Raw genomic sequence first — 72,089 nt, forward strand, 5'->3', positions numbered from 1 at the left:
GTTGAGGAGTCCCTGGGTCAGACCCAGTACACTTTGAAGAAAACATGCCTATTGGTTGGCTTTGGAACGACTCTGTATTCTACTGGAACTTCTATGCCTCTTTCTCTCGGCTAGGTTCTGTCGACTAATGTGTGTTAAAGGAATACAGAATATTCCCATTCTAATTTCAGCAGAAGCAGATTACGTTTCCGACTTCATTAACACCATCCTGATGAGTCACCTGCACTCACACGTCGAATTAAGTCGTTCGTGGGAAGATGTTCTGAGCGGCTCGCCTTCAACAGGAAAACGGTTCCAGATTTACCCAGAATCCCTCCAGCGGGGTCAGTGACATCCCCATGCAGACCGCTGGCTGTTTCCATCAGTGTCACGCTAATGAAATCAAGCCAGCGTGATTGCTGTGAGTAAATCTACGTTACGGGGTGTAATGTCCGACCGCTCGCTCTCCTCAGTCGTTGTCCTCCATCAGGCTCCAGGAAAACGGATGAAGCTCCGACGATTCACCTCGAGGGAACTCCTCTGCTGCACACACTCATCATCTTTGAGTGTCGTGTGCACTTCAGTGTTGGTTTATAGGAATGTGTGTTGTGTTTGTGACTGTGGGACTCTCGGGCGAGAGGTCTTAGTGTACCGGAGGGGGTGGTGTTGGGTGAGGGGGGGGGGGGGGGGGGTGAAGATCTAATCTGGACTCTAACTGGAGGAAACTGAAGAGACCTATTTTCTCTGAGCACAGGAAACAAATGTGTTTCATCAGCGACAGTCGCACACTCGATTCAAAACAATTTCACTTTCCTGGAGAGTTCCATTATCACGTCTGAGATGGAGGGGACCACAAGGGTGAGAAGGGGGGAGGACGAGCATTACCTCAGCATTTCCAAAAACAAATTTGACAGATTTGGACAGGACTCAAGGTCCTCCAGTCATGTTTCCATCTGCCTCATCTGACCGGCTGTCTGGTCCACGTGAAACACCAACTATCCAATGCTTCTGACGAGTTCTTTAAAAAAATGTCTATAGTATAAAGTATATTTTTTTAAATTCTCTATTACAATTAACATTCAAATACTAACAGCATTCGTTTTAGTGTTACAATTTAACTTCCGGCCTCAAGATGGCAGCAGTCATAATATCCCTGGCAGCTAAAGGAACATGGAAATTAGGTCAACTAACCCAACTCTAACCCGCCTAAAATCTGGGCAAACGAGAGGTTATAAGAGCGGTGTATTATGACGTAATGATGGGCTTCACTCCTCTGTAATCACGCTCCGCTTTGTTTATACAACAAATCCCTTGGAAGTGGAGACCTCTCGGGATTGATGACCTTAGATGACACACATTGATGTTTGACAAATCACAGCAGAGTGGGCGTGGTTATGGTGAACAAGATTTAATCTCCAGAAAAATTAAACGTTTTCAGTGAGCGGGGTTTTAGCACATTTTCTAATGTAAATATTTTAATGAAAATAGTTTTTGTACAAACAGACACATACTGAGTACAATAGAGGTCCAACACAAAACTCCACAGTCAAATATAGAAAAAAATAATACAGGTATATTGTGGTTTCTACAGTATCGGAATATATTGTGTCATTATCTGACGATACGTATCATTGTATATGTAAGTAAGTAAGTAATATTTGTTGATCACTTTTCTAGAGCAGGGTCACAAAGTGCTTAAACAATCTAAACAATACCCAATGTACACACACCTACTTTTGAATGGTTATTGAAGGTCCACTCTTAAATGTAATTGCTGGACAATGACAATGGAGGACCTACAGAAGGACCGAGACACACTTCCTGGTTTTAGCTGTGACATCATCACAATGTTGGGTGTCAACCGAACCGTCAGGCTCACTCATATAGATCATGAGCTTCTGCTACAAATGGCGTCAGACGTGGATGGAGGCCAGATGGGATCAGAACGTTGATTAATGAAGTCACTGAAGGAAGCTTCCAGAACCAGATGTTCAGTAACTTCTCTCTTAATTAGCGGGCTGGTCCCGGGACACCCTCAAAATACAAAAAGACTTTCATTCGTTAGAATGTGTGGCTTGAACTGGAGGTCGTCGGGACGGCGACACAGTTCCTGTGAGCACACTTCTTAATACTTTCTCTTCTCAGCAGAGTCTAGAACAGTCTCAGGTGTGGAGCAGCGATAAGGAAGTTCAGAGGTCAAGACAGCGTGAGTGTTAAGAACCACCTGGCGTGAAGAGCAACCTCAGGAGGTGAAACACTGCAGCAGAATAAACCACTCTCGTCCAATCTTCGTCTATTCGCCGTGTTTAGATTATTTGTCAAAGAGCGACTGGATTGCGAGGAAAATAACAGATTTCCTGTGATTAGATTTGCACGACACAAAACCACTCTTTAATGCGCGACTAATGTGTTAATTTAAGTGTGTATGTTATCTGCATGTTAACTTTATTTTACATTAGAAAATGTGCTCAAGCCCCACCCACTGAAAAGAGATGAATTCTTGTTTACACCAACCACATCCACTCTTCTGGATGACCATCATCAAGGTTTGTCACCGCATGTCGTCCAAGTCTCCATCGCTAAGGGACAAGGCGTGATTACAGCTGCAGGAGGAATGAAGACCGCCATTAAGTCATAATGGACTCCGCTCTTGTAACCTATTGTTCGCTGAGATTTCAGACGGGGGATAACTTCATCAAGTAATAACTTCACAACATCATCACTTACTGCATCTTGGAGAGAAAGACTTCAACATTTGAAAATGTGAGTAAGTCAGGAGAGTTGGGTTTTCACATTAGTTGAACTTTAAGTGTAAGTAGAAAAAAGCAAAGTAAAAATGGATTTCACTTGTAAATAGGGTTTCCAGACCCAGCCCCAAATAAAGCAGCCCAACAGAACAATAACAATCAAAGACACAAACTGAATTTTACAAAATGATTAAAAATCAAAAACAATTAAAGAGATTATTTTTTGTTTCAAAACAAGTTTAAAAGAAGCTCAAAATTCCATCAATTTGTAGTTAATACATTTGTGTTGAACCCTGAGTTCAAGTATTGCAATACGGCGGCACAGTGAAGTAGAAATATTAAGACATGACATGTTACCATTTTATTTTACTGTTTGTGCTCAATGTATAGTATTTGTATTAAACTTTTTAATTGTGTTGTAGCTTCATTTGTTGTTTTTTTTAAGTCGTGTGGCAATTTGGTTTCAGTCCATGTCTTGGCAGTTCTGTTCATTTTATATTCACAGTGTTCTTAAAACCCAAAGTGCATTTCCTCAAAAGTAACTGAAGCAAACGTAAAATCTAACTTTTTACCCACTTAACACCTTTAAACATGTTTTTATCAAAATATGTTCGTTCTAATCGTAATTGTAATGATTCATCGTATCCACTCTTGTTTCAAACTTGAGAACAAAACACGTTGAAAATCAAATAAGTTCAGAACCACTGTCTAATAAAGGACTGACCTGCGTGTCCATGGTCTTCTCACATGAGATCCTCTCGCTCTCCAGGCGGATGGATGCGTCCTTCTCACCGTCTCTCTGTGAAACCAGCTCGAGATGTTTTTATCCGAACCTTCTGCTCGGTCTCGGATCATTTGCTCTTCTAGTTTTTTTTTTTCCTAACAGGACCGTCTCTTCGTGCGTAAAGGCTGCAGCCAATGACGCGTCGTCGCGCGTCCGCCGCTGACAAACAAGCTGCTCTCAGAACTGGACTCTTTCGGAACCGGCGGATCCAGGAGTGTTTTGGTCCAATTCATCCTCTGACAACATGTTCATGTGCAACACCAGCGCCATCAAAGACTGGAGCTACTTCCTGTCTCAGATTCTGCCGCTGATGAACAGAACCGCGGGTCTGGTCAAAGAAGCCGAGACCGCCGGTACCGGGGGCGGGATGGTGGCCGCGCTGCAGCCGGACGTCAACGCCACGGAGCCGCCGCTGAATCCGGGCCGCGGCTCCGGCATGGAGGACGTGCTCCGGTACTCTGAGAGCGACCTGCTCCACACCGACAACCGAACTTCCGAGCGGGACCCAACCCCGCTGCCCAAGGCGGTTCTGTACCTGGTGATGGCGGCGCTGGTGGTCGTGGCGGTGGCGTACGCGATCGTGGGTCACCTGGTCAAGGACGTGGTCAACGACTTTGTCGGTAGGTCACCTGCTGTAGTGGATCTCAAATGATTTGCTCGAGTAACTTGAACTTTATCTTAGATTTATAATGTGAGGGAATTTAATGAGGAGGGAAAGATGGAGAGATGAGAACGTAAAGATAGAAGCAAGAGAGATGATAACAGAGTGGAAACAAAATCATGGTTGGTGAAGAACAGAGTGCAAGCTTCAAGAGCAGCAAGAGTGGAATGTTTTTAGGAAAGTACAGTCACTGCCATGGTATTTTATTTATTTTGTCCATCTCAAGGTCTTGGGGGTCAAGTCTAATCATTTTGGCTCAAATGAAAGTAATAATAATCGCTAAAGTGACACTTGTAAATTACCATCTGAAAATATGAGATTTCAAATACTTTCTCAAACTTTCCTGGATCTTGTGAAGAAGTTAAGCTGATTTGATATTTGTCTCAGAGATCAATGCCATGCTGTGTTACTGGCTCTTCTTCAGGTGCTGACGTGAGAGCATCTTCTTCCTTCCTTCCTCAGACCTTACTTGTTCTATCACTAGGTTAATGTACTAATTTTGTCTTTTTTTAACGTGTCATTTCACAATATTATATTTTAATTTTTTATATAATTTGCATTGAGGAAAAAAACCTTTCTGCAATTTGAGTATTATTTTCAATAGGTTTAGATTTTTATTCAGAATGAACACACGTTTTTATAATGACATTCTTCCAAGAGGAAAAAAAAAAGGTTATAATGTAAATTTGTTTAAATGCATCAGTTAAAAAACAAGAGGAAATAAGGAGATCATTTGATCAGTCTATTTATGCCAGATTTGAATTAATGGTGTTGTTTTAGGGTACAGCAAAATCATTGCTAAACCTTTTTTTTAAATACCAACTAAAAGAAATTATCACTATATGACAAAGGTGTATGTTTAAATATACAGTATAACATGCCTTGTTTGTTGTAAATATCTAGATAGTCCAAAATATGTATCTTCATTTCCTAAGTGATTTTTTTTTGTGGAAGCCAGTTTTACAATTTAAACTTTTCATATTACATTTGATCTTATTTTCTATTATTTTTAATCTATTCATTTGTGTGTTTTTTTCTTCATATTTTGCTTTTAGCCCCTTATATGAGTGTTACACTTTTTATGTTATAAATGTAACTATGAAACAGTTTATATACAGTATATATATATATATATTCTTTTTTTTTCATTATGTTATAACTTTATCTCTAATTTATTATAAAGTTGGCTCTAAAAGAAACTTAACCTTTTGGTTTCAGTTATATTGACAGTTTAGGTTTTCCTTATTCCGACTTGCTCACTCCTCTTAGCACTGACTTTTTTAACTTGGAGCTTTAAAAATTGCATATATTTATTGTTAAGTAAAAGATGCTACACTTCAGTCAGGTGTATTATGTCCAGCAATGTAGTAATACTTGATATCAAGTCAATGTAAGGTAGTTTATTCTTTTCCATTGATAGTTAAGAGATTGTGTCATAATCTGATTTAGTAGTAGTTTTTAGTTAGTAGTTTTACTTTTTCAACTCATTTCTTGACACAGACACCTTTTGAATTTCCCCCGCTTTGCTTTTTCACACAGCGATCTTTATATCCCATTAAGAACACAAACTTTCAGACGTCTTTGTCGCAGCAGATAAATGTTTCTTGCTTCGGTCATTCCTTCTCGACATGACTTCCTCGTCTGCTCTGTCGTCTCCAGGCGGCCGCTCTGTGGTGGCAGACGGTGACGGAGGTCAAGCCGGTGAGCCAGGTAAAGAAACAAAGCTCACACTTGTCAGACGCCGCTGCACTTAGCCTCGCCACAGAGACACAGCGACCATGTCGCCCGGGCTAGTGTACCTGTCCAGAGTTTTCACATCAGTGACCTTCCCTCGCAGCCGACGCCACATACACAGCAACACGTCCGGCCTCCGGGGGTCTGTGCTGAGGTGTAAAGGTGTCTCTGCTGTGGACCTACTTTAACTTCTGCACCTTTAACACCAGACGCATCTATCAATAAGCAAAGAAGTGCATTAATAATCCTCTTCCTCTGGACCTTTACTGTCTCTTAGCTGCTAAAACTTTGCAAATTGTCTTTTGTAAAATTCAATCCAGGTCAGGCCAAGTTTTTTGCTGTCATATAATTTTTTATTTTCTATTTTTCTACATTAAAATCCCTGATCATAATTGGAAAAAATATCTCTATAGTCTTATAGCAGTGACAAAATGTTTTTGATTTCTTTAGATTTTCTTGTTTACAATCCTTTGTTGTATGTGATTGTTTTAGATTTCTTTTTATTTCCGATTATTTATCCAAACAAAAGTGCCAAAGTCCATCAAGTCCTTAACAGGAAATACAAATAAATAGATAATGCTTATTTCAGTCTTATTTCGACCCACTGGTCTGATCTGGCATGTGTAAAAACATGAAGACGTGAAGTCCAGAGAGACTCGATCACAGATATTTGATGAAGTCATCAGTAACATGAGCCTTGGATCCTCCAGAGAACCTTCAACGGCTCCAAGTTCCAAATCAGTAGCTCCGCACGTTCTCCGCGACCGAGGATTCTTGTCTGTTTTCCACTTTCACAACTGTCAGCCTTGGTTTTAACGAGTCACCTGACAGGAGAGTGATTGATGTGTCCCTCTTCCAAAAAACCTGCTCTGCTGAGACATGACGGAGCGCCAGACGTCGTCCCCAGAAACAATTTAATGCTGCTCTGACTCTGATGGAGACCAAACTTTTGAGTTTGGACGTGTCACGTTCAAGGGCTGCAGGCCTCTTCGGGAGGTTCTACGAGTGTCGAGAGTGCTTCTCTGCTGTAGCTCGTTCATTCGTTTCCCTTCACAAGGTCAGAGGAGCTCAAATATGTTCAAGCTCTCCCGAAAGAGAGGCTGGGAAAGCCTTGGGTGGGAACTATGGAGGTTCTCAAGATTAGTCTGAGCCCTGTGATTATGAAAGTATAAAATGGGTGGATGGATAGAGGAATGGATTGGTGGATGAACGAATGGATGGATGGAAAGATAGAGAGGTAGTAGAAGAGACAGCAAGAGAGATAGCAAGAGAGAAAGTAAGAGAGACGGATAGATTGTAAGAGATTGTTAGAGAGATAGATAGATAGTAAGAGAGATAGATAGATAGTAAGAGAGATAGATAGATAGTAAGAGAGATGGATAGATAGTAAGAGAGATGGATAGATAGTAAGAGAGATGGAAAGATAGTAAGAGATTGTTAGATAGATAGATAGATAGATAGATAGATAGATAGATAGATAGATAGATAGATAGATAGATAGATAGATGGATGGATGGATGGATGGATGGATGGATGGATGGATGGATGGATGGATGGATGGATGGATGGATGGATGGATGGATGGATGGATGGATGGATGGATGGATGGATGGATGGATGGATGGATGGATGGATGGATGGATGGATGGATGGATGGATGGATGGATGGATGGATGGATGGATGGATGGATGGATGGATGGATGGATGGATGGATGGATGGATGGATGGATGGATGGATGGATGGATGGATGGATGGATGGATGGATGGATGGATGGATGGATGGATGGATGGATGGATGGATGGATGGATGGATGGATGGATGGATGGATGGATGGATGGATGGATGGATGGATGGATGGATGGATGGATGGATGGATGGATGGATGGATGGATGGATGGATGGATGGATGGATGGATGGATGGATGGATGGATGGATGGATGGATGGATGGATGGATGGATGGATGGATGGATGGATGGATGGATAGATAGATAGTAAGAGATTGTTAGAGAGATAGATAGATAGTTAGAGTGGTAGATATCTAGTAAGAGTGATGGATAGATAGTAAGAAAGGCGGATAGATAGTAAGAGAGTTACTAAGAGAGATGAATAGATTGTAAGAGAGGCGGATAGATAGTAAGAGAGTTACTAAGAGAGATGGATAGATAGTAAGAGAGTTACTAAGAGAGATGGATAGATAGTAAGAGAGGCGGATAGATAAATGGATAGATCAGGTTAGACTTAATGAATATAAAGAAGGATGGATGGACCGATGGATGGATGGATGAACTGACCCACGGACCGACTAATGGAGTATAGACAATGAATGGACTATTAGATGAATGGATGGATAGACGAATGGATAAATAGAAGGATGGACAATTGGATGGAGAGAGAAAGTCAACAGCAGTCATTTGTGTGCTGTGTGAGGAGAGTGTAGCTGGTGTCCAGACACAAGGCAGCAGGACCAGGATCATTTACCAAAACATTTTTTACCTTCTTATTTTTCCACACAGTTTTCCACTCTCCTTTTCTGTTGAATTGTTTTCACTTTCTGCTCGACTGCCACTCTATGTTCATGGTCACGACCAGCGAAGTGACTCTGTCTCTCCTCAGGCTGGGCTCTCGACACCAGAAGGGTCTCCAGCCGGAACAAGATGGAGATCAAGTGTATCTCCAACACCATGAACGACGTCAGCCACACATACTGTCTGAGCTCCGGGCGGACGGAGGAGACCGTCGTCAACGTGGACCCGGCGCAGCTTCATCCACCTCCAGCGACTCACGACGGAACTTAACTCATCAGTTGAGAGGATCCAAGCAGTTCTCTGACGAGTGGAGTTCAACCAATAACCTCGACCTGCGGGTCAACTCACAACCTGCTGCTAGAGGAGCGACTTTGGAGGGTCGCTGGCTCCCTCTAGTGGAGACCAACCACAATGACTTGTTTAGTTTGTCTTGTGTTGGTGTGACGATCATTTAAAAACGTTTCATAAAAATGACACTGCAGAGGCCGAAACAAAGAGCTGTCAATCACACAGAATGAAATAAATGCTAAATCATTGTACTGTCAACTATCATTTAAACTTTTGTCTTTTATAAGAGCTTTAACTGTTAACATTATTGATGTGGTTTGATGGTGGAAATGCGTTTTTTTCCTGACAAGGTGTGGCCCAGAGACTTTGGTTTTCAGATGCAGATCGTGCTAGCAAGACAAGTTTGTGTCTTCTTAGTCAAATTTTACATTATTCTATGATATTCCCTTATTGACAGCAGCCGTACAAGAAATAAAGTTTCGAAAAAGAACTCAGTATGATTTTTTTTTTAAAAAAAGGAACTATAATTCTAATTAATGGCATCTACTTATATAACTTTCTATGATACCAAATAAGAAACAACCGTCATACACCGATGGCAGTAGGCCGCGACGCAAGCCACCAACAAACTTCAATGAGCCTTTAGGCTCATCTTAGAGACATAACAGCACAATCACACTTGGACCTGGGATCAAACCAACAACTCTTCTTTCCAATACTGAATGTAAGCGAGGAGTATCATTGTGCTAATGGCTACACTTGTCATACGTCATTCACATTTCTACTTGATAAAGTAAGGTATTTGAATGTGTATTTGGTTCTTCAATAAGGAAAATACAAACATGTGTGTGTGCTTAAACTTGATTTATCGAGAAATAGCAGGAAACGTGTTAATGACTAACCCAAATTAAGAGCCATTTGTTTAAATAAATGTATGTGCAGTATCTATTAACTTGTTGTTTTCTAAGAAGAAAATGTTTTTGTTTACCCCATAGTACGGTGTACATTTTGTGACATTGTCAGGTCTCAGAGAAAGTTGGTCAGGTCTTAGGAAAAAAGTAAATTTTGGGACATAGTCAGGTCTCACAAAATAATTTTCAGGTCTCAGGAAAAACTCTCATTTGTCAGATGGCCTCAGAAAACATCCATTAAGTAACATGGGAAGGCCAAGGAAAGGAAACGTAGTATTTTACTTTTTTTTTGCCACGTTAAAGATATATGAGTGTAATGCTATATTATTGAATGTACAGTTTAAAAAAGTAAATGGATATTCATGCGCAATATTGCTACTATATTTTGCTAGGTCCTTTATTAGCAATGTTTTTTTTAATATTGAATTGATTTTTTTTTCCTAAGACCTGATATTTTCTTTCCTGAGACCTGATTTTTTTTTTTCTAGGACCTGATATTTTTTTCCTGAGACCTGATATTTTTTTTCCTGAGACCTGTTTTTTTTTTCTTGAGACCTGATATTTTCTTTCCTGAGACCTGATTTTTTTTTTTCTAGGACCTGATATTTTTTTCCTGAGACCTGATATTTTTTTTCCTGAGACCTGTTTTTTTTTCTTGAGACCTGACGATGTCCTAAAATGAACACCGTACCCAGTAAAGGTCCACCACCCACCTTTGGGTCCCAACCCACCAGTTCAGAATAATTTAATGTCTTTATTTTTATTTGAATCAGTCAGATTTTAGTATCAGTTAACATTCATATATATATGTTATATATTTCACGTATAAAATGTTGTTCTAGTTGTCGTTAATAGCTAAAACGCTTCTTGGGCCACAAACACATTAAACCTCTACCCTGACGTTCCCATGGCAACGGCTCGAGCTCAAAGGGGACGCTTAAAGTGACTTGTGATTGGCTGCCGAGTCCTGCCAGTTATTTCTAATCTCAACGATGACTGGTTTTTAGCGCTGTCAATATACTTTCCCTCACTCTGATTGGCTGCCTTCGCCGCTGGAGCCCCTCCCCCCGTGCATAAGCCTGGCAGCTGCACTCAGTCACACAACAAGGGTGAAGTCAGAGGTTTCGCTCCGTGATGAGTCGCTGCTTTTTTTTTTCTTCAACTTTTTAACCGATTTAGAGTTTTCTAAATGTCTTTATTCTTGTAGATAGAACTCGCGACGTGTTGGAATCGTCACACAAAGTTGTTGGGATGTGAGGAGGAGTTACTTTTTCCCAGTGTTTTGAGCTCACCATGGAGGAGCCAGCGCCGAGGCAAGTGCTGCGTTAGCCAACTTGTGGATCCGAGCTAGCAAAGCTGGGGGAGAACACGGTATGGAGGGAGATGTTAACCGTGTGTTCGTGTCCTCAGAGAGGGCGAGATGTCTCCTCCGGACGGTGCCTCGGACGACGAGATGCCGCTAACGCTGCCCACGGAGCAGGACAGCAGCCACGGCGGCAGCATCCGAAAGGTGAGACGGCGAACCTGCACACTCACGCCGGGACACATCTCTATTCCTGGGTCCTGGATCCTCTGCCTGCACAGTCAATAGAAGCTAAAAACTTACCTAAAAATTGCAATAGAAACTTCTTTTTGTAGCCTATTAGTCGATCAGTTGGTGTTTCATATTGTTTTGTTGCCACACACTGTCATTGTTTTAGTAAATGACAGAAAAACCTCATTAAAAAACGACGAACTAGACAAGATCTGGGCAAAGTGTGACCAGCTGGGCTGTTTATGTGGCCCTCATGAGGTCATAGTAAAACTATTAGAGTTAATATAGAGTTATTTATATATATATATATATATATATATATATATATATATATATATATACACACACACAATTCCGACCAGCTAATAGTTATCGACCCCCGTGTTATCCCTGGGTCAAATGTGTTCGAGGTATCCCTTGTGTTGTGTCGGGGTCAACGTGAATGACCTCCCTGACTTCCATAAATTCATATCCAGTGGTGTAGGTTGTTCACCTTGACTCAACACAAGGGATACCAGAAAAAACATTTGTTTTTGGGCCACTGGGTCACCTTGACCCAGGGATAACACAAAGGTTAATATTTTCATACCGTTACTGTCAAAACTGCTAACATTTGTTTTCTTTCATTTTTTTCCCATCGTATTAAGTGTTTCTTTTTTTGACGGCCCCTCACAACAGTCACGGTATATAATGTGGCCCACTCCTGAACTAGGTACACGATTAAATGTATTTAATGCACTCACTACGTAAGAAGTTTAAAATATACCTGTAAAAAAACAGAAATAAGCGTGTTTGAATATATTATTCACAGTCAGCTCTTGAATTATCACATGTTAGTGATGGAGGAATCTCCTTTTCTTGTTGCTATGGTGATGGACAGTGACAGATGAGGGGAGAGCATAGTGCTGTTGTGTAAAAAATCTGATATAAAAGCACTTTTTTTAATCAAATATTTTAAATGTTCACTTAAATCTTTTTGAGGAGCAATAATTGGAGTCATAAATCATTTAGAGACTAACAATAAAAGACTAAAATAAAGTTGTAACTTACTCTCTGAAGTCACAATGGCTTCATTAATAGTCAGAACGGGCCACACTTTGCACCAATATGGTATAGTAGCTCGTAGAGAGAGGTAAATGGAGGAGGTGGAGACAAGAAGAATGAAAGATGGAATACACGTGGGGCTTTCAGTTACAGAGGACAGGGTTATAGGTTTTGGATACATTGAGAGGTGGAGGTGGAGTAATCATTATGGAGATGCAGGTGACAAAGACGACCAGTGAGGTTCATGTATGTGCAAAATGAGGTCATGAAGAGGAAAAGTTTGACTAGAGGATCATCAAGAAAGGTGACTCTCACTCACCACTTTGCTTCATATATATTCCAAGTTGTTCAAATGAGCCTGTTTTTCACTGACAAATTGATCACATTCTGCACTGTAAGAAGGGATAGATTTTTCTTTAAAATCGTTCATATTGAAAAAGTTTTGTTTATTTATTTGGATTTACAGTTAAAGTTGCAAACATTATGGTACTGCGATAAACACTGTCCTCCTCTGAAGCTGCTATTTCAACCATGGTAATGAACTGCAAGTTATGTATTTGGTTTTATTGTTTTTACATTTTAGAGTCTCACGCAAAACAACGAATAAAGCATTATAACCATACCTTCAGTTATGACCTGATTCAAGTCCTTACACACCAGCTATAACACATTGACAGTGAAAAGGTGAATGAACGTAAGTAAGAGTAAGAAGTAAAAATGTGTTATTTAAAAAAAAAAAGTATCAATTATCTAAGTTTGATTATTCATTTAACATTAATGTTCCTATCATATTTTTTTAAATTGACAAATTAAGCTGAGTTATTTTTTCCTCATTTCTCATTTGTTATAATACAGTCTTTAACCAAAAGTACAATATAGAGTAAATACCAGATATTGAAAAACATTACATATTAAAACATTTTCCCGTACAGTAACTTACATCAGAGGCTTAGACACCTGCATATAATTAGTAGTCAGAATAGTACTTATGTCATTAGTCCTATATATAGTTTTTAGGACCCAGTGGAATCCATGAAAATCAAAGTGAATGTGTTCTGTTAACTGTATTCCAGGCAGATGCAGGTCAGTTCAGGACCATATTCCACTAGAGCAGGACTGGTCCAGGAGCTTAATCCTCACAAGCATTGAAAGGATTACTCAACGAGTCCACACGCTAAACAAACACCCTTAACTGGGTGAGAGGGAAAAACAGAAAATATTCTAAAATTAACTCATGGTGAGAAGGTTCTAATACAAATGGGCGGAGGAGTCATTTCACAAGAGCAATGATTCAACTCTTTCCTTTCAAAAAATGATTCCATGCCCACAGCCAGTTTAACAGTCAAATATTCCATTTTGGATTTATGAAGTTGGAAATGAGGGCAGACCCCCTCAATGGGACCTCCGGCTCGGCGGTGGTGAGAGGATCTTAAGAAGCATACAGGGTCCTTCTCTGTGATTAACTTAAGGCCGGTTCTGCAGACCATGAGGGCCGTGAGGGGATAAACCCTAGTGGGGTGAAGTTCTTAGCGAGATGGCTTTAAAGGTGGAGGTTAAATTCAGCCAGTCAGTGCTGGGCAAAATGGCGTTAAAATAAAACCTGTGATTCATTATTTATTATGAAAAAGCAAATAAATATACGATTCATAAAAAATTTCCCTGCAAATGTAATGAGATTTTCTTTTAGTCTTTAAGGAGAGAGGAAAAGAGGACCTCCTCCTGATCTTTTTTGTGAACTTTTGCTGCGTGCATCTGAGAGTTTTCACCACCCCTTTATATTTGTTGTTAGGTTTATAACCTGGTGATCTATGTACTAGGGGCAGTTGGGACATGAAGGACATTTTTTCTCCTCCTCAAGAATTCCTGGACCAAGTTCCCATCCAATGGGAAGCTCTGAGCCCACTATGAGAAACGACCAATGCTAATTATTTATCAATCAATGTTATTTATATATGTTTTTATATATTATATATTATTCACTTATAAGCATGTAATAACAGAACAAGAGCTGCTGTCCTATTTGTGACAGGAAAATATTCCAGTAATATTTCTTACCCTGTATTTCATCTACTTTATAGTTTAGCTGACTGTATTTGGTGATTTAAAGAAGGTTGTGTATCTTCAGTCCATGTTATTTTTTCACCCTTGTGTTTATACCACTTTTTCTGGGCAAGATCATGTGTGTCTGTTCTTATTGCCACTTGTTTTCCATCTTAATAGAATAGTTTTTGGTAATTATGGTTGACTGTGGTTCTGGTCTTGTTATCTAAAAGCATTCATAGTCTGCCAAACTGTCATTAGTTTTTGGAAACAAATGAAGGAATCATTCACAGATAGTCCATCGCTTCATTTAAAGCGAGGCCATCTCCCAGTCCAGCCGATCAGCTTCGCCTCCTGCTGCGTCTCTCCAGATTACATCCATCTTTAGCTCCCAGTCGTCTCGCACTCTCCTGATCTTGGAAACAAGTGTCACGCTCCGACACACCCCACACCAGTGGCTTCCTGCTGTTCCCAAATTTAAATCCTCCAGTAAATCACTTAACCAAATAGGAACACAGAGTGCCAGGCATAATTGGTAACAATCCTGCTTCTTTGTTCGTCATTTTTGCAACACGCTGTCACTTGTTGGCCATTTTTTCATCTATCTGACGACCTGGCATTAATAATGTCATGGCATCATTCTGAATATTTCATTTTCACACCCTCAGGGATGCGACCCTTTTGCTCAAACTCAACGAAGTAAACTTCAGCACCGGCGTGCTCGGATCAACCAGCAGATCAACAAAGAAATGCGTATGAGAGCCGGAGCAGAGAACCTGTTCAGGTAAGATCAGTACAATCTGGAAGGACACAGGACAGTCCGTTGTTATGATGAAATATGTTCTGTACCTTTTAACACGAGTGCATTCCTGTTTTACAAATTAATGAGGTTTGTCTGAGAGTCTTGTTATGAACCCTAAAGTACTGACAGAAGTTTTGGTTTTTCTTTAACAAAGCGTTTTTACAGAACTTGTAACCATCATGAAATCGCATGCTGTGAGATTGAGGTTTTTTACGAGGAGGATTGTTAACCATGTGTCAAGGTCAAGTATTGTGACATTTAATTAAGATATTTAAAACTTTGAAGCATCGATGCGTTAAAGCGTGAAAGAATGTTTAAATCTCAGGTTTTGTTTTGATAAGATATTTATATTTTTCTTTTAAGATGTTTCAAGGGGAATGGTAAACTCGGTTTAGTAAATTGATCTCAAATTTTAGTCAGATTGTGTGATTCTTATTGAAGATAATCCTCACCAGTTAAAGGTGGATAGTAGTTGCTTAGATAATTGACTGGGTTTAACTTCCAAAAATCATAGAAAAAAAATTAGAAGAAACCTGTATTGCACTACATTCTTCCCAATCGGTTGTAGTTCAGAAACATCTAATCTTAATGATGCTCAACTAAATTATATATTTTAAAAAAGTATGGACTCACCCTAAAGTTATACCTTCTATGCCTGTGTTGTCTGAAAGTCTCTGAAGAAGCTGTAGAAAAGCTTTTGAGAGTCACTCTTCGTCAGCTCTCTACCAATGTTCTAGTTGTGCCCTCTGGAAAAAGGTCAAAGATCACGTGCCTTGCTCCTGAAACCACCAGTTTTATCACACTGTTTGTGTGAATCTCACACAGATTTTAAAGGAAGATGTATGGAAAATATTGAGTCTTGGTGATGATCAATATTACCATCCGGATCCCAAAACTGTTGGAAGGGTCCATCATTTTATGTGGTTGAGAGAGAAATTTGCTTTTTACTATTATGTTTATTGAGTGAGCAATTTTCAAAACACTACCATCACCTGCTTTTCCTTGAGCACAAGGATATAAATATTATAAAAAATACCAAAAAAAGACATTGTATTATATGAAAAAAATAAATTTAGGGCAATGGTAACAAGCTGTTTGGTGGAAGTTTGCACTCTCTGAGTGCTTTTCTTGTTCCTGCTTTGAAAAACAACATAAAAGTCCAGACAGAGAGCCTAAACCGATCTGAGTCTGCCAAATTTCAGTGCATCAGAGTTCTGACTTTTATAACTCATACACAAGTCAGAACTTATTTAATCTATGTTAGTGAAGCTAATTTGTGTCCTAGAGCTCTTTCTCAGACTTTGATGTGTTGGCTGTTTTTCTGTCTCCTCTAAAAGCAGTTGCGTGGCCTCAAGTTAAAAGCTGATGACTCAGTTTATGGGAAGTAAAACAAGTGCTCCTGCCCTCCCTGATGGGGCGGACGGGTCACACAGACAAAGAGGACCCCCACACAGCCCACCGGCCTGTAATCAGCTGGCTTTGTGTCCGACTCCCGTCCTGCTCCCATGCAGAGATTTCCTGAAAGCTCAACCCCCCACGCCGTCACCACCGCCGCTTGTTTGTCTGACACAGTTTTATGTGCCCCTCTCGTCGCCTCCTTTTCTACAACAAATCTATTAGACCACTAAGCATGTTTCACTCTCCCCCCCCACCAGTGTTCTGTGGGTCAGGTGGAGGGGGCCCACATGCAAATTATACACGAGATAAGGGCTGTTCCTCGTCCGTGATTGGTTGATGTGTTAGGACGTGTTTCTAAATTTCCTCAATCGCAGCGGCATGTTGTGCGTGCGAGTGGGTGTGTTTTGAATCGGGCAGCTCATTTAAAGCTGACTAATCAGATTGTGCGCAGCTTGATCCTTGTTAGTGTGTGCAAGCATGTGTGTGTCATAGTGTCAGATTAATGCACAGGTGAATGAGGGATTTCTTTGTCGGCACAATTCATTCATTGAGTTAACTCCCTGATTTTTCCAAACCCAACTTGAAGCTGATGCTGCTCTAGAAGGCCTCTTTCTGCAGATGTCAATTTAAAATATGCATCTTGGAGGCATGTCATGGAAAATTTGATACATTTTTTTTTACGATACTTCATCATTATTTAAATACAATGTATCATTATTAAAAAAAATTGAATTGGTAATGATTTTTTTTGGATATATATTTTATATACTGTATATCATGATTAATCATTATCATAATGTATGTTTATAATTCAATAAAGTGTGTGTAAAATAAAAAATAAATAAAAATAAGAAACGACAACAAATATTTATAGCTTTTGTTCATTTTTGTGTTGCAATTAATCTTCCTGCCGCTAGATGGCAGCAGTCATTACGTCCTCCGCCGCTAACGGAACGGTGAAATGACAAGATCCAGTCAATGTCGGAGGACAATAGGTTACAGTCGGCTGCGGCAGCTTTTATAGAAAATATTTTGTTTCAAAACAAATAAAAGACTTTGTTAAAAAGCTTGTGGTCTATAAATTCTGCATTACCAGAGTCAAGTACTCAAGCAATACAGTACCAGTATCAAACAAAAATATTGTATAGTTGCCCATGTGTTTCGTTGGTTCCGGTGTTTGTACCACCGTATTCTTGCCAATGAACAGCCCTAGTGCTGAATTGGTTAAGCGCCACAGTGTTCATTAAATCAAATGCACATCTCATAATGAACAAAAATATGCCCATTGTTCAACTTGTTCAAGTGACGGCGGTAGGAAAAAAAAAATTAAATCTGCTTTAAAACAGGTTTAAAGAAAAACAAATAACTGAAGAAGACGTATGTGTATCTAAGAAAGTAGTTACACATTTTTTTTCTTTAATATATGTTCTGATCTAAAATGTCTTTGCGCTTATAAAACTGCTTCATGATCGCCCAAACACGGAGCAGATTCACCTACACATGAGTCGAGGGTAGCACAGGCTCCTCAGTTTGACATGTTTGTTTGATGATCCATGAGCTAAACATATACACCTGCAGAGATGAGTTCAGTGAGAGGGAGTGGGAAAACAAGTGGGCAAATTTGGAAAACCTTGTAGTAGAGCAGTAATTTAAATTGTGTGGTAAATGAGTGAGTCTCAAAGTGATTATTATTTTCTGGCTAGTGGGAACGTTTTTTTTTTTTTTTTTAATTAACTCAAAGTTGTGCAAGAAATGGTTCAATAGCTCGATTCTAGTCCAACTACACTAGCTTTAACATCTAGACATAGATGTGTGAACTACAATTAAGGTCCAAGAATATTTTTTAAATTTAACTTATTTGGAAAATTGGGGAAAAATACCAACATGTATTTTGTATTTAATCCTGTCACACCAGCGCTTGGTTTATTTTGATAGTGTTCTGGTTTGATTGCAGAGCCACAACCAACAACAAGGTGAAGGAGACGGTGGCCCTTGAGCTAAGCTTCGTCAACTCCAACCTGCAGTTGCTCAAAGAAGAACTAGAGGAGCTCAACAGCAACATGGAGGTCTACCAGACGGACAGGTGAGGATGTTTGCATGCAATAATTATATTAGATTGTTCTATAGACAAAGGTTTTTGATAAATAATACGTTTTTGAATAAAGAAATATGTATGCCATATAAAGTGGTCTCACATTTATTGCGAGGATTATGGTCTGAAAAACCCTACGTATTAAACAAAATCTACGAAGTAATCTCATTTTTATTTTTATATAACATTCATTTGAACTTGAATCCCCAGTAATTGTGACCTGAACAGCTCTCATGCTTTGCCGCCCAGCCACCCAATCACAGTTGTCAGCAACGCCTGACCACTTTTAAAACTGCAAGAAGACGAACCACAAATTGTTAGGGACCACTTCATAAATCTTTTAAAGTGATAGTTGACCCCATATTCCCTCATTTCATGTTCTCTACAATTATCCTTATTTTTTCGGGGTAACAGGCAAATTTGATTTGCTAATTAAAATATAGACCTGGCATGAGGTAGAGTAGAACATGAGTAGTTAATACATTTGAATTTTGGGTGAACTATTTTTTTAATTGGAAAAATAAGTTGAAGTCAGTTAAGAAAAACATCATTATTACATCCAAGATCAAAAACATGAATATAAAAGGTGAATCTCTCAGGGATTCTCAAGAGGGTGATTACAACCTTGTTTCCTGTCTTATTAGCGATGTTGTGAGTGGGCTTATGTGTGAATGTTGTCAGGGCTGGGTCGGGGGCATCAAGGTTAACGCAGGGCTTTAGCTGTTGTGGGACAGGATTGGGAGCTGAGCAGATGGCCGACTGTGTAATCAAGTGACTGTTGATGTGTGTTTACAGTGAAGCTGTCAATGTCCCCATGATCCCACTGGGCCTGAAAGAAACCAAAGAAGTGGACTTCACGTTGCCAATTCAGGTGAAGATGCTCACACGCGGAACACTTTTTCTAAATGCATCTTCTCGTCATGTTGTGTCAGTTTAATCTCTTGGTGTAAACACATGTGGGTGTCTAAGAAAAGAATCTGATCTTAATGTTGAGTCGAATGTAGTCTAGGTTTTTTATAAAAGTTGCTACTCACTATTTTTGCTGAGTCTATTGGCCCGGACACTTTAGTAGATGTTTTTCTGTAAAGCTTCTGGGCCTGTGTGTCTTGCCAGGACTTCATCTGTGAACATTACGGAGAGGACAGTTCCCTGTACGACAAAGAGATCAAAGAGCTGATGGACCTCCGACAGGTTCAATTATTCTCTTAGGCATGATCCCCGGAATGTGTTTGTGACTAAAGCATGTGTCTGATACTCTCTGGGTTAAGGCTATGAGGACGCCCAGTCGGAACCAGACGGGTTTGGAGTTGCTCATGGAGTACTACAACCAGCTCTACTACCTGGACCAGCGCTTCTTTCCCCCACACCGGAACCTGGGCGTTCACTTCCACTGGTAGGACATCCCTGTTCACTTTATGTAGTACTTTATTTTCATCTGTCACTGTCCTAACACCAGCCACCTGGATCAGCTTTGGAACGATCTTCCTCTCCCTCTGCGCTTGATGTAGTCTACTGACTCCTTCAAGAAACATCTCAAGACCTTTTTATTTGTGCAGGCTTTTCCTTCATTTTCTGAGGCTCCTATGTTGTCCTCTGTGTTACCTTGACCTTTTAAGTATATACTTTATTGAGTATTGTTTTGATTGCTTAAGCGCTTTGTGACCCTGGTCTAGAAAAGCGCTCTACAAATATTACTTACTTACTTACTTACTTCCTCTTTCCCTCACTCATGAAAAAGACCAAGAGGTTTATATACAGTACGTCCACCCTGAGACTGAGTTGGTTGTTCTTTTGTCGGACAGGGACTTTTTACAGACAAAGATTGTGTCTGGAACTTTGGCTTATAAACCTTATTACTCTTTTGTTTATTTACATTCCAAAACACCTTAACTTTAGGATCAAACTTCATTCATCTGTATTAACTAGCCATGAAGTAGACACTCACAGATAGTATTTCTGTTGAATCGCATGTACTGTTGAACTGGTCTATGTGCTGGATTTTGTGGAAAAAACAAAGTTGTGATAAATAAGAGCATAGAGAGCTAAACTCTAGACTAAAAAAAAACGATTAAAGACCCGAGCTTGTCTACAGTGTGTAACTAGAAAGAATGGGTATAAGAACAAATTGTCTTTGTATGGAAAGTTTTCTTGGAAAAGGAAAAAAATCAAATGTGTCCTTGTATTGAAATAATGAATCTTTTGCTTTAAATACTTGCATTTATTTTATTTCAGGAAATTAACAAGACATGTTTCAAATTCTTATTGCAGGGTTTTTGTGGAACCTTAAAAGGCATTAGATTCATTAATAAAAATAAATCTTAATTCAATGCCTTGTCTTGAAGATGTGGACATACAGTATGATTAGTGAGGTTGTATGTTGGTTTCAAATCTCAAAATATTTGGTAAAATGTATCTATTAATCAAAAATAAATATTTACAGATTGATGTCACAATAGCAAAAAAAAAGCAGTTGAAGCCGGAGGTCTCACAGAAGATACACAACACAGTTCTTCTTCATTGTGGTTCACTTAGCAAAGTGTAAATTTAATCGTCTAATATACAACATTTCTCTTCAAGGCTGAAACCGGTGCCAGGCAACGAGTATGAGGCACTGATTACTTATTAATAAATTAATAAAATCAGCAAAATGGAGCTTTTTTTAGTGGACTAATAACAATAAATGGGTAAAATTAAATACTTAAATTTAATTTCAGATTGTATTAAAAAAAGTAGGTTAAAGTCTTGATTTTAACACACCTGAACCCTGTATTTGGTAGCTTTTCTGGAAGTTTTTTTGCTGCCATGTTGTGCTTTCATGAAATATGTTGTGATTTCACTGTAAGATGGTGGAGGCAGCGTCACTTTATGTCCTCTAATTCCTACCTGACTTTGTTGTCTATATTTCATTGTGTCATGCATCACTGAGCTGAGCATGTGCTTCCCTCTTCTCTCAGGTACGACTCCCTCACTGGCGTCCCGTCGAGCCAGCGGGCACTTGCATTCGAGAAAGGAAGCGTGTTGTTTAACATCGCAGCGCTGTACACGCAGATCGGAGCCAGGCAGGACCGATCTGCAGCAGCCGGCATCGACCGGGCGATAGATGCTTTCCAGCGAGCAGCAGGTATCGGTTCAGTTCCAACAGAGCTGTTTGGAACATGTGCATCGTCAAGCTATTCTTCTCGTCAGGAGCCTTCAATTACCTGAAAGAGAACTTCTCCAACGCCCCGAGTCTGGACATGAGCAGCCCCTCGCTCTGCATGCTGGTGCGTCTGATGGTGGCTCAGGTGCAGGAGTGTGTGTTTGAGCGAGTCACGCTCACAACGCAGGACACACACTTCACCTCGCAGCTGCGTCTGGCTCAGGAGGCTGCACGGGTGAGCGGCGGCGTCTCCAGGAGTCTTGGTCGTGTGACCCCTTGACCTCACACCCGAGTGTCTCTTGTAGGTGTCGGATGTTTACCTGCTGGTGCAGCAAACCATGTTGCAGCCGCTGATGAAGGACTACGTACCGTTTTCGTGGGCGTCCATGGTCCAGGTCAAGTCGGAGCACTTCCGCGCCCTGTCACACTACTATGCTGCTGTTGCACTCTGTGACCACGCACGTAAGTCACACAAGTGTGCACGTTATTTCCTTTTATTTCTTGAGATAAATAAAAAATAAACCGGCACTTTGAGACCATGATCAGTAAACTCTGTAAGTCATGTAATCTTTTTTAAATGTGTAGCCTTATAAATTGAATATAAAAATGTTGGTATTATAGTCCAACAGACGACACCAAAAGAGTATCGAGCTACTTGATCCACCTTTCAACCAATCATGCGACACTTAGATCTTCACGTCTAATTTAACTGCTCATTATGTAATGTATTCAATTCAAATATTCAATTAAATAATATAATAAAACGAAATTTCAATTAAAAAACTGTATATACATGTATACATACTTTAATATAATTAGTCTTATTTTAAATTTTCTGCTTTTCATGCCACCTTACAATTAAAAAAAAAAAAAAGGGAGCTGAAATTCTAGAAATCTCTCTTACAGTATTTGTATGGTATAAATAGTATTGAATTTTGATATATTTTATTTTCATGGAGGTCGTCTGCCCCCCTTTTAAACATTTATCCCTTGAAAGGTTGAAGTTGCCCTCCACCTCAATCCTTCACTGAGACGTCAGTTTACTTCATGCCAATTTCAAAGCAATTTATTACTCCTCCTGCCGCCTCACCCTATATTTTTAACATAGAAGAAGAATAACAACCATGTATTACAATTAACAATAAAACGGTGTTGGTAGTGTGATCATAAATAACGGTGTGATCAAACTAGAACTGGCTGAAGAGACTGAATGATTTGTGTTTTAGTACCTGATGATGGAAGCGACTGTGATGAAGAAGCGGAGAAAGCGTTCACACAGTTCTACATAAGCTCTCCTGCAGGACCGCCACTGAGCCAGGTGCTGCCGGACCCTGAGAAACGGAGGAAGTTTGGTGGGTTTTGACAAGTTCATGATATGGAACTTTCTGTCTTGAAGCCTGACTTGTTCTGTGGGTTTGTCTGAAGGCAAAGCTCACCTGCGACGTGCGGTCATCCGACACGAGGAAGCCATGAGAGTCCACGGCCTCTGTAAGATCCTCAGGAAGATGGACATCCTGCAGGATGTGTTGTCTCTCACACACAAACGCTCCCTGGAGAAATACTCTGAGCTGGACCGAGAGGATGACTTTGACGAAACAGCAGAAGCTCCTGAGATACAGTGTGAGTAACGAATAACACTCACTAGCTTTTATCACTTCACTGCAGTGCAAATATGAAGTGTATGTGTTCAGGTGTGTGATTGATTTACATGTTCAAGTCAATTTTACATACGTTTTTGACTGAATAATTAGGAAATACATTGAGAATATTTGCACAAAAGTAATTTTACATGAGGGTTTTATGGATGACAAGGTAGCTGCAAACCTTCTTTATGATCTTCTCAGGCTCTCTGAAACAAACTCACATCATATCTAGGCTAGAAGAAGGTTGGCTCACATCATCGGACGAGAGGCTCTTAAACAGAAATGATTGTTGACTTCTAAGTAGGTGTGTGTATTGCGCAATACATGTGCAACTATACAATATATAATAATAATAATAATAATAATAATAATCTCTATTTATATAGCGCAATAGATTGAAAAGTATTGTAATTTGTTGTGATATATCGCTGTGATATATGTTGTAGAAAAGCGTATATATTTGTAGTGTTGTCCGAGTACTTGACTCTGGTGTTGCAGAATTTACATACAACATGAGTCTTGACGAAGTCGTTACTGCTTTAATTTGTTTGAAAATCAAAATGTGTCCAAACATCATCTTTAAAAGCTGCTGGAGTCGACTGTATCGCGGTTAACGGCCAGATTTGCGGTTTCTTATTTTTTCCTAAAGCTGCACAAAAGGTTAAGACTACTGCCATCTAGCGGCCGGAAGTTTAATTGCAACACCATATTGAAGAAACGTTTTTGAATATTTGCATGTTAAATGTAATAAAAAATAAAATAAAGACCATAAATTAAATATGAAATGATACAGTGCTGTTGAATATTGATACTTTGTTGATTTCTTTTCTGACACCCCTACTTCTGAACAATACTCATTTTTGGTATTTACTTTTTTGTACCAAGTATTAACATTTAAAAGTGACTTCAACGACGTATCTGCTATATTTACAGCTAAAACTAATCAGAAACCTGAAATCACTCCCACAAACTTCTCTACTGTCCAAGTGGCAGAGATCTTCCAGCGACTGGTGAGTGAACACACACCAGAGTCTTCCAGTGTAAAACAATGATCCGGAATGATGATCACCTAAAATGTATTTTTCAGGGGCCTCTGTCCGTGTTCTGTGCTCGGGCTCGCTGGGGCCCGGTCCGTCTCATCAGCCTGCAGAGAAAGGAGGGAGGACTGGGCCTGACCCTGAGAGGAGACTCTCCCGTCCTGGTCGCTGGAGTTGTGCCCGGAGGTTGTGCAGCGGTGAGTGAATCGCACACATGTCAAGAAGGAAGATTTTGATCACATGGTTCTCAAGTGAGACACTGTGTTGAATCTAGTCAACCGTCTTCAGACTTCTATATTAATCCGGAAGGTGTGTTCTCAGGAGGCGGGGCTACGGGAGGGCGACTACATCGTAGCGGTGGACGGCCATGACTGTAAATGGGCCAAACACAGCGAGGTCGTCAACATGCTTAAGAGCTCTGGGGAAAGAGGGGTGGAGCTGAGTGTGGTGACGCTGCACTCGCACGAAACACAGGTGTGTGGACGAGGCTGTGTTGTGTTGTGATTTATTGAAACCATATTTTGACAATAATTGAAAATAAAAAAAAAACTGCGTAATTAGATTAAGGTCTGTCATCCTGAGGTGTACTCTTTCCAGGAAATTCTAAATCACATGTACTGAGGCTTAGTGAGTCCTATTAATATTATCTACCATAGATCTGAGCACCTCAACAGTTCACTCAATCACATTGTTCTTATAAAATAAGTAATTTCTGTCAGTTTCAAAGGATTTCATTGTACCTTTAGCTTGGACATACTTTAAAAATGAGTGTGAAAGTGATTTTATTTTAGTTGGAAGGCTAGTAGGACAGTTTCAAAGGCAACAGTGGTTCCTGAACTACCGTATTTTCCGCACTATTAGGCGCACCGGATTATATAGCGTACCTTCAATGAATGGCCTATTTTAGAAGTGTTTTCATAAATAGGGCGCACCGGATTATAAGGCGCATAGAATAAAAGATACAGTCAAAGGTGTCAAGATCAAGCAAGCTTTTGCCCTTCTGCTCCACGGGAGGTTTCCGTCCTCCCTGAGCTCGCCTTAGGTTGAGCGCGCAGCAGAGTGATTTTGAGTGTACAACAACCAAGATACACTCGCTCAAACCGTTGGCAGTAATATAACTCCGCCATGATGTGACAGGCGTTGTAAATCCCACCCCGTGATGACGCAATGACGTTATCCTGCCCGCGGCGTGTCGGCTCAGTCGGCGCAGAGTCATGAGTGTTTGTAAACAAGTCACCCACCAGGTAATGTTCATATATAAGGCACTCCGGATTATAAGGCGCACTGTCATTTTTTGGGAAAATTAAAGGCTTTCAATTGCGCCTTATAGTGCGGAAAATACGGTAGTTCTGTTGAACTTTGTTCAGGAACTGTTTCAAGTCCTACCAAAAGAGATAAAAACTAAATTTAAATTAATAAAAGCTCAGGGAAGGATATTTTTATTATAAAAAAAAAAAAGTAACCTCTAAGAGATACAAATGTCCTAGAGTTGTCATTTGAAGTGTTGTGTGTAATCATCCCTTGACCTTGGGACATATTTTCCAAGGCTATTTATATATAGTTTGTCAATTTATGTTGTAATGTACAACCAAAATAATGTTATATTTTGTATTTGAACATTTTAAAAAGTTTGCAATTATGTTAAAAAAATATTTCATTAACAAAAATTAAAAAAGCATTGGGTTACCTTGTTGCATCTCCGCCCTCAGGCGGATCGCCGGGCCACCATGCTGTTGCATAGTAGCGGCAAAGAAAATAGCTGCCAGCGCCTGGTGGGCGGTGCCAAAGGCCAGAGCTCCGCCTCTTTGCTGAACTGGAACCGGCGGAAGAAGCGGGAAGGAGGAGCAATCGGCAAGAGGCTGGGAGGCACTTTCAGCCTGTCGTTCGGAAGCCTGAGAGACACCGAGGCCATGTACTGAGAGGAGCCATGATGGTGAACTGCAAGATGGAGCTGCTGCTCTCCATCACTCCAGAGTCATCACGGTATTCATCAACTTCCTGACTATACAGACAAGAACTCTTCATCCTCAGGCGGCAACATTTGGTGCCTGAGTGGATGTAAATCTGACCAAACTCCACTTATTATCACATAATAATGACCTTCACTTGAGGGCTTCCATATGGACCCCCATGCAGGGACATCTAGTGGTGACTTGTACTTCCTTGCGTCTAGCAAATGTTTGGAAGCTCAAAAGTGTAATTTGTAAGAAATGTTTGAAAGGTTTCCTTGAAGGAGTGTCGCAGAAAAACACTTGCCAAGCTGCCACAGTTCTGTTTGCCGGACAGAACAACAGTGTTTAGAATGTCTGTTCACCATTAGCTGTTTTCTAGCCTAGATCAAAAGCACTTCAACAAAACATGTCCATGCACTGAATTAACATTGTTGATAATAATAGCGCGATTATTGATGCAATAACAAACTTCCACGCTGTGAAATGAAATGTGTGCTGGAAAGGTGGACCTTCTTTGAGCCAGGAAATACAACTCTAGGGGTTGTAACACGAGTTGGATTCAAGAGTCGATTGCTCCTGAGGAAAGACTGGCCCCTGCGTCGTGGTAGCCGTGTTAGCAAGATGCAATAATTCAAATCTTCCAGGTTGTAGATTGTAGAAATTGGATTTAGATCCTAAACCGAAGAAAAATAATTATCTTTAGGAAAAGATTTTCCACACGGTCAACCTTTGTGACAAGAATATATTTTTTCCTAACGACAAGTTTCTCTAAGGAATTTATTTTTTAATTCACACTCACAGAACACACCTGATTGAGGAGTTCCAGCTATAGCACGATAAGTCGCCTCCCTGTCCAGTGTTGACGAGAGATTGTGTTCGGGACAGTAGTTTGTTTCACTGCTAGAATTGTGAGGAAGAAATGGTAGCATTTTAAACTTTTTTTTAATTGTGTTTGTACTATGTTTGTGCCACGCTTGTTTGTGCCGACGATCGCAGGAGGACGGAGAGGACGAGATTGTTTCAATGCAGATGCATTGTAATAGTTTATATAGAGGGTCCCTGGTTCAATTCTGTCCAAAGAGTAGATGACTTGGTTCGAGTTAAAAAAAAACCTCTTTCAACTTCAAAGAAGAACGATATCTTCATCACATTTCTACGAGTCAGAGACTGGAAATTATATCCCAATGGTCAGGAACTTTATAAACGATAGAAAAATGTCATTTTGATGGTTGAACAGTGGATTTTAAGGAGTACAGAAAAAAAAGTCCTGTACCTCTCAAGTGTGACATCTGGGATTGACCTGTAAAATAAATCGAAAAATGTTTCCCACATAGTTAAAGTTATTATCGATCAAATTTTTTGTATTTACAATGCCAATATTTCTTCTCGTCCTCTCGTGCTCCGAGTAAATATGATTGAAGAAAACTGATGTTTGATCATTTGATCTATTTTGGGGTACTTTGCACATTTTTTTTCATGTAAAAACAATAAAATAATTACAACAAAAACGTGAAGGCCTCGGTTTCTGACTGAGTGAGAAAGTAGTGAACATTTCTCATGTCCTTGATATGGCATTTATTCTGCAGTCATCAAAGTAAACAATCTCATCACGCGTTTAAGTTTGTAATTTTGTCACCCTTTGTAAGCTTTTTATTAAAATGTAATTTTATTGAATACTGGGTCACAAAAGAAGAGTAAAATGTGGCTACTTTTATCCAAACAGGCAATTCATCCTTTACTGTGGATTCTATGGTTTCATAAATGTTTTATATTGCTTCAACAAATATAAATGACTTACTTACATTTTTGGTGTGCGAGTGAATGAGGGCAGGTGTGTTCTATCCATCTATTACCATCCCCCCAAAATCCAACCGTTATCGAAACAACACTAAAATGCATGTCGTTATCCACAAAAGGAGGACGAGGAGTAAAGATGTTTGTCAAACGACAAAAACATACTTTCTGTGACTGATCCACAGCGTTTGAGTTACTTTTTTTAATTGCACGATTCATCGTGGTTGTCCCGGTCAATATACAGCCAAAAAATAATGTCAATTAAAAATCAAACATCATTTTATTAAGAATTTAAATACTAATGTGTACTGGTTGGAGACGAGACCATCTCTTGAAGCCGACTTACAAGTTCAGAGTCTGCACTGGTGCGCGTCCTCTGTGTCCTCTGCCTTCCCAGAGTGACCCACTTGTTCATATTCATGTCATCGCTTTAAACAATGTCCACCCATCCAGGTCTACGCCGTCGAGGCCCCTAGACCGCTCTGCTCCAGCTCGGCGATCACCAACATGTGTTTGAAGTCGGCCGGACTGTGGTTGAACGTCTCCACCAGCCGGAACGTCTCCTGCTGCTGTGTGCCATAGAACAGCTGCACCTGGTTGGCCAAGCACTGCGCCTGGTGGACAGTCTGGGAACAGCGACAGGCAAATAGTTTTAGTCACAGCAGCACTAAGATCAGGAGGGTTTGGGCGACCCCTAGTGGTTAAAGTTTAACTTTTTCAGGAGAACAACTCACAATGAATTTGGGGTCGAGCTCAGCCGTCATGAGAACGATGTTCTTAGAATCCTTCAGCTCAGGGTAGTGATAGAGGATGAGTTGACTCGGAGCGTTCTCTCCTCGAGTCTGGACGTTTAAGGAAATTAAAAATGGTTTGATGAGAAGCTGCCTCAATGCGATACAATTTAGGTTAAAAAAAAACCAGAGCCTCCTGACCTGGATGTTGATGAGGGAGGTGAAGTGCAACTCGTGCCCGGACCACTGACCCATGTAGAACTCATAACCCTCCTTCTGAGGCACGGCATAAAGGAACTGGAAGGAAACAAGCATTAGCACGGCGCTCATGGTGACTGTGATCAGAGTGAGGGACGCACCATGGGGCAGGACTCTGCTCGCTCAGAGATGCTGTCGTACATCTGGGTCTGAGAGAAGATTTGACAAGTCAGAGGAAATAGGTTTTACGGATTGACAGCTGAGGAGAGACCGAACTGACCGGGATGACAGCGCTGATGGTGTCTTTGATGGAGTAATATTTCATCCACAACTGCGGAGGGAGAGAGAGATTATAAATCATTGTTGGTTCTTTGACTACAACATCCTCCTACCCCTCACTTTATAAATCAATTCTTTTACCAATCTTAGGAATGCTTTTGTCCATCATGGGTTCTCGCAATCTCTTAATTCATCAGTTCATCCATCCATCTGCATTGCTTCCTTTGTTTTGTCCATCCATAACAAATCTTTAGATAAACTTTATTGATCCCTCTGGAGATCTTGTTTGCTTTATCCATTCATTCAAAGTTCTTCCTAATGCAACCATTGCTTTTACTTCCAGTTTGCATTTTTCATTCAAGACCTAGCAAATGCATGTTATACACCTGATCAATGTTCTTCCATCCCATAATTAATGTGCTAATATTGAAGTATAGAGGAGGATGTGGGTTCTCACCTCAGCGATCTCTTCTCCGCTCTTGTCCTGGATCAGCTCCATGTTGAGGATGGAGCCAAGCGTCTGAGAAAAAACATCGTGGCTGAATTCAATTGAAATGCTACGTCACAAATTCATGCTTCCATCCGTTATTCTTTTATTTACCTTGTCCTTGGTGAAGGCCGTTTCTACCCCACTGGCCGCCATCTTGTCTCTCTTCTCCAGCTGTAGAAGCCAAACAACATTAGTGTTCATTTTAAGTCATCACTTCAGCCCGCCTATGGCGGAGGAGTTCTCAGGATGCGACAGATGCAGGTTCTGATGATGTTTTTTCTTCTTATGACGGAGGTAGAAAAAATTATTGCACTAAAAGAATTCTTATTGAATTTGGCTTAACAAGGAAACCTACCAGCAGATGAACAAACTCAAAGAAAATCATTTGGAATGAAAGTTACTCTTTAAAAGGTCACTTTAAAATGTAGCCTAATTAAATGCAACTGAATTAAATAAATAAACTAAAAAAAAAAGGTAATTAAGCTTGTCCAAATTAAACATGTCTTCACATGACATTTAAAAGTACTAATTTAAAAAAATATATATTGTTTGCGTGACTTGAGTGTCAGTTCTCCCCTAAATTGTTCCCTTTGAAACCATTTGATTTAATGAGTAATTTAAGTTACCCTTATATTTATTCCCCTTTTAAAAAAAAACCCAAAACAAACAGATCTACTGTACTTAAAGGCAAAATTGGTATATAATTAGTAAATTAGAACAAGGATAGTTACATGAAAAACTACCCAATTAGATTAATGTGAGTAAATGTTATTGGTTTCTTTCCTGCTCTTCTTCCTGATTAATACTGATTTATTTAAGGCAGTTGCTGAGATTGTGTGTCTTCAGGAAGTGCAGGGAAGAAACTTCACCTCCTGCTCCATCTGCTTGATGAACTCCGCCTGCTTGGAGTGTCCCAGGACTTCCTTCTTCGCCTCATGTCGTGTTTCATATCGTGCTTCAAACTCCTCAGGTTTGGAACTTGAAAGAGAAGCAGGTGAGAGTCAGTACAGATCTGACTTATGATTAAACATCAATGATAGCACCGACACACCAACACAACTGTATTCAATTTTTAGTTGCCTCTGTTCAAGATCAGTTGAAAGAGTTCGGTCAAAAAGTTAAATGCGCTTATTTGAAATATCATTTTTTATTTATTGAATTGTTAAAGGGCAACTAGTGTTTCTTAAATAGATGTTGGACTCTATTGTACTCATCACTATATGTCTGTTTATACAAAACTCTATTATCATTTAAATATTTACATTAGAAAATGGGCTTAAGCCCCACCCACAACATTTATCTGGGAATTAAATCTTGTTTTTCATAACCACGCCCACTCTTCTGTGATTGGTCAAACATCAGATAACTTGACCACAGTACGTTGTCAGAGCTGCTGTGGTAAAGGTTGCAATGAACTGAACCACACATTGTTGTCTCTGTGCTGGCAAACTGAAAGTGTCACATTTAAAGAAGCAATCACCTAAGTTCTCAGTCAAATTCCTTGTTACACTGTGTCAGGGGACTCCACCCTTTGTGGACAGCTTCACAGTCGCTACATAACATGCTTAATTTGATTGAACTCAAAAGAGTGTAAACAGAAGTTCTGCTCCCTGGTATACTCAGGAAACACTTAAGTGCAAACAAAATTCTAGACGATTCGAGAAGAAATGACGTGAATAGAAATGGTTTGCAAATAATTTAACATCCACTAATGTCACAGCAAACATGTTAATGTGACTCTGATGAATACTTGACTAGTGAGGTTGACATGGGTCTGAGCAGTGAAATGTTTGTACGCCACCTTCAAACTTGAAAGGAAATCTGCACTATTTCACACTTTTGATACATATGAACTTTATAAAACGATGTGTGCACGTCTAGTACATGAGGCCCCAGGTTCTTCTTCAGCACTGTAGCCAGGCTGACACTGAGCCATAATTCCATTGAGCAGTCCAGTCCTCCTCATGTCAGCAGCAGTGATTCCAGGAACTTCTTTAATGAAAAAATCTTCACCAAATAGAAGAAAGATTCATACTGATTATTTCAGTAAGTCCTCCACAACTGTCTTTGATCGTTTCCTCCTCTAAATCCCAAACACGTCTCTTGAATCCAATACCAAATCATATCGAATCATCCATGGCTGCTTACTTAGCACATCTGTACTTGACAATATTAACTTTTCAATGACATCAGGTTTTGAACTGAATGCAGTTATTAAACCTCTGCTTCAAAAGCCCTCTCTTGATCCAGGGGTTCTTACAAATCACCGGGTTATCCTAATATAATTCAGGTTCTGCCTCTTTTATAACCATGTGTTTTGTTGAGTGTGTTTTCATGTTCAGTGATAAAGCGACAGCATCTCTGTACACACACTGATAAACATTATTAAATGTGTTACTCCAACATGGCTCGTGCATCCGGTGACTGACCTCCGCAGCTTCTGGATCTTCTCCTGGTATTTATTGTAATACGGGTTCTCCTCCAGATCCGGTTCCTTCCGGAGGGCGAAGGCTCGGAACTGTGACGGTACCAGACCCGGGATGAGTGGTCGGATCCCGGACGCCCTGACCGCTAACATTCCCCGATACAAACATGACATCTGCAGCAGAGCGGCGGCCATGTTGCCATCGCTCTGGTGGTGCCACATCGATGACAGTCCGACCCGCGGCGAGCCTTAAGTAATTTTAGTTCCGCACGAGACGCACGGTGACAATAGACTGGAGTGGTGCGGGATCGACAAAATCAAAGTGCAACTTTCAATATTTTATTTCAAATGTAAACCTGAATGTATCTGTATAAATGATAAATGATATTCCCTTTAATACACAAATCATATTATTGGAACTACAGTATATTGTAATATCTAATTGGGCAACCAAAAAGGACACACAAAAACTTTATAAGTAAGTAAGTAAGTAAGTAATATTTATTTATATAGCGCTTTTCGAGACCAGGGTCACAAAGCGCTTTAACAATCAAAACAATACTCAAAACAGTACATACTTCAAAGATCAAGACAACACCGAGAACAACAAGTTCGAGAAATTCAAGATGGTTATTGTATGAAAATATATATTTTAAACAGGTCTATGGGCTACTTTTTTCGGTGTACGTTGGTGACCCATGGCTTAAAGAGCAGCTGAAATCTATTTTGGCAAGGTTCGAGGACATTGATTTTAATGCCAGACCATGAGAAAGTGGTGTTTTTAAAAGCCACATAAAGTGAATGATACAATTATAGTATTAAATATGATCTTTCATTGGATTTATCTTGGCCGATCGTCTAAAGATGCAGCTTTTTTTTTGTATCTAACGAAAACACAATTCTGTTTAAAATATTGTCACAATGGGGACATTGTGTGCTCTTGTGTGTATGTGTTCGAGTGCTGGTTTTAGTGTTTCCATTTGCTTGTGTTTGCAGAGGAAACACAATTCAGACACGGCGACACTCGCAGCACTTCACAGTGAATGTGACAGTTTGTGTATTTGTCTTCACTTATTTATTCATTTATTTATTTGTTCTCTGGCCGCTCTGAATTATACAAGAGTTGCCTTCCTTTGCTCAAGTCAAAAACAACAACATCTGTCTGGCAAATGAAGAGCTTAGTGTTGCTCCATCATTCATGATAAAAGCCTCAAGAGCCACACATGAAATATACACGACCGCCCCGAGGATCCCCTACGACAAATAGTATACAGTGTGTAGATCACATGACACTATTTGTGTTACTGTTTGTCTATAGTGTGGGACTAGAATAGTATCCACCTGCTTATACAGCAATACACACTTCCCGGTGTGTTCTGTTTAGGTGCTTTCTTTATGTTAACTTGAGCAACTATCAATGCTAGTTAGAATTAGATGCTATCATGCTTACTAGCATCGTTTTGTAATGATTTAAGAAGTTTAATTTGCTAATCATCAATGTTGTCTCTTTAAGCAACATTATTAAAGATCGGAAAAGAATGTTTCAGATATTAAATCTTCACACATTCACACACAGACTCAAACACTCATTCTACACATTTAACATTTTTCTATTTTTTATTCTTCACACCTGATAAAGCTAACAGGAAGTAGCATGAAGAGCATCCTCCTGATGATATCGTCCAGTTCCACCAATCGTAGGTGAGAAGCTTCTGATGGTGAAGAGATTGAGATCATGAAGCAGCAGCAGAGTTGACTCACACTCACAGACGAAGACATGGCTGTAGAGATGCTGCTGCTGGTGGTTCTCTTCTCCAACAACATCCACGCTGAAATCCTCAAGATGAAAGGAACGTCTCATCACTTCATCCTGAACAAAACACCTGATGACTTCTGCCTGATCTCAAGATGGAGCGGTGAGGAGAAGAAACTTCTGTGGAACTCTTCACATCATCATGATTACAGTCTGCAGAGAGAAGCTTCTTATCAAATATTCCCTCTGGAGGTTCAAGAACGGTACCAGTACCATGAACAGGGGTTTGTGAGACATGAAAGATAAGCATTCAGTCTTTTTTCCGTTATGTTGGACAGACACTGGAGCTGACTTGTGACGGTGTGGGACCAAACCAGAGTGTCCAGTGGGCTTTCCATCATTATAACCACAGAACAGGAAATATGGAATTAGCTTTAATCGATGATGAAACATCTTCAAAGCATAAACCACAGCAATTGAAGAACAAACCATCTCTTCTGCTAACAGTTGTAGAAAGTTCTGGTTCGGTGGATTATTACTGTCTGGAGAAGAACCATCACAGCTGTGACCTACTGAAAGAGTTTATGACTTTATTGACTTCACTGTTTATTTTAAGTCAGTGTGGCTCTTGTTTCCTCTTCAGTGTTAATAAAGTTTAAACTTGAATAGGAACAAACCACAATTCGTATTTATTCAATTGTTTAGGCACGCTATGAGTGTGTAATTGTTATCATTTGTGTTTGTTTTTGTGTACATGAGTGTCTATAAGGGAAACTGTTTTTGTAAACGCCATTGAATTATTTCAACCGAAATGGCTGTTTTTCTGCTTACTTTCCAGCAGGTGGCGGTATTGGCATACAATCAATATTACCTAAATTAACGACACAAAAAAAATACTAACATATTATTATTTAATATATGTACAGACACTTATATGATGACAGTAATAATACTATGGCATAAAAATCAATAGATTATAGAAAATAGAAACATTATGAGTTTGATAATAACCAAAAATCCTGGAAACAAAAAGTTAAAAAGAAACCAATTCAGTTACATTTTATCATTTTATGGATTATGATGTACAACAAATATTAAGGATACAAAAGTTAGTTTGCATGAATAATGAAATTACAAAAACATTTTATTCAGATTTTAATAAAAATATATGGTTTAGCAATAGATAAATATAAAACTATATATATAAAAAAGAAAAAAGAAAAATACTTTCATAGAACAGGTTTTAACAAAAACCTTATTTATTATAAAGTATTACTTAAATTAAAATTTACCATTCCAATGACACCAAAATTAAAATAAAATAATATTTGTGTTTATTCACACTTAGTTCTCAAAATATTTTCTCTGGTCAATTATATTTAGTTTCTTTCTCGTTTTTTATTTTCCTTCGACCAGTTCTTATTGAGCACACAAGTTTGTGTGTGTGAGAGAGAGATGGAGTGTAATGTATTTGCGTGTCAGTGAGTGTGTGTGTGTTTATACATTGTGTAGAGACACACTCTTGCACAAAAATTAAACACATTTTGAGTGTGAGTAGAAAGTGTGAGTGAAGAGTGAGGACGAAGCTCTTTCAGTCTTTGCGTTGTCTGAGACATTAGCACTCATGATGAGGATAATCTGGTGTAAGAGTGGGATTACAGTGGTGATGGGTGGGGGGGACGGTTATTAATTAGGACTGAAGAGCTTCAGCTCTGCTCGACCAGGTCTCTCAGCTTTGAGCTCGATCTCACGACTCCACAGAAGACATGAATCTTTAACGGCCCGCACCAGAATAGAAATTTGTCGAAAACAGAGGCAGAATGTGGGTCAGATGAAGGACGATGGGGGATTAGACGGTAGAGGTGCACAGATTCATTTCCTGTCTCAGACTCAAACTCATATTTTTTGGTATGTGAATGTGTCGTCATGACTTCCTGCCCCACTGATACTGTTGTGTCGTCTATCTTGGGAATCGATTTTATTCTATTGGTTTATAGCACCTTAAACATGTCATCGTCATAACCTTAACCTTAACCCTAACCCTAACCCTAACCCTAACCCTAACCCTAACCCTAACCCTAACCCTAAACCTTAAACCCTAAGCCTAACACTCAACCTAACCCTAACCCTTACCCTTACTCTTACTCTTACTCTTACTCTTACTCTTACTCCTACTCTTACCCTAAACCCTAAACCCTAAACCCTAAACCCTAAACCCTAAACCTAGCCCTAGCCCTAGCCCTAGCCCTAGCCCTAGCCCTGACCCTGACCCTAACCCTAACCCTTACTCTAACCCTAACCCTAACCCTAACTCTTACTCTTACTCTTACTCTTACTCTTACTCTTACTCTTACTCTTACTCTTACTCCTACTCCTACTTCTACTCTTACCCTAAACCCTAAACCCTAAACCCTAAACCTAGCCCTAGCCCTAGCCCTAGCCCTAGCCCTAGCCCTAGCCCTGACCCTGACCCTAACCCTAACCCTAACCCTTACTCTAACCCTAACCCTAACCCTAACCCTAAACCTAAACCTAACCCTAACCCTAACCCTAACCCTAACCCTAAACACTAAACCTTAACCTACCCTAACTCTAAATTCCAAATGACAGAAATTCACCTTGATGCATGATTTGAGTCAAACCTGACAAAACGAGTCCATATGTGTCAATCCTCGGAAATCTCACAAGATATTTTATACGTGTGGGATTCAGTATTTTTCTAAATCTGTCTTGCGTTATAATTAAGGTGTTAGAGACTCACCTTGACACTTGGTACTCCATGGGTCACCATGTTTTCCCATCAAGCACCTTGTCTTCAATAGAGTACACACATGTGGGACTTAGTTAAACAAACTAACTTAGCCCGTGAGACGTTGAACCAATTCACGAGTCCACTGGAAGTAAAGTTTTAATCTCTACTCTTCACTTCACGAGTGAGTCATGCTGCCTGGAAATTGTATGGATCTCTATCTAAAGGGAGAATTTGTTGAACATTAAATGAAAGTGTCTTGTTCCAGGTGGAAATCCTGGATCTACCAGTTTCAGAGTGAAGTTGCCCCATCATGGTGGAACATTCCTCGCCCACTCCCCCGACCGCCCACCTCCCCTCGGTGGTCCGGGGGCCACAGGTCCGGCGCCAAACGCACGCAAACATTTAAATATTTCAAAGTGTACTCTCGCTCGTCGGCCGACACACAGGAGGAGGAGAGAGAGCGACAACGGCGACAGCCTCATGAATAGTCCATGAGAGAACCCCCACTTTCCTCCTCGCCCCCCCCCCACCTCCCCACAACCTGTCAAAGTCTCACAATGATTTATTGATTTCTTTATTTGTCGCACAAAAAAAAAGGGGGGAAGTCACTCGCCACTTGTTTCTTTTTTCTCTCCCCGTCAAGATTCCAGACGTTGGACCTTCGACACTCGTGATCTATCACTCCTCTGCGTCGCTCCCGTCTTCCACTCTTTTAATTTCTTTCCAGTTTGACTTCCTCTGATGTATCTCCCTCTTTCTTTACTTCTGGTTATTTATATCTTGATCTCTTTAATTTGATTTTCTCTCTCTTACTTCTTTCTTTTCAGCTTGAGTGGAAAGTTAAAAAAAAAAAAAAACAGTCAATCCATCATGCTGGCTTTTTTATAATTTGCTGTTCTTCTTCCTCTCTTCCCTCTTGTATTCTGCTATACATGTGACATATTTTCTACTCCTTTTTTCTACGTTTATTTTGCACTGATTCAGATAAAACTATGGATAATAATATAGAATAATGGAAGCAATGATCGTTGATAATGAGACGGATCAGTTGAAAAAATAGAAGAGATGATGGATTTTTTTAAGTATGGTTGGATGCCAGATGACGGATGGAATAATTGGATGGTTTCCAAAATGATGGATGGATAAATGAATGGATGGTTGGATGACAAAATAGCATGATGGTTGGAGGAACCAAGTTGGTGGATGAAAGGATAGTTGGGAGGATTAGATGGAGGGATGGTTGGATACTATATGATGGATAAAAGGGTGTGTAGAAGAAGAATGAATGGATGGATGGACAGTTGTATGTATGGATGAAAAGATAGAAGGATGGAGGGATGGTTGGATACTATATGATGGATGAAAGGGTAAGTATAAGAATGAATGAATGGATTGATGGACAGTTGTAGGTATGGATGAACAGATAGAAGGATGGAGGGATGGTTGGATACTATATGATGGATGAAAGGGTAAGTAGAGGAAGAATAAATGGATGGATGGACAGTTGTAGGTATGGATGAACAGATGGAAGGATGGATGGATAGTTAGGTGAATTGACGGATGAGGGATAAATGGATATTGAACAGGTCGACCATCAGGTTAGATTATCTGACACATGCCCGTTTTGTAAAACACAAGTTGGTTCTCAGACCTCCATGTCACTCTCTCCAGTGTCTCCACCCACACGTGCTCCCCTCTCATCTCCCCCCTATATCCCCCCACCCTCTGCCTCCACCCCCGGCTGTCGATGAGCGCAGCGGTCAGTGGCAGCAGTCGATGAGCTGACAGTCTGCAGTTATCGCTCTAATTAAGATGCCACACTTGAGTTAAAGAGCAGCTTTAGAGTCGGATGGAGAATTGATCAGAGCGTGTGTGTGTGTGTGTGTGTGTGTGTGTGTGTGTGTGTGTGTGTTTAAGGGGGGTGGAGGATTCGTTAGTGAGGGGGGGGGGGGGTATCAGTCAGGCATCAGGGATCATGTTAAGAGTGGAAGCTCCTACAGAGGTCACATGACCTGAACCGAAGAAAAACTCACGTCACATCTTGAATCGAATAAAGTTGTGTCTCTATGTGTGTGTGTGTGTGTGTATCTCTACATCTTTAAGTGTGTTACTGAGCAACCCATTGCATTGTGTGTGTTTCTCTAAGCATACTCCAGTGCCTCACTGCATGATAACAAAAGTGTGTGTGTGTTTAGTGCATTTCATTTCACAAAAGTGTGTGTGTGTTTAGTGCATTTGATTTTACAAAAGTGTGTGTGTGTGTTTAGTGAATTTCATTTCACAAAAGAGTGTGTGTGTTTAGTGCATTTAATTTCACAAAAGTGTGTGTGTGTTTAGTGCATTTGATTTTACAAAAGTGTGTGTGTGTGTGTTTAGTGCATTTGATTTTACAAAAGTGTGTGTGTGTGTTTAGTGCATTTCATTTCACAAAAGTGTGTGTGTGTTTAGTGCATTTGATTTTACAAAAGTGTGTGTGTGTGTGTTTAGTGCATTTGATTTCACAAAAAGTGTGTGTGTGTGTGTGTGTGTTTAGTGCATTTGATTTCACAAAAGTGTGTGTGTGTGTGTGTGTGTGTGTTGCCTCGTCGCCACCAGACTGTTTGCAAACATCTTGAAGCCGCACAGCTGTGTGTCCAGATGTGCGCGCGTGCATCGGATGAATATGAATGAGCGTGCGTCGGGGCGGGAGCGTCCGAGCGTGTCCGCTCAGCCCACTGCACACGCATCGAACGCACATCCTGACACACGACCCGGGCGACACCTTTGCACGCACCACGCAGAGGCCGCAGCGGGCGGAGGTAGAAGGTCGCCCGCGCTGACCCCCGGTGGTCACGTGAGCGGAGCACTGTTTGAGACACTCACCTGGTTGCCCTGCGTCAGAGTTCCACGGTGGTTTCACGGTAGAATCTCTGGTCGGGTGTGTTTTTAACTTATTTCGTTGAGTATGTGACATATTGGCTTGATTGCTTTGCTGGATTTTGCTGCCCTCGTGAGGTCAATATTAATATAAAATGGATTGAGAATAAATATGTTTTTCCTTTTTTTTATGAATTACATTTTGTATTTTTCATTAAAACTCTCATTTTTCAACAATTGCAACAAGAATAGAAAACATAGGCAAGACTTTGACAAGATTAGAATTAATAATTTTGATTTGAAATAATAATTTTGTTCTTCAAAATTTGTTTTCGTCAAAGAATGCTCCCTTTGCAGTAATGACAGCTTCTCAAACTTTTGCCATTCTGTCTGATCATATGATGAGGTTATCTGAAGAAATTTAAGCCCACGTTTCCTGAAGTGTGATTAACTTGATGGTCAGTTCTTGCGTACCCTACGGTTAAACTTCTCCCACAACAGCTCAATGGGGTTGAGATCTGGTGACTGCGCCGGCAGCTCCTTTACAGACTGAAAACCAGCTTCTTCTCTAAATAGCTCCTGCATAACTTGAAGGTGAGCTTTGGGTCTTTGTCCTGCTGTACGATGAAACTGGTTCCAACAAAGTGCTGTCCACAGGGTATGGCACGGCGCTACAAGATGGAGTGATAGTCTTCCTTGTTCAAAATCCACTTTACCTTTTACAAATCTCCCACTTTACAAGCACCAAAGCATCTCCAGACCATCACATGACCTGCTCTATGACAGATGATGTCAGGTTCCAGAATCTTTCTCTTGGCCTGCGTCTTACAAACATTTTTGTTTGATCCAAACACCTCAACTTTGATTCTTCCATCCATAACACTTTTTTCCATTCTTCTCTCCAATGTCTGTGATATTTTGCCCATAATAATCTTTTAATTTGACTGGGCAGTCTCAGATACAGCTTTTTCTTTGTTACTCTGCCTAGAAGACCAGCATCCAGGAGTCTCATCACTGTAGACGTTGGTGTTTTGCAGAAACCATTAAATGAAGATGCCAATGGAGGACCTTTGATCCGCCTATTTCTCAAAGTAGAGACTTGAATGAACTTGTCTTCTTTCTCAGTTGGGCACCAGGGCTCCCACTTCTGTTTCTTCTCCGGTTAGAGCCTGTTTGTGCTGCTCTCTGCTGTACTTATGCTGGAACGTAACCCCAAGTAAGCAAGGGAACAATGTATTTTTTTCTTTTACAATTTTCTCATTAGCTAAGGTTTAATGAACCAAATTTTAAAATCCTGGATTTTTAGTTTTCCAACAAAATCTCAGATTTTAACTTTTCAACTTTTCTTGCGTTCTTCATAGTACCTCCATAGATAAATAGCTACAATTCTTCTCTGATACGCACATTTGACTTTCCTATAACAACAGTTTTCTTTCTTATATCCAACAAGTTTTATGTTATAAAACAATGTATATGTAAGAAGAAGAAGTCTCGTGGTACTTAACCCTAACTGTCACCTTGACCCAGAGGCCCGGAAACAAATGTGTTTGAGGTATCCGTTGTGTTGCCTCTGGGTTTGTTTTGGGGCCTCTGGGTCACCTTGAACCTGGGATAAAACAAGGGTTAAAGACTTTGATATAACCGTCCATTTTTTAAACCAATGGTAGTATTGTTGCTCCGCTCAGCAGTAATTAAAGTGGTCCCTCGTTTATCGCAGGGGATACGTTCTAAACACAACCCGCTATAGACGAAATCAGGAAATTGGAGCACTGGAAGGGAGTTAATTATATTACATCTACAATTTAGTTTACTTAATTTACAGTTTTATAAAAATCGAGGTCATGTTTGTATGTTTTTTTCATTTTTACACTTTTTATATCTAAACAAAACAAATGGTAATAGAAAAAATGTAGGAATGAAGAAAAAAAGGATTCTTTTGTCTTGTCAACATTTTCCCTGTAAACCCGCGTCAAGCCACAAACGGCGTGATACTGACAGAAGATGAATTCCCAATGTGACCCCTCTTCGTGTCTTACAAGGCTCCTCTAACCCTCCGGGCGACCAAACGCTTGTTCAACTCGAGGGCGTTCCGGGCGACGTGGAAGACCTCAAGGCCGTCGCGTCCATTGATTGCCACTGATGGAGCTCATTTACATAAGTATGGGAATGTTCAAGGTTAGTTCATGCTAAAATCATATTGCGAGACCGTTTCAGGTAATCTTCAAAAAATAATGCATTTCCCATATACTATCAAGGTCCGGGCGACCAAATCTGCATGCTCCCTCTCTCTCTCTCTGTCTCCCCGCTCACACGGCTATCGACTAACCATCAAATCCTCGATCTACACGGCGGGCCATTTCTCCTTGTCTCAGCACTCCACACCTCCCTTATAGCTCATAATCTCATCCCAACACGCAAATGACCCTCGAAGACAGAGAGTAGATTTCATATGGCCTACTACCATTCTGCAAACACCAGTCAAAAAAAAGAGGTTTTGGACTTGGGTGGACCCGTCACGAAAAGGAAGTTCCCGGTATTGCTGAAGAATGTTCGGGACCTTGAACTCCGCTTTGACATTTTTTCGAAAAGCAAAAGGTGTAACGATTTATTTTGTTGAGTACTTCAGATGTCTAACTGATTTTTGTCAACAGAGGTACTTTCATTCAAATAATTCCAACATTATTTTCTACTTTGTTTGGAGGTAGAATCTACCCTTGACTCCTGACCAATGAGAGCACAGTGGGCGTGGTTAGAGGAACTCTAGTACTATTTAAGAACCACTTGAATCATCAGGAAACTGCCTCTTTACCATCCCAAAGAAGTTAAAAAACATAATAATGTTTCAGGAAAATCATGGAAGGGACTCTTACCCAGTTTATCCTCAGTCGCTATTCAGAGACTGTGAGCAATTGCTTCGTCAATCTGGTTCAAAAGTCGCGTCATAGTACCTCTGATTGTTCTCCGCTTTCTTCTTACTCTTTAAATTTCGGTTTTTACGTTCCTTGTGGTTTCTCCATCTCCTTTTCTGCATTCCCTGGTCAAAAAGTCCAAAAATAACCTTGCAGGATGTCAGTTATGGAAAATAAAGTTACATTATATAAGAAAAAAGGTGAGAAAAAAGTACAGGCAGTCAGTGGTTCTTAAATTGGCGTTCGCTCATTCATTCTCAGGTCGCTCCTCAGCTGAGTGAAACAACTGCTTCCGGTCCGTATCTGTCACAACATCCAACATACAACATGATCATGATCATCCCTTTAACTCTGTTATTAACAAAAAATATCCATAATATTAAATAAGCAGGTTTTAATCAATACTATAAATAAACAATGTCAGAAATATACTTAAATTAACTTGTGTAACCCAAATAAGTAACAACAGCTTCTTTATTATATAGAGACTTTAGGTTCAGGTCCAGGAAAAAGCGAGCATCCCCACTTATCATCCAGCCTGACGCCACTGACCACCCCCGACAGGACCTGCCAGTCACCGTGACGACTACATCAGGGCGGCCATCTGTCAGCCGCCATCACTCCTGGTAAACGAGGCTGATGATCTTCTCCTCCTTCACCCTTTATGGGTGCTTGGGGAGACAATGGGGCGATGCAGACCCCCCGAGTTTCTGTCCTAACACACATTTATATATATATGAAACAGAGAGTGCCCCCCCTCCCCTCCTGGTTCAAGTCCCCTGCTGCTGCTCACTGATGGATGAAGAGGCAGGAATTAACCTTGGCTTGATGGGGACTCGTCGCCACTCTGAGAGTCCTGTTTGCCTCTCACTTATTTCCTGATGCCAGAAAGTGTCTGAGTCTGTGTGTGTGTGTGTGTGTGTGTGTGTGTGTGTGTGTGTGTGTGTGTGTGTGTGTGTGTGTGTGTGTGTGTGTGTGTGTGTATGTGTGTGTGTGTGAGAGAGCGAGGTGGGCACACATGTTGGGACGTCTTGTCAAAAAGTCAAAGAAAGAGTCGCGGGGTCATACGTGCTTCTCATATTCTCACTAGGTGGCGCTCATTTTCTCCATCATTTTTTATCATTCACTTACTTTTGAATTTGTATTTTGCAAGGTTTAAAGAAAACAGCACACAACATTATGGATAATAATGAAACAAGAAGAGGCAAAAGTTTGCTTACGTGAAGCTTACACCAAAATAAATGTTAGAATAAACTTATATAAAAAAACTTGAAAAAAAAGTATGAATAAAAAGTGACTAACAACGTCAATGAAGCAAAAAAAAAAAAATCAAATGAAAAAAAACTGCAGAAAATGCAAGTGTTGATGTGACTCATAAACAACAATAAAAAGAACAAGAATGAACAGCAAGATAATACAGAGCAGCAGTTTAATGATCTCGTAAACATTTTATTTTTTATTCACAGAAGAATAATGTTTATGCTGAATGAGAAGAAATGTTGTATAACTTAGTTCCTTAAATCATTGAAAATTGGTAGTGGGGACTTGAGGGAGATTAAGATTAGGAAATCAGCGTTTTGAGTAAAAATGAACTGTCTTTGTAATAAGAGAATATCTTTTAATCTTTAAAATTGAAAAAAATATTAATGTCATAAATACTAAAAACTCTTGGATAAAGGAGCTAATGAAATGTATGATCGTATAGAAATCCTAAGTGTTTCTAAAAACCAACGTTATGTGAAGACGGCTTGTTCCCAAACTATATGCACCCGATTTGGTTTCTGTCATACCATTGAATGGGCGCATATCCTCATATTATGATATATATATTAACCCTGGGGGCAAAAAAAAGAAGAAAAGACAACCTTGGCCGATTTGCTATCCACCGAGTTAAACCCTAACACTAACACCAACCCTAACCCTAGGGTCTTTAACCCTAACCCTAGGGTCTTTAACCCTAACCCTAACCCTAATCCTAACCCTCACCCTAACCCTAACCCTAACCCTAACCCTAAACCTAACCCTAACATTTTATTTATTCCGTTTAAAGACAGATAACTTTATCTTTCTTGGACGCAAACTGGAAAGATACGGAAAAACACGAAACGATACGGAAGTACCGGGTTAGGGCTAGGGTTAGGGTTAGGGTTAAAGACCCTAGGGTAAGGGTTAGTGTCAGAGTTAGGGTTTAGCTCAGTGGATAGCGCATCGGCCATGGTTGTCGTTTTGCCCCCAGGGAGGCGGGATCGCAACCCGCTCGAGACAATATACAGTATAACATTGGGTCAACCAGATGAATAGCTGATAACAGCCTATTCTACATGCTAGTAGGTAGAATAGGGCCCTACTGGCCCATATGAATGGGATGATAATATGAGGATATGCGCCCATTCAATGGTATGACACACCATGATAGTGTGACAGATACGGATAAATTAAACCATTACAAAGAGTAATCAGACGGTTCGAATTAACAAGACGTCCGATCCTTCTCAAGATGCCACTAGATTTAACCAAGACCACCATTGGTGGCTGCGACACCAGTCACCGTCTCTCTGGACAGCGACGGCAGGACGAGGTGAGGGAGGTTAATAGTTTGTCTCTCTTGAACTGACAGTAAAGGGTCGGATCAGTGCGTTGGCTTTCCGTGGAGGGAGGTCAGTGGGTCACTTCCATTCGTGTTAAAGGTGACGGACGGGCGGACAGGTAGACGGGAACGATAACAATGCCGTCAAACCCTGATCCTCGGTCTGTAATTTGAACGAGGATTTGTGGCGCTGATTGACCTCCACGCCGCTCTGGACTCACAGTTGTTAGCAACAACAGCTTCCTCCCGGAGTCGAGTCGCACTGGAACGAGCTGTGACCTGATCCGAGGTGAACACTGTCGGCAGGTGACGTCGCCGCGTCTGTCAGTGTGTGTGAGAGCGATGTGGCTGCGAAGTGTCCTGAAAACACACCGCTGATGACACACATGTGACTAAATCCATGTTGACCCGTCACACTGTCGCCCGTGTGTGTGTGTGTGTGTGTGTGTGTGTCACTTCCACCGCAGCGTGATCAGGTGTGGCGGCTGGACCTTCGTCTGTCCCCCCCATCAGCCGGTTACCGTGGCGATGGGACCTGAGTTCTGTCCCCTTTTAGTGTCGACCGGCGTGACGTCCCGTCAGGTCCACTGACGTGTGTGTTTGTGTGTTTGTGTGTCCGCACAGCGGCTGAGCGACCCTGGCAGTCTGTCCCCGAGGATCAGCCTTCCCCGAGTGACCTGCTGACCCACACACACACACATTAGATACATACACACAAGTACGTCACACGCTTTCAGGTAAATACACTAAACAACGCACAATCACAAGAAACTATACACACTCACATTAACGCACGCACAAGCACGGATGACCAGATATTTCTACACACAAATAAACACACACAACTCACATTCATTGACGGAAACACAAACTATGACATGCACACAAGTATGCACATGACCTCAAACACACACGTGATAATACACTCTTGTGCACGGTCACACATGCACACAAATTACAACAAAAACATTAGATACATAACACAAAAGTCAGAATCCTCGCACAGACACAAAAGGGAAACTCACACTTGTCATGGCATCCCTTAGCAAATAAGTATATTCAAGTGAACTATGTGTATACTTATTTTATACTATAATTGAAGTAGTATACTCAAAGTTTACTTTTGACATCCCTTAGCAAACAATTATATTCAAGTGTACTATGAGTATACTTATTTTATACTATAATTGAAGTAGTATACTCAAAGTTTACTTTTGACATCCCTTAGCAAATAAGTATATTCAAGTGTACTATGAGTATACTTATTTTATACTATAATTGAAGTAGTTTTCTGGAAGTTTACTTTTGATATCCCTTAGCAAATAAATATACTTAAGTGTACAATGAGTATACTTATTTTATACTATATATGATAAGCCGAGACACACTCACACTAAACTGAGGTACAGGCAGGTTACATGTACATTTCTTCCAAGCTAGCCAGGGGATCAGGGCTGCTTTTGGTTCCATGTACAGCACTGTGTTCAAACTAGGAACCTTCAGTAAATGGAGGAGATCATTGGTAACTCCCAAACGCACACACTCCGGTCTCAGACAAGGCGCAGACGTGAGCGCCTCTGTTTCCGGATTCCAAGTCCCGGGTGAAGACGGTGTCACAGCCAATCAGCCTCAGCGGCGTCACGTGACTCCGGCGCCATTTCTTGCTCTCTAAACACTCCTGACAAGTCCCCATCTGAAGGACTGCACTTGTCCAAACACTCCGGGTCCTCCTGGTCGCTGCTCCTGGTCAGCCCATTGATCTCTGTCAGGATTGAATGTCAGACAGGTTCAAAGATGCTCTTCGTCCGCCATTAATAATTCACGGCGTCTGAATCATCAATAATAATTCTCACAGAGCGATCATTCAGCTTCACCGCCGCGCGTCCCTCCTTCTCCTCTTCCTGCCGCGGGCAACTCTTGCTCTTCGCTCCCTCATATCTTTTTTTGCTTATTCGGAAAACCTCTCTCCGAGCTCCAGGTTTTCCCTGCGAAGGCACTTTCTCGGCGGATCGCACTTGCAGGTCCACCTGGAGATCAAACTTGTCTTAGCACTTGTTGTTCTGCCGCCAGAAGACTCCCCAGAAGCTTCGACACGAATGATCATGTGACCACGTTTTGTAGACAAATGCCGACTCATCAAATCGATAACGTTAAACTTTCCGAAGTTTAAGTCTTAGCTTGTTTTGGAGACTTTTGTATTGATGAGAAGATACAAATGCTACACACTTACTAAACTCTCATGCTAGCTTACTCGCTCAATTATGTTAGCAATTAGCAAAAAGAAGAATATTGAAGTGTACTATGAGTTTACTTATGTTATACTTTAATTGAAGTAGTATACTTGAAGTTTACTTTTGACATACCTTAGCAAATAAGTATATTCAAGTGTACTATGAGTATACTTATTTTATACTATAATTAAAGTAGTATACTTGAAGTTAACTTTTGACATCCCTTAGTAAATAAATATATTCAAGTGTACTATGAGTATACTTATTTTATACTATAATTAAAGTAGTATACTTGAAGTTAACTTTTGACATCCCTTAGTAAATAAATATATTCAAGTGTACTATGAGTATACTTATTTTATACTATAATTAAAGTAGTATACTTGAAGTTTACTTTTGATACCCCTTAGCAAATAAGTATATTCAAGTGTACAATGAGTATACTTATGGTATACTATAATTAAAGTAGTATACTTGAGGTTTTCTTTTGATATCCCTTAACAAACAAGTATATTCAAGTGTACTATGAGTATACTTATTTTATACTATAATTGAAGTAGTATGCTTGAAGTTTACTTTTGATACCCCTTAGCAAATAAGTATATTCAAGTGTACAATGAGTATACTTATTGTATACTATAATTAAAGTAGTATACTTGAGGTTTACTTTTGATATCCCTTAACAAATAAGTATATTCAAGTGTACAATGAGTATACTTATTGTATACTATAATTAAAGTAGTATACTTGAGGTTTACTTTTGATATCCCTTAACAAATAAGTATATTCAAGTGTACAATGAGTATACTGGTTTTGTATTGAAATATCAAAAAGTATACTTCAAGTTTACTTTTGACATCCTACACTGATGTATACTTTTACTCAAGCATGCTTAATAAAATTAACTTACATTACTTCTTGATAAGGCAACACACTGATGCACAATCCATACACAATGGGAATACATGTTTAACATTTACACATACTAACAAATGATACACACAGATAATGAAATAACACACATGGTATTATATACATAAATGGAGGCACAAAAGCATGGGTGTCACACAAAGGCGTTAATGTACACACACATGCCTTCGGTACAATCGTCGAAATGACAAACATAAAACGCAAACAAACAAATAGCTGCTCATAAACACTCTCGTCACAAGTTAACTTAAGTAGACAAACACAAGCAGTGACACAATGAATGATTACAGAAACCAAACGGCCAGAATATAACACACATGCACAACAAACACACCATGCAACAACACAAAATGAAACATGGGCAAGATGATTGACACATGTACTAACCAGCCAATTAAAAAACAATGCATTTATTAAAGATACACTTGCATTTTTCAAATGAAAAACGCACACATCATAACTCACCTATACACAAGCAGACTCACAAATAGCCAGTAGACACACACACAACTCAAATGACTCAAACCAGACAAAACAAAAGATTCTCAAGTAACCCACTCCAACTTCCATCCTACTCTGTGGTCGTACCAAAGTGACCAGGAGATGCTCAAAACGTCACCAGGAACCAACTCCAGCCTCTCCTGATGACTCGAGGAAACAGAATCACGGGTTAATGTGCCGATGCACACAGTTTTTTCTTATCCTTGTTGCTGTGAAAATTACAATAAACGCTCATCACGACTTGTTTGAGGGCCACGTGGAGTTCTAGGGGCCGTTTTATAAAACATTAGCGTGATGAGTCTGGCAGGGAGACTCTTCCTCCTCATTTAACTGTGGCGATAACTCTGCTGCTGTCAATCACCTGCTCAAAAATGAATGAGGATGGACTATGTGTCACCGGCAAGACGGTGTATATTTACTTTAATAGATACAGTGTGTGTGGGGGGGCAGAAAGCTTCTCTTAATGTACATGTAAAACTCTCCGGTGGGCCGATGCCAACTGTAAGTGGTTGAGTGATATTGGCGGCGGGAGCGAGGAGGCGGCGGAGGAGAGAAAGTGTCAGATTTAGGCATTTTCCTTAATGCTATAAGAGCTTATTGATATTTTGATTTTCGCCGGAGGATGCTGAGGCAGCTGCTTTTCAACCCCCGTCTCGTTTACAGCCCGCAGACGGCCGGGAGGTTCATCTCATCGTGGAAAACTGTCGGAAAAAAAAAGGAAAAGAAGACAGTCTCAGGGGAGCGCTGTCATGGCGGGAGACGGGGAGCGAGCGAGGCGTGAGAGCAGGGATCGGGTCATCTCGGGTCCATCAGTTTCCAGACTTGGGTTGAAAGTGGACTGGAGAGCATCCTTCATGCTGCCGCCGAGCATTAGAAGGAGGAGACGAGGAGTCAACTGGACACTCGGGGAGGGAGTGGACTGAGAATGATCAGTTGGAAAAAAAGAAAGAAATCGACCCGTTTTTTTGTGCGTCTCTCCCGAGGCCATTGAGACTTTATTTGTATAAAACAAAAATCGAACCTTTAAAAATACATGTGTAGTTATATAGTTCAAAAAAGGCAGATCCCAAACATCTTGGTCATGTAGTACTTAAAAGTACTTAAAGTAGTTAAAACCAGGGTTTCACGAACCATGTCAAGGCCCCCAAACACCATTAGCCTATGTCCCCTTTGCAAAACACAGTAAATGTTTGAAAATATATAGAAAACATCAACTTTTAGAATGTATTCACTTACTTTTACTGTCTTCTCACTATGAATTAGTTGTACGCATTTAATTTGGTTGTAAAGTCATACTTGAAGTTTGCTTCCTTATGTTTTCTAATTCTAGATGTTCACAAGAGCTGTTTTTTTTCCAGCAGAATCTTCCACAGCAGGGCTGCTCGTCTGTTCCTTTGTCCTTTTAGTTTCCTGCTTACTAGCTAGCTACAAGCTACTTGGTAACAGCCATGCAAGCGGCCATGTTGACACAGAATGTTACATTATCACAGGTTGTGTTTAGGTACAATCGGAAACTCGAGAATCTGAAGATCAATGTAGTTTGCGAGTTGTATTTTGAGGGCAGATTGTATCATCTTGTTCTTTCTCTTTATTTCTATTTGTTCTTGTTCTTAATTTATTTTTATTTATTTTCTTATGAAAAATTGCTGTATTTGCTGTGGCTAATTGGAAAAAAACAATTTCCCGAAAGAGACCTCCTGAGGGATCAATAAAGTTCTACCTACCTACCTACCTTTAAAAAATATTTTATATTATATCATATAGGATCAAATTCCATGCTGGTTTAAGAGTTTACCAACAGACTTAAAATTAAACTTACAATTTATTTTCCAATAAACAAGAAGAAGATGTGCCCAGAGACAGAGCCTGAATCTTTTTTTTCTGTGAGAAAGTCTGGAGAGTTGTGTTTTGACATTAGTTGCCCCTTAAATGTGTTTTAAAATTCCAAGTTGAAGGCCAAAAAGAATCAATTGCTGGACTCAATTTGGCCTGTGTTGGATGCATATGTTGTTCATCATGGTGAAGAGGTGAAGAAGAGAGTGCAGGCAGGGTGAAAGCAAGGTTGTATCCGAGTAGCAGCAAGAGCAATGCTTCATACAAACTGCGCTTTAATCAACCAGCTCTGTATCAGTCTTTGACCACTAGAGGACAGACAGGAGTTAACTTCGAACATGAGGTTGAGTACCAAACTATTACCTGGCACCCCAAAACTCCCTTTGAAAAAGTACATCTTCAGATCAGGTAACCCACGAACTAGGTTGCCAGATCTTGCTCTTTCGACCATAAGGAAATACTTTTATGAGTCATAAATAGAAACGGCGAGAACCTTAACGACACCGTTGTGGTGGTTGAAGACCGATGAGAAGGCCCGTTCAAGGCCTCTTCAACTGGCCCAAATTGTGAGTGTAAGCAGGACCAGTGTGTGTGTGTGTGTGTGTGTAAGGGATATCCAACACCTAAGAGGACGAACTCACCTGAGTCCGGTGCCAGTTTTCACTTCCTGTTCTTATCGATACCTGCTTCCCGTTTCGAGGGGAAATGGCCACACAGCACACCGCGGCGGTGAAACCAGAGAGTGTTTGCAGCGGCGGGCTGAGAGTGTGTCGGCAGAATCAGCCTGCGAATAAATTATGAATGAGAGCGATGGAGGGGATAAGAGGAGGCAGGGGGAGGACGGAAGGAGGGGAGAGAGGGGGGACGGTAGAAGGGTTATCGGCTGTGTTTACTGCAACAGCTGGAGAGCTGAGAGGGAGATAAGTGACACACACACACACACACACACACACACACACACACACACACACACACACACACACACACACACACACACACACACACACACACACACACACACACACACACACACTATTGTTATTTTCCTTCACGTCATAAGTGAAACTTCTGTCTTCTGGATAACATGTGACGATCAGATACAAATGGAATCATATTCCTCTGAAGATCTTTGGAAGGTTTCCTTCTGCTGCTTTTGAAGAATCTCAAAGTTATTTAGAAACAGAGGAGGAGAGTCTTTTTTTAGCCAGTGCTGCTGCTTTGACTGAGGATGTTAAACCTGGTCAAGTGTGAGAGAACTACGTCTGCTCTTTTGAAAGAATAGGCATTCCTGATCCTCAACATCTTTCCAACTGGTGGTCTCACTTAGATGTGTATTGCTCATAATTCATGTTTGTTTTCTACCTTCAAAGTTTTAGAGTACACAACACATTTGCATTGCTTTTATAATGTAATTGTAAAAGTATACTTCATAACAACATCATTTATATGCTATTTTGTTGTTCCAAAAGTTTTTTCCTTTGCTTTGGTCCCTCTTTCTTTTGGCTTTACAGCCCCACACAAAACTTAATAATGTTGCCTATTAAATATCCAATCCATAGCATATGAAAATGTGTTTCTGGCTCCCCTTAGTTTGACAATAGTGTAACTGCGATGTCATAATTTTTTTGTTTTTCAGCTGCCATTTTACCACATGTAAATTTGTTTACAACACCAGATAGGGGTGAAATGATATTATATAATACTCCTAAAATATATGATTATATCATCTTTTGTGTTGCGTTCAAGCACAGAGTGGAGAACCAGAGCGGTGACTCACAGGTAATTACTGGAATCTATCATTAAACCTCTTAAAAAGAGACATTTTAGAAGGAAGGATAAGTATGGCAACGTCTCTTGAGCCAGATTTGATAGGAAACAACAGCTCGTTGTAACTTCCAGTGGGGTTTCCCATAATATGCTTCTTTCCTGGCATTTCTGGGACATTTGGAAAAGTAAATCATCTGGGACGAAAGAAAGAGAGTTGCAAGTTGTGAATCGGACCTGGAGAGGTGGATCAGCTCTGCTAATTCCCCCCCCCCCTGTGATATTTTGGGCGGTGGATCACCGGAGGACAGGCAGAGGGGAGCGCCACACTGAATCAGGGAGAAGAAACCTCATTTGATCCATAATTGATCGTCTTGGTACGAGACGACTGGTGAGCCCAACAGCCGCAGTCTGATCCAGATAACAAGCTCGGCACCGTGACCGCAGGTTGGAAAGAGTCGAGCGCTTCCCTCGCTTGATGTTTCCATCTCTTTTTCTCTTTTAATGAGTGTCAGAATGCAGGTTTTCTTTTTTAAGAACAGCGGGAAAAGGGGGAGAGGGGTGGAGGAATGGGGGAGGCGGGGGGAGAAACAAAACAACAAGAAAGCAGAAAAAGAGCAAAAGAACAAGCGTTTGTGATAAAGTGCTTACCGAGCGTTTAGAGAGAGTTCTGTGTGTGTGTGTGTGTGGGTGTGTGTGTGTGTGTGATGTAGGGCAGCTCCTGCTGGTTTACCTCATTGATCAGAGAGACGTCGCGGGGAATCGGAGGTGAAGACGGCGAGTCAATATTGATGAGCTTCATCAAATCTCAAGTGAAATCACATTCAGTGAGAAAACAAGCGGATTCTAATGAGTCGGCAGAATTAACGTCCTCGTCACAGACGACATCTCAACTTTTACTTCATCCATCCGAGGTAACATCTCGGGGCAGCAGCCGATCTACAGCAACACACTCTCTCCAGAAACCTCCTCCAGCGTAGAGGTCAAAATCAAGTGTTTCCTGGGTCGGACCCCGGGCCTCCCGCCAGTTGTAACAGCCACTTTACGTCGGTAATGATCGCTGACACACCGGTAATGATGGAGGGATGTAAGAGAGCGACAATCAACTCAACTATGTTTAAAAAAAAAGGTTTTAAAATATCTTCCTTTATTTCTCCTCTCTCCCCTGTCATGTAGCTGTTGTCTATTTATCACCTCAAAATCAAACCTTTCATTCCTCTCTCTCCTTTTACTCTATTTTTTTGTCTTAAACTATGCTCTACTTCATTTTTCTCTTCTCTTCCCATTCACTTATTTTTTTGTCTCAAGTCTTCACTTTTCCTTTTTTATGTTGTCTTATCTATTCTTACTCCTCATCTCTGCATTTTCCTTCCCTCCTCTCCTGCCTTCCTTCTCTGTATCACCGACCCTTCTTTACAAACAGCTCTAACACAAGTCTGCTGCGACAGCTGCAGTTAAACCTGGACACATTGATGCTCACGGTCGGTTACCGGAAAAAAAAGTCAGTTGTTTGTCCTGCTACAGGAAGTAAGCTAGCATTTAGCCAAATGTAGTTAAAGCCAACTTTTAGCTAAATGAAATTACAAGTATTCATCTCATCAGTATGAGGTCAGGAAAGAAGTAAAATTTGCTTGTGATTTGTTTCACCGTAATCAAATGTTTTACATTTTGAACAGAAATTTGTAAAAAGAATACATAAAAAGGACACATTAAAACATGTCACAGGGTCACAGGTATGATGTATCAAAAGAAAGAAAAAAGATGTGTTATGAAAAAAAAGTAATACCAAAACATTACTGAATCTAACTTTAGCTTCATGTAACAATCCCCTATCATTGCATTTTTTTGCATTTTTTGGCTGGTTTCTTATTTGTTTCCCTCTTGTCTGTCAGCAGTTGACGGCGTGCCGGGAAGTCCTAATAGTGCATGACTGCCGGCGATCTGTCAATGATTCTGCCTTCATATACGCAACACTTTCTATAGACCGGTGTCAGCTCATTTACAGTTCAGCCTGGTCTGACATTGACTCGCCCTTGTTCCCTCGTACATGTATTGACCCTCTGGATTTCAGATTTTAGACACTTTGATTATTCCAGGCTCTTTTTTCATTAGTGCTTTGTGCTGCGGGATGTTTTGGGGGGGCTTATACTTTTTTATTTGCAATAGCTGTGTCCGTGTTTTTTGAAAGAACTTTCTACTTTGTTGGCAGAACAAAATGTCAGTATGTTGTTTAAAAGTCATGTAGATTGAGGTGTGGGTGAAAATGGGTAGCTAGCTAGCATGTTGCACATTTGTAGTTTCCTGAATATTCTAGTTCTCGTATTCGACGTGCATGGTTTCGCTCCACTTCTGGAGCTGAAGGGTTATAAACCCAGGCTGATTGAGCACCAAATAAAATAAAAACTGTCATGCGGCTGCCACCAGGAGCACCATTAGATAAACGCTAAATAAAAAGCTAAGTGTCATAATCGCCCGTGTGCGATTAAAAATGAAATGAAAACGTCACTGGACGGCCGTAACCGCTCCCACGTATCAGCATGGCCAGGCCGGCGCAGTAAAGCCGGCGTTTGTTTGCCCCGTCGCCTTTTTTTTTTTTCGCCAAAGCTTTTTTTTACAGTCGCGCCTCCATCATAAACAGCATCTTAACGGTAATTAGACACAAGATGATGGGAGCACAATAACAGGGAAGCGGGAAGCCGGACGAGAGGGAGGGATTGATCCGCGGGTCATAAACATGGCGGGGTCAGAATCATGGGCTTCGCTCTGGGTTGGTTAATGCAATTAGTCTGGTGTCGCCGAGCGCTTCATAAACACTCCCCAGCATCATCTCTCCTGTGACTCTTTATGAACACACCCGGGACACCCACGCAGAATAAACCGCAGAGCCTCGTGTGTGTAAACAAGCAGGTGGAGAAATGATTAGATTTCCATTAGGACGAGGGTAATGAATGTGTGTTGATATCCGTGTGTGTGTTAACATGTGTGTGTGCGTGTCGTCAGAGGTGAATTAAAAGCGCATTGACTATATGGCAGCTTGTGCGATATATTAGAGCGGCCTGCCAGCAGCACAGCGGAGAGAGAGCGATTCATCTTCTGACACACGCCCACTATAAAACCACACGCCCACCTAAGCAGAGACCCCTCCCTCACTTTGTCTAATTAATTAACATTCCCAGCCCTCATTAGTCCATGGCAGTGGTCAGCGAAATCAACCTGGCCCGGGAATACAGTTACACTGAAACTTTTCCCGGCACTTTGTTCTTGCTGTAAATATTTGCTTTATTTTAAAATGTTTTGAGCATTTCAGAAAGCAAATGAATGTTTGTGTTACAAGTGTGTATCATGCGTGGTCAAAGAGCACAATTTTTTCCACCCATTGTCATTTAGGTCTCGTGGAGCACAACCTATGCATTTATAAGAGGCTGAAGTAGCCTCTAAATATCAAAAGTGAGATCTACTTATCTTTTTTACTGACTATTTTCTTCTTAAAATCACAGTATTGACCGTTCACAGTTGCATTGAGTGGTTTTTAATCTAAAAAACATTGTGATGTTTTGGACGGATCTTTATGATTGCTTAAAAATCCTTGTTCCGACATTGAATCTTATGACTTCCAGCATGCTGGTTAGTAAGAGCTGGGCAAAATAATCTAAACTTGTGTGACAACAATATACGTTGACTAGTTAGAGATACAAGGACCCCGGAGTACCGCTGAGTAAAAATACTTTTTGTTTGATTATTTATTATTATTGAGGTACTTAGTTTATCCATGTTTTTAACTGTATTTGAAATATATTTAACTGTATATGAAAATACAGTTACAAACTTTAAAAAAAACAGAAATAGAAACGTCTATGTTTAGATTTAGAGCTTTTAAACTGCTCAAATAAGGAAGCAGCCCAGGTGAGGATTGGAACATACAGTAAGCTGTTCAGGACCATGGACAGCTCCAATCCCCACCAGAAACACATTGAGCTGCTTATTTATTCATTCCCCGGATGACACAATGATATGAACGCCGAGCGATACTTTATTGAGACTTATAATCCATGAAAGGGGTTGAGAATGATATCAGAAATCAGAGGTGATGTAAGTCCAACGTTTCCTTGATCCTGTGTTCATATCTCATCAGCTGTTTCATGTTGTTGTCGTTGATGTTGACACTTACCTGAGCTCTACTTAGATAAGACCCTGAAGTTCCTTTAAACCTTCTCTGTTCACCGTAAGTGAACCATAAGTGCAAGTTAATCTGTTATACACATCCATGAGTTGGATCATTGTTTCAGTGAAGGAGATGTTTCTATATTTTATATTTTCGAATGCAAATATTAATCATGCGACATATGAATATTTATCTTTATCCTTAAGTCTGTATCGATTTCTTCATTTGTTTTTAGTTTTTCTGTGTAATTACAGTATATGAATGCTAGAATTCAGGAATAAACGATATAATATACATAAATAATTGAGGAAATACTAAATGTTGGGAAATATTAGTTTCTCTTTCAACATAGTTGAATATTATAGTTTAAAATGTATTTATTTGTATTCATTCCCTTTTTATTTCTGAATTTTGGCTTCCACATTTATTGTCTTGGTGAGTTTGATATTTGTTTAATAAATTATCTTTTTTGCAACTGTCTCTCTTATGGCACATTCATGTTGTATTTATGTTCTTTATTACAATCGTTTTTTATTATTGTTTCGTGAGTTTGGTCTCTCACAAACAAGACCAGACTTTCAGTCCTCATCCATGTCAACAACTAGTCCTGGACTCACAAGTGATTCTCCATAAATCATCACATGGATGTCGAGGTTGGTAGCTAACAGTTAGCATCAGTACAATTTTCAACCGGTTTGTTTTCTTTGATCGTTGGAGCGGCAGAAGTTGTGATTGTGTGGAATCACAGAACTCCAGCTGTGACGCTTATTCCCGAGCAGGATGGTGTCGCACCTCCATATTTAGAATTAGAGTCGACGGCGTGAGGCTGCAGGAGCTGCTAAAGAATCAACCTGAGGGAATGAATCGCTCTTGACGGTAGCCCAGACCCACCTGTAACCCCCCCCCCTCACACTGGTGTCACCTCCCTCCCCCTCCAGCGCTGCTCTGGGACTCCTGGAGACACAAAAGCAGAAGTGACTCATTAATTAAAAACGACTGAGAATTATTTTCCTTTCTGACGGAAACTATGTGTGCGTGTCTTCACGAGACACAGGTGGGAAGTAAATCGGAGCTGAGGGAAGGTGAGGAAAAGAAGAAGTAGCAGAGGATGAGAGAGGTTTTCCCAGCAGTGGAGGCTCAGCCCAGCGTCGCTGATCCCTCTCCTCTCTTCTCCAACAAGGGAAGATTTGGGCAGATTTCTCTTCCGTGTCTGGAGGAAAACATCCTTTTATCCTTCACTCCTGCCGTTTATCTCTCCTCTCTTCCCGCCGCAATCCTTACACACCTCCACCAAAGCCGGGAAGAGCAGTTTATCAAAGTCCCGGTGAGATTCCCGACACCCTCTGACGCACACTCCAACACAAACACACTTCAACATGTGATTTCATCTTCTACACAACTGATCGAAGCTCGACATACTGCAGTGGCTCACAAAGAGTCTTTACTGTACTAGCTCTTGTGTAGTTTGTTGTTGGCTTTTAGGTGAGCTGTTGGTAATTGACATGTAGTTGTGTTGTGTTGTGTGCATTGTTTCCAGATGTCCGTTCTGAGCATGTTAGTGTGCTCCACAGACACACACAGTTTGTCGTCTCCATTTATTTGTTCAAGTGTGCAGTCAGTTTGTGTGTTTCTCTCCGTGGTCACCACAGCGATTTTTGTCTGTGTTTGTGTTGCCGTCGCTCCCACCCCCCTGTGCTCCCCCTCTCCTCCCTCCCCCCCGGAGAAGCGGCAGTGTCATTTGCTCAGTCTTATGATGTCGTCACGGTGATTTGGTGGCGAGCGCCGAAGACCTCTCGCCAATCCTCCTCCTCCTCCAAACGCCTCTCTGCCGATTCCTCGTCCTCCTGCTGTTCGCTGCCCCCTCCTCACGCTGGGCTCTGTGACCCCCCAGCCCCTACCCTCCCTCTCTCCCCCCCAGCCCTCTCTCCCAACACTCATCCTTCAGTGGTCAGTGCGAGAGGAAGAGCTGCTGACGAGGCCGGCAGAGGTAACAAGCTTACCTGCGGATAATCTCCTAAGAGAAATTTCAAGGGAGGAAAATAAGGGAGCCGGAGACGGCGAGAAACTTAGCGAAGTTTTTAGTCCCAGTCTTGCTGCGCCAAGCACTTCCTATTCTCCCGGCTAACTTCCTCTCTGCGGTCAAGCACTCGCTCGCTCTCACAGTGGTCCGGGTGAGGAAGAGGGAGGGCAAGTTTGGACTGAAAACTCTTCAAGAAAGTCCCCAGACCAGCAGTCCCCTAAAACCCCCATCAGAGTCTCGGCTGTGTTTCTGACCTCCACATCTCAGATCCAATCTGGGTCACATGACCAGATCTGTGTAATGTGCTGGAGTTCTTCTGCTTCTCACCTGTCTGAGTCAGGTGTCTGAGGGTTCTTGGACTTCAGGACCTGATAAGGATGGAAACACACATCAGTTCAGTGAACAAGGACCAGATCTCAAGGACACAAAATCAAAAACATTTTTTTATTTTGCTTTTCAGTTTTCCTCTGCATTGTGTTGCATTACTACCATTTGTGTCGTGTTTGTCTTTCCTTTTCATTGCATTACATTAGTGCCATTCTTGTTGACTTTTTTGTTGCATTGTGTTGTCTTAGTACTATTTGTGTTGTGTTTGCCTCTTAATTGTGTTGCATGAGTACCATTGGGAGGTTTGGTGTGGTTGTGTCTGCATTGTGCTGTCTTAGTACAATTTGTGTTTTGTATGTGTTGCACTCTGCATTGTGTTTTATATGAACCAATATCTTAACACTTGAGTGTTGAGTTTGTTTTTGTCTCTGGATTATGTTACTTTAGCACGTTTATTGCACCATCCGTGTTGGGTTTTTGTTTTGGTGCTTTAGTACCATTTACGTCTATAATACTGCTGCAGCTATAAGGAAAATCACGATCAGACTGACACAGAATCAAAGGTTTGATTAGCAGAACACTCATCTGTTTTGTGCACAACTTTGGTCAAACACATTCTGTAAGAAACAAACCACTGTTTCCCAGTGTTTGAAATATTGTAATAAATGTTATCCTGAGATTGAACATGATGTCCTGGTCGTGGCAAATACCTTATGAACTCTGGACCAAAACATACATTTGCAGCTTTAAGTGAAGCTGATGTAGACATATGATCTAGACTTAAAACCCTCTGAAGGTGAACGCTAATGTTAGAAAACAAATGTAGAGGTGAGTCCAACCGTTGAGGTGTTTGTGTGTGTTTGTGTGTGTGTTTCTCTCTTTTAATCAAGCCTTTAATGAAGTGTCTCTGTGCATCAGTTTCATTAGCACATTTACTCAAATCAATACACTCTTGTGTATTCAAGCAATACAACTTAAACCACAAGCTCAGATTGGAGAACAGAGGTGTGTTTTTGTTTAGTGTGTGCATAGATTCACACCAACAGAATGTGTCAGTTGAAAGTGACTGAATGACATATAAAGGTTCTTTAACTGCGGCGCCACAATAATGGTGTCAACAGTGTCGTGATGAGTTTTTTCAGGCTGTTTCAGCTGTAGTATTACAGTGTCGAGTTAAAAATCGCAACTTGGACAACATATCGTTGACCAATCAGAGCCCAGATTTTGTCTTTATCAATGCAGAAAACCAACAAGAAAGATGAAACTTACTGAACCGCTAGCTCATAAAGGATCTGATGGTTTCAGATCTTTTTTCTTTTTCTCATAAGTTCCCAGATTAGATAAAGAGCTGCAGCTTTGAGTAAATAAACATGAAAGTCAGCATAAATTAATTTTGGCAGATATTTTGAAATCTCATGTGGCGTGAGCGCACCTTAGAGTGGATGCATGGAAGCATGTCTATAAAATCCACCAGAGGCTGTGTATTTTGCATATTTGTTCTATGTTTGGGACAGTGGTTCTCACTTCAGTGTAGTATAAGTATCTTGAAGATTGAGGAATGTGAAGATGGAACATCCTCAGTCAGGAGAAGTCGGTCTGCCGTGGTGAAGAAAGAACTGGAAGATAATATTGGGAATTCAAATTGTGATAAAAAAAAAACTGGACCATTATTAATGGACATTTATAAAAGTGAGGACTCACAAGTGACAGAACATTTTAGGCAACCAGCTCCACAAGGGGGTTATGTTGTAAAAACACCCACGTTAAACAAAGTCTGCAAAGTAGTGGCCATTTTATTTTTCACTTGTTGAAATAAACAATATGTATTTAAAAAAAGAAAAAAATGCACTTTTAACATGACACAAGTGGTGCTATTCCTCTTAACAACCCTCTCAGAGACTTGAGGGGCTTTTATAAGGCTTTGCCGCCCAGCCAACCAATCCCAGTAGCATCAGCCATCATTTACACAATACAAGTTGTGACACGTTAAAAAAAAACACGCCTGATACCATTAAATCAAACGTTGGGGTATACATAATAAACCTTAAATTTGATATAACACGTAAAAAATACGACTCAATATTGTACACTGTTCATTACTCTTCCATAAATCCCTCAATTCTTCATCTTCAGTGTCTGAGGTTCAAAGGTTAGAATTTGTCTATTCAATTCAATTTCAATTCAATTTTTTTGAATTTAAAGTGTCTTATCATAACAAAGTTATCTCAAGACACTTTACAGTTGAAGTAAGACAACAGTGGAGAAAGGAAAAACAGATCCAGCAATTCAACAATGAGTAAATCACATCGAGGCCTTGGCAAAGAAAAACGTACTTTTAGAAGGCAGAAACCTTGAGCAGAATCTATATATAATGAACTTATTTCCTGAAATTCGACAGTTTTATACAACTTAAAAGTTATTATTGCAGCCAAAAGTTCCTTTAAGCAGGATTCAGACCAGAGACCAAGTTGCTTTGGGGCCACAGCACCAACTTTCGACATCCAAAAGTGCATCTCCTATGGTGTTCCGCTGCTCTGTCAACTGCGATGTCTGTCAATCACTTCCTCCGGCCCGTGGTGCAGCCGCACTGATTAGCTGGCCGACCATTTAATTAATTAGCCTCGGCACTTAATTATGACAAACCGCATTATGGCCGCGGCTGGTGCAGGTTATGTTCGGTAACAATTTGATTTGAGTAAAAGAGGGGGGGCGTGATGGCCGGGGTGGGGGGGTTATTGAGCGGAAAGAGACATATGATGAGATTAACAATAATCAGAGCGGTGGGAATAGCCCGTGACCAGCGAGGGAGGGCGAGGGGGAGCGGGCTGAGTGACGGCCTGTGATGGATCAAATTAGGTTTTTCTCTTCTCATTAGGGTCCAGAGAGCAAAGTAATACTGAAGTGTGTTTGCACGGGTGAGTGTGTGCGCCCCGGCTAGATGGGGATTTAATCGACTCGATGCATCTTTATCTTTTCACTGAGATAATCATCTGATCTGCATTCTCTCTCTCTCTGGTCAGTAGAAGAAACCGGTCGGATCAGCAGAGTTCATTCACCTCTGACGCCCCCAAAATATAGGACTCTGTCACAGTCTTGTTTGGGGTCGACCCCCAAAATGATACACAAGGAGATCTTTATGACTGACAAGAGGACCTTTCTGTGACCTCAGATTCATCCAACAGTCTCCAAAGAGTTGCCTCAGATCCTTACGTTCTTCCATGTACCTGTGCTGGCTTTAGATCAGGGGTCACCTGTTGGCTCAACTGTTTTTGCTACTGACGGGGTTCTCCAAGGACACCATGTATCCTGAAGGGCTACCATGAGCTTGGAAAGAACTTGTGAAATAACTTCATATTTAATATTATGGATGATAAATTATATTCTTCTAATGCACTCGTATTATCGATGCTAATGGTAACAAGTAGGAAACACAAAATAAAACAAAAGAAAACATTTATTGTAGCGCACCACATTGATGACCCCCGCTTTAGATGATGGGCAATAACAGGAATGAGGTCTCAGGGTACTTGAGTTCCTGGAAAAAAAGATGGATGTAGAGTTTGATAGAGGACAGAGTGGTTTGAAATATTGATAAATGGTATGTCTTGATGGTAGGAAAGATTTTTGGATGTATAGGCCTGAGAACAGAGGATTGGTAAAGGGCTAAATGGATGGATGGACAATGGATGGTTGGATAAAGGGATCAAATGGTGGTCTGATGGATCGAATGTTTGAGGGATGGATGAATTGTTCAATGGATGGACTTGGTTCAAATTTCCTGGGTGTCTTCTCATGAAAATGTAGTAAAGTCTAGAGTGGTGACATGATGGTCAATGTAAAGGTTTCTCCAAAACAGATCATACAAGTTATACATCAATAAACATAACTTTTCAAAAAGCTTTTAGTTCAAAATGAGTTCATCAAAGTTCTTGGGTGTCTTCTAGGGATGGATGGATGGACTAATAGACATATGATTGGTGGAAGGATGCATGTATGAATGGATCAAGGGATTGATGCATGGAGGGATCTAGCCATTGAGGGATGGATGTATGAAGGTATTGAGGGATGGTTGGATGGATACATTGATGGAGGGATGGATGTGATGAATTAATGGTGGGATGGATGGAAGGATTGAAGGATTGAAGGATGGATCGACCATGAGATGGATGCATGGATAGAGGCATAATGTATGGATGGATGTAAGGATGGATGGCGGGATATAGGGATGGAGGGTTGGATAAAGGGATAGATGAATGTGTTGAAGTATAAATGTATGATCATTTTACAGCAGAAACAGTATCATTTCATGCAGAAGTCTGACCAAGACCAGCATTTGATACCAACATACTTTGATTGAGCCCAGAAGAACTCAGTCTGGCTAAGCGTCATATCAAGACGTGTGACTGGAGTGAGTCTGAAGCGCCTGAGACGGTAACAAGAGCAGAGTTTTGAAAGAAATCAATCCAGGTCCTGCTGGAAGTCTTCAGGCCCGGAGCTGCAGTCGACAGACACGATGCGTCACAGCCACACAAAGGCCGACGTGCGTCGCCTCTATGCTTCTTACATGTGTATTTCCCTGACAAAGAGCTGGTGTGGCAAAGCTGCTGAAAGCGGTTTGAGGAGGGATGAAGTATGTTAAAGATGAATTTCGTTACACTGGCAAGCGAGCGCCGGACCCCGCGGCCGCCCCACAATATGATAATGCGGGCGTGAATGACTGGGAGTGGTGAAATGATGAATTATGATAAGCAGGGCCGTAGCATCGGCATGAAGGAGGGGGACTCACAGGCTAACACACCGTGGTGTGTGTGACAGCCGGGGTGTGTGAGACCCCCAACATCACAGACCAGAGAGGACTTGAAGGGTCTGCCTCTAGGCGGGGAAGAGAGGGTGCGCCCAGACACTTATATTAACCCATGACTCCCCCCTCCTCCCAACACCGGGAGTCTGATCCCAGCAGCTCACTCCGGGCAGATTAGCGTAGCAGGACCTCCAAACAGAGACGACACATTAGCTTGATGCTGCCAGGAGGCGATAACATCCCTCAACATCACGTTCACTCGTCTGACCGTACCTCAGTGTTGCTGCTCATAATTCAGTGCACAGTCAATCCGGTGATGACACCTGCGGAGGAATTCAACCTCTAACCCCCGCACATTATCAACCAATCAATGACTCACTTGAGGCCGAATGATTAAGATCCTTCAGGAGACAAGAACCAGTAAGGGTGATCAACTGTGAGGAGGTCCCAGTCAGACCCAAGCAACAACTTTGGATTAAATGAAAAAAAAAAAAAAAACAACCATCTATGTCACAACTATACTATTTCATAGTTAAATACAGTAGTTGCCAAATGAATAAAACATATAAGCTAAAAAATGCAAAATGTTATTGTCATGAATAAAAAATGTTTGCTATTCAGAAACGAGACTGAAATAATAAAAGTTTTTAAATCATGAATTCATGAAAAGTTACACACGTTATAACAAATGAAATTAATTCGAAAAGAAAATGTTTCGTTAATCCATAATGATTATGAGTAGAGTTTGATGATAAAAAAAAAACCCATGAGAAGCAATCTATTAAGGTAATCAAATGGGAGGAGGTCCTGGTCAGACCCAGGACAAAAATGATACTTTTTAAATTGAGGTTAAAATAACTTTCTTTAATAATCATATTTACAAATAAACACAATAGTTGCCAAAATTAAAAAAGAGATACAAATGATTAAGTGATTCAAGTGAAGAATTTAGGCTGCATTCAATTATAAATGGGTGACAATTAAAGGCCTAATATGTGTCTGTATTCAGTTCTAATCCCACTTTTATTGAAATTAGGAGATTAACATGTTTCTCATGTTCATCACTTTAATCTGTCGCCAGAGATGAAGCTGTCATGTTCAACACACACAGTCATCATTGCCGCACCGAGCTGTAGTTCCGAGGTGATTTGTTCAGTGTGACACAGGCTGTACGGTACACACACACACACACACACACACACACACACACACACACACACACACGCACACCCACACCCACACACACACACACTCAGTGTGGTTTCCCTCAGGAAGAGTCAGACACATAATCCAGCTCGTTAATTGGCCTCCAGTGACTCACAAGTACACACAAGTACATACAAGTGCACACGCACATTCAGACACACATACACACCACAACTCCCTGTACGAGCAGGAATCACTCGTGTGAGATTGGATGTGTTAAAGAAAACATCCAGACATATGAAGGACATGGATGATGAGCTCAGTTGTGGGACATGAATTGTTTTTAAACAAATTTAACTTCACCTATATTGCTTTTATTGTGTTACATTTTCATAAATGGTGAATTAATAAATAATATGCTGATGATGTTGTTCTTACTAAAACACTTTTGTGTCTCAACACTACACACACATCCCCCTCCTTCCCACAGCCGGTCATCCTGCTGAGGGCGGCAGTTTTGGGACGTTCCTACGAGCGCACGAGTGCTTCTATTTATATGCAAATGTCATTCATCGTGTCCATCCTTGGAATAATTGAGGATCTATGAGCGATATTGAGCGACGTCGTCTCAGGTGTTTGTTTATCTCCTGGATTTAATTAAGACACATCGAGCCGGGGGTCGATCACCTGTGAGCCGTCGTCACGCGTGTCCATGTAGCGGGAGGTCTCAGGGTTCATCGTCGGTTGTAGCGAAGACGACAGCAGTGACCTCTCGTGACCTGAAGGCTGAGAGGAGAGTGACGAATGGAAGTTTGTGAAAGTCTCCGAGGTATGCTGCGTTCAGACGAGAAAATACCATCAGACACATTGTGAATTCTCCCCGACTCATTCAAGGTTCACTTCCATCGTGACGTTTTGATGACATATAAACTACTTTCTTTGAGTATTCTCTGGAGAATAAATGAGTTTCTGCACTGTATGTTTTAGTTTTGTAATTGGGTTTACCTTTAACACAACTGGTTATTGGGTAAAAGTTATGGTTCTAGATTGTGTTGTGATGAAGATACTTTAAGAATATTATTTGGTTTTCTAAATAGTCAAGTGTTTTTTATACGTTTTCATAATCTGGACAAACTACTGTCCATGTCATCAGTGAGCAGAGAAGCAGATGGAGTGCACGAATGCTTCTTCCCAGATGCAACACTAATAGACTCAGGGACTCATTCATTTCTCGTGCTATTAGATTGTATAATTCTGAGGGGCAGGAGACGAGGGAAATGATGATTTTATTCTGTGTTAATCTTTGTATCCTTTGTCTTTGTTATTTTTCTTCGATCTATGTTCTTCATACTTAGATTTCTGTCATTTGTCTTTTCGTTTTTTTTTGCACTTTGTTCTTGTTCTTGTTTTATGTATTTATCGTCTGTGTTGCTGTGTGCTGGAAAACAATTTACAAAAGGAGAACTCCAGAGGGATTAATAAAGTTTTATCTATCTATCTATAATTTATCATATTTTTAATGAACCTAACTTTAAAGAATGAATGGGCCCTCCGACTTGGCTGAAAGTCCCTCGACCCAGGATTGGGGCTTGGGCATGTTTAGAGACTAGTCCCAAGACCCTTGGACTTGGCCGAAACTTCCTGGACTTTGCCACAAGTTCCTGGAGCCTGGGGAGAACCTACATCAAGGAACGGGGGCTGGGAGTATTCGGGGTCTAGTCCTAAGACCGTCTGACTTGGCCACAACTTCCTCAAGCTTCGCAAGAACCTGGACCTAGGAACGGGGCTGTGTGCGTGTCCCAGGGTCCAGTCCTAGTTCTAGGACCCTTGGATTTAGCCGCAAGTTCTCAGACCTGGAGCCTTGGGAGGACCAAAACTGAGGACTAGAGAGGAAGAGTACGGGGTCTGATCCCGGGGCACTTGGACTCAGCCACGAGTTCCTGGACTTGACTGTGAGGTCCTTGAGCCTTTGGGAGAACCATGAAAGAGGACCAGGGTCTATAAAAAGAGTTGTTCCTTGCTTTAAATTCAAAAAACAATTATTTAGGTTTTGTTGTTGTTTCTTTTAAAATTGTCAATGTCAAATGTTTCCCAACAGCCGCTGCACACACAGATGTGACAGAATATTGTGATCATTTTTAGTAATTGATTAAGGAATTACTAAAATTAAGTAAGTAAGTAAGTAATTTGTATTTATAATGCGCTTTTCCAGACCAGGGTCACAAAGCGCTTAAACAATCAAAACAAGTATATACTTTAAAGGTCAAGATAACACTGAGAACAAAACATGAGTTCCAGAAAATCAAGGAAAATCCTGCACGAATAAAAAGGTCTTAAGATGTTTCTTGAAGGAGTCAGTAGATCATCAAACACAGAGGGAGAGGAAGATCGTTCCAAAGCTTAGGAGCAACAGCCTGGAAGGATTTCTCTCCTCTGGTCCTGAACCGTGTTCAGGAACCATCAGTAGATTCTGATCCACAGACCTTGGTGGAAAATTGAACCAGGAACTATAATGAGTTGAACAATTAACAAGAAATCCTGATGTGGCCACTTTGGTTGATATCAGACCTGATGCAGCTAAAAACAAACAAAATAACCTCTTAAGCAGGACTATAGAATCAAACAAGCCCCAAAGCATGTCATCATAAGAACGTCTCATTTGTAAATCCCAGAAATTATTAAATATATAATAGAAAGATGCGTTTCCAGCTCCCAGAGGCAGGACAAGTGTGATTTATTATCTTCCAGGCTTGCGCCCGATACAATGAAAACACACAGGAGGAATGTCATGCAGTGACCCATACACATGTTTCTGTGTTTGTGTGTGTGTGTTTGCACATCTGTGCAGTTCACACTCATCTCTGCTTACTCAGCAGCTTCTTAATGTAGAACAACAGAAGTAGATATTCCTGCTCACAAATCTTCTCCCCCAGTGCTTGTGTGCATGTGTTTGTGTGTGTGTGTGTGTGTGTGTGTGTGTGTGTGTGTGTGTGTGTGTGTGTGTGTGTGTGTGTGTGTGTGTGTGTGTGTGTGTGTGTGTGTGTGTGTGTGTGTTAGTATTTACCGGCTGACCAGTCTCTCTCTGACAGATAGTGATTGGGACGCTTTCGGCACTCGGAGGATTTATCTCTGTTTTTTCCGCCACTTTCCTTCTAAATTACAGTCAACGAGTGAACAATGAGCCGACCTGGGACTCAGGTCCAACGGTCCGAGTCTCCCCGAGTGTGAACAGCCTCTGACTTAACCTGCCGCTTCCATTCCCGCCTGACTCGTCCTCTATTCGGGTCACAGAGGAGGGAATACTGCACGTATGTTCTCACACTGTCGGTGAGTTTTCTCTCTCTGTGTGCGATGACTAGTAAGACTTGACTTGTGCTGACATGTTACAGGTGGACATTGATTCCGAATAAAGCTGAACTGTGTGTTCTTTGACGGAGGTCGTGACCTCAAAATGAACTGAGAATCAACTGCCAACATCTTCATCGACATGACGGAACAGGTGGTAAATGACTGAAACTCACCAAAGTTCTTTTAAATGTGAACTTTACTCAGTTCTGACTGAGAATAATAGTTGCTCCTCACAGATCCATTGACAGTATAAGATTGTCTATGGATCATCAACTAGTGGAAGAAGAAGAACACCACTTCGGTTGATGTTTATAATGTAACTTATACTGTATTATGCTCAGTAACAGCTGAAATAAAATGTTCTTTATGCTCATATTACTTGTTACAGTAGCTCTACACACCTCTGTGGGTGAACTGAGAGTAGAAAACAACGACATGCTAAAAACTTCTCATATACAACCTCTCAGCTAATAAACTATAAACTTAAATATGTACAGCTGCAGGGATGAGTTTACTGAGAAGGAGTGAGAAAAAGTCTTTACAGAATTTGAATGTCAGGCAGATTTTATTTTAGTTAGGCGCTAGTTTGAATGTGTTAATCTCACTCAGAACCATGAATAAAGGTGAGTTCAGGACCTGATTCAAGTTCTACTACAGCAGCAAAGACAACCGGGATGTTGACAGGAAGAAAAAAAAAGAAAAGTCAAGGGTTGAACCTCTTTTTGTTATTTAAAGATAGGGGTCTGGGCCTCTTTACTCCAGCTGCTGCCCCCTCTACCCAACCTCGTGTTGTGGAGTAAGATGATTGGTGGATGAAATTGTGAGAGATAGTTGAAATTCATTGTCATTTTCTGTAAAAAAATATTGTTTTTAATTTTTTCTTTAGTTTTTCTTCACTTTTATTAAATTCTTAAGCCTTAAGGTAAATAAAAATATTCGTTTTGCAGTCTGGTGACTGGGGTTAGATTCCCTGGGACAAGTATTTCCTTTTATTTAAAGCATTTGTTCACAATATTTGAGCTTTATTTACTTATTTTGATTAATAAATAAATACACATTAACTATGACTATTTTATTTTAAACAGGTTATTATACATTCATAAGTTGAGATAAGCTATAAATGCACATTAACACAAATATTTAGATACAAAAGAAGGACTCCCGGTCCAGCTCATGAAGCCCAATATGTTCTTTGTCTACATCCTTATCTTGGACTCAGAGGCCATCAGTGTCACCTCGCCGTGGCTCCTCCTGGAAGTCATCCACAGTTACCCGCGGATAAGCACTTTTCCGCTGATTGGTTTAGCCCGAGTCTCTTAATATCATATTGATGATAATTTCTCTGTAATGCGCCATTTGCACTAATTGTGATGCAGGGAGTGAGTAATGGCATGTGACTGCGGCCGCTCCCCAGCCACTCCTCAACACTTAATCTCCTGATTGTCCCGGAGAGACGGAACGTGACAAGACCGCCATAAACAAGCTGCTCTTCCGCCGCCCCCCCCTATACGCTCACACACACAGCGACCACTGATCCGTCCCAGGCTGACCTCAGTGTTACCCTGCGTCTTCCCTCTGATGGTCTCTGCCATCCATGTGAGAGTCATTTGTTTTAGCCATTTTAAGAACCAAAAATAGTGCAAGCTTTTAGAAACGATCATTTCTACAGGCAGGGACGAACCAGCGGGTTACTTGGCACGATGAAAACTCTTCTGACGGCCTCCGTTAGGGAGCGTTTATGCTCTTGAGACCCCAGTAAAACATTATACAAGAAGACAACTAAAGATGATTTTGACTCAAGTACCATTGGTGCACGATGCTGAAAACAGAAAAATCTTTAAAACAAACTTGCGAGTGAAGAGTCCAACAAGGTCAAATGTGACACCTGGAGCTTTAACATTTTTAAACAGATTAAAAAAAAACTGGAAGGTAAAATTAATTTATGGAAAAAATGGGGAAATAAAATTCTATTGTAAAGAAAAAGTAGAAAATAATTGACTGTTTTGTAAAACGGTTTCTGTTGGCCAACTTACTGCTGCTGATAATAATGTCAACTTACAAAATGTTTCCATTTGTGATTGCAGCATTTATTTATTATTTTTCTTATACAGATAAAGTACTCAGTCCACCTCCCTATGATTTTGGACAGTGGGAGGAAACCGGAGTAATTGGATCAAGCACAAGAGAGACGAAAAAACTCCACACAGAAAGGAACCAGGTTGCCTCAAGCTTGAAACAAACCAGAAATCTGAGATGGGACTAAAAATTGGGCTCAAAATCCATCATGTTTGTGCTGATATAGTGACTAATATAGATGCCAGTGATTAAGCAAAGCCATTAATGTCTTCTATAAATGTCAACAATTATTCAGAGACTTTCAAGAGCAGTAAAACTAAAGTTAAAGAAAATTAAATTGTTGGTAATTTTAATACCAGGTAAGAGACAGGTTTGTAAATATACATTTGTTCAGCCCGTGGCCAAGAATGCTAAAAGATATAGAGCAATGGTGAAATTTGAAATTGTTATTATCACATAATGACTTCTTTATATATGAAGCAAAGAACCGCGTGAAACTTTAGAACCGCACAATAGCTAATAAAGTAACAAGAAAAAGAAAAAAATATATGACTTTAACCAGTCAGCTTGTTTCTTCGTTCTGCGGCCAAAATGTGTCGAGCGCTTGAGTTTATCAATGAAAGAATGTTACTGACTTAGGCTAGCAGCCTCTTTCCCGCTCATGCAGTGACATCACGTCACACCTGCTGACGAAACCGTGTCACAACATTCTTTGTCCGAATTAATGTTTTGCCGATTTGGACAGAAAACAGCAGGAGTTGTCAAAAAACAACCTGAGCTCCCGAGAGACAGGGAGAACCCGAACTACCTGGTTTATTAATATGATGAAATACCCAGCAATGTAAAAAAAACCCAGCGGCTGAGTCTGTCGGATGAATGATAAGGGCGACCTAAATTAAACATCTCACTCTTTCCTGATAGCGCAGTAAAGTTTAAAATGCTTGCTTCGCTTTATTTTGCCACATCACCTTCAGTGGCAGAGTGAACTGGATCCTGCTGCAAATGGCTCTCCCCTTCATTACTTCTGCGTATGTAGATATCAGCGCGTTATTATTTCCTAGCTGTGTTTCCGCTGACTAGCTGTTAGCCAAATGAAGTGAGATATACCGCACGCTTTATTGGTGGAGATGGCCGCTCTCTTCTGGCCAGAGCCATTAACAGAGCGTTTGGACGTCGAGCACGAGTTGAGGAACATTTTTAGGGATTAATCACGAGTAGAGAAAAAACAAAAAAAAACAAAAGCGTTGTTTGCAGGTTTGTGCTGATGCAGCTGCAAATAAATACAACTTAAAAGAATTTACACACAAGCAGACGTGATTCGGAACCGAGGATTCCGTGTGCCCAAAGTGCATCATAGAAAAAGACGTAACCCAAGAACCTTTGTTAAACAAGGTCAGCATTTATTATTTTTTCTTTTTAAATACTGCAAATTGAAATGTTATTTCTAAACGTTTCTAAAGTATTTTCCCTGCAAGTTTGTTCATTTTACGTAAAGTTCACCCGTTCGCACTGTTAGCCATAGCTACTGGCTAGCAAGTTTTCGATTAAGTTTAAAATGTAATTTATTTCTCATTACAGTTGACAAAACATTGTATCATCTCTTATGTGTTACAGGGTGGTTAATTAAAGTTAACAAAACTACCATGGAGCATTTGTTTGAAGCTTATTATATGTATGACATGGAGAAATTTTCCATATCCTCATGAATAATGACTAAAAAGATGTATATTTGCAGTGACATTGAATCATAATTTAAGTATTGTAATAAGTTGTTTTACACATTCAAGGAGTTCATAAAATTAACGGTTTAAAGGTACTAGTTATGATCAGATCTTTGCCCAGCATTCACTGTGACCATCAA

At 40.6% G+C, this 72,089-nt stretch overlaps 2 protein-coding genes across 2 annotated transcripts; one reads left to right on the forward strand and one right to left on the reverse strand.

Annotated features, from left to right (window-relative positions):
- Window positions 1-10,677: 10,677 nt before the first annotated feature.
- On the forward strand, window positions 10,678-27,785 carry rhpn1 (rhophilin, Rho GTPase binding protein 1). The gene is made up of 16 exons (XM_087784657.1): window positions 10,678-10,951; window positions 11,049-11,144; window positions 14,921-15,036; window positions 18,407-18,535; window positions 19,340-19,415; window positions 19,658-19,735; window positions 19,813-19,937; window positions 21,499-21,665; window positions 21,731-21,918; window positions 21,989-22,145; window positions 22,910-23,035; window positions 23,109-23,303; window positions 24,260-24,336; window positions 24,414-24,560; window positions 24,685-24,837; window positions 26,073-27,785. The coding sequence occupies exons 1-16, from the start codon at window positions 10,928-10,930 to the stop codon at window positions 26,280-26,282; spliced, it is 2,064 nt and encodes a 687-aa protein (XP_087640783.1). The 5' UTR covers window positions 10,678-10,927; the 3' UTR covers window positions 26,283-27,785.
- Window positions 27,786-28,296: 511 nt separating this feature from the next.
- Window positions 28,297-32,454, reverse strand: atpaf1 (ATP synthase mitochondrial F1 complex assembly factor 1). Its single transcript, XM_087782946.1, has 9 exons — window positions 32,237-32,454; window positions 30,677-30,785; window positions 29,919-29,978; window positions 29,775-29,837; window positions 29,319-29,369; window positions 29,200-29,247; window positions 29,042-29,137; window positions 28,844-28,951; window positions 28,297-28,735 (listed from the first exon to the last, which is right to left on the reverse strand). The coding sequence occupies exons 1-9, from the start codon at window positions 32,452-32,454 to the stop codon at window positions 28,565-28,567; spliced, it is 924 nt and encodes a 307-aa protein (XP_087639072.1). The 3' UTR covers window positions 28,297-28,564.
- Window positions 32,455-72,089: the final 39,635 nt, after the last annotated feature.

Source organism: Callionymus lyra, chromosome 2, assembly GCF_982586985.1.
Source record: "Callionymus lyra chromosome 2, fCalLyr1.hap1.1, whole genome shotgun sequence".
Lineage (NCBI taxonomy): Eukaryota > Metazoa > Chordata > Actinopteri > Syngnathiformes > Callionymidae > Callionymus > Callionymus lyra.

Coding starts and splice junctions, on each gene's coding strand:
- atpaf1 (XM_087782946.1), bottom strand. CDS start 32,454: ATGTGGCACCACCAGAGCGATGGCAACATGGCCGCCGCTCTGCTGCAG. Junction 29,979..30,676: donor TCAAGCAGATGGAGCAGGAG/GTGAAGTTTCTT, acceptor TGGCTTCTACAG/CTGGAGAAGAGAGACAAGAT. Junction 28,952..29,041: donor CCTCCCTCATCAACATCCAG/GTCAGGAGGCTC, acceptor TTAAACGTCCAG/ACTCGAGGAGAGAACGCTCC.
- rhpn1 (XM_087784657.1), top strand. CDS start 10,928: ATGGAGGAGCCAGCGCCGAGGCAA. Junction 23,304..24,259: donor AGAAGCTCCTGAGATACAGT/GTGAGTAACGAA, acceptor CTATATTTACAG/CTAAAACTAATCAGAAACCT. Junction 24,337..24,413: donor CAGAGATCTTCCAGCGACTG/GTGAGTGAACAC, acceptor TGTATTTTTCAG/GGGCCTCTGTCCGTGTTCTG.